Source organism: Danio rerio, chromosome 23 (assembly GCF_049306965.1).
Source record: "Danio rerio strain Tuebingen ecotype United States chromosome 23, GRCz12tu, whole genome shotgun sequence".
Lineage (NCBI taxonomy): Eukaryota > Metazoa > Chordata > Actinopteri > Cypriniformes > Danionidae > Danio > Danio rerio.
The window spans coordinates 39,703,726-39,775,814 of NC_133198.1; the positions used below are offsets into that span (position 1 = coordinate 39,703,726).

A 72,089-nucleotide genomic window follows, 5' to 3' on the forward strand; every position below is an offset into this window, starting at 1 on the left:
TTTCCTCAAAAGGTTTGAGTTACCTTAACTTTCGGGTTTTACAGTGTAATATTTGTTTTTCCTACTATGGATGCACTCAAAAGATTCCCTTTACTGCTTGTTCAAACTATTTATTTACTGTGAGCTGAACCAACACAATTCTTAAGTTTTTTGGGGGATAACTTAATTGTTTTAAGTTAAATCCACTTAAATTTGTAAAAACGATGAAGTTAACGTTACCGATTTGTGTTGGGACAACATTAAGGAATTGTGTGGAGCCCAGCATTTTTTTACAGTGTGTCAATGGTTACAGGTTTTCAACATTCTTCAAAATATCTTCTTTTGTGTTCAACAGAAATCTGATTTGGAACAAAGCAAGAGCATGTGAATAATGACAGAATTATTATTTTGGATGAACTATCCCTCAAACTTTTTTCCAGTCCAATAAAGACAGCAAATCAAAGAGTTAATGACTTATCGTAACTTCAAACTTCATCACAACTTCAGTAAGTGGCTTTTCAGCATCTCCACGATCTCAAAAAGTTACTAACACCACAACGCCACATTGGAAAGCTTGACTTCAACAAAGTGGCCAGTCTTCTCAGTATTCTTAGAAGCAACAGGATTAATAGAGCGACTCCCCACAAGCAAATTACCGTAGTCTGCGTGTAATCACCAGTGAAATGGAGTCCCTCGCTCTTCATTGTTACCATGGCAAAGATTACTAGAATGCTCTAACATTTTCACAGAAGATGCAGAAAGAAAGTAACCATCATAGCCAGAGTAAGTATCCTGGGCGAAGGAATGTTTCCAGATACAATAATGGGTTAGGGAAAGCTGGAGCAGAGCTTGATGATTTCTAAAAGGAAAAATAATCTCTCTCTCTCTTCCTCTCTCTCTCCTTCTTTCCACCCCCCTTACACATTCTCTCTCTCTCTCTCTCTCTCCCTGTCTCTCAGTCCCAGCCCCTGAAGGTGTCATAACTGTGCTCTCTCCCTCTCGCTCTCTATCACCGCCTTTCAGATCTTTAAAAGCCGCTGCTTTGCCGTTTCTCACTCGTTCTCGGTTTTGTATCCTCTGGCACTGCAGGGGGACTCACCAAGCAAAGCTGAAAAAAGCCAGCGCAGAAACAGAGAGAGGGGAAAGAGACTTCCAGAAATAGCATCAGCCACGTACGACAGGACCGAGCATGGAGAACCTGAGACCTGGACGCAAGATGTCTTTCCTTTCCAACTTGACAGCCGTTGTCCTGTTGCTGGTCGTCCACTGTGGATCCTGGTGTCTGGCGGGTCGCTTGGGCCCCCACAAAAACTGCCCGACATGCAAAGATGGGCACTTTTCGGGTGCAGGTCGGGCCTCCAGGGACCCGGCCGGGGCGGCCAGCACCACCGTGCTGGCGTTGGGGGAGCCCTGCGGGGTGTACACCCTAAGCTGCGCCAGGGGGCTCCGCTGCATACCCCCTCCGCGGGAACACAGCCCCCTTCAGGCTCTGCTGCAGGGCAGAGGCTTCTGCGCCAAACACAGCAGAACGAGTCCCACCGAGAGGCCCCGCCCCACAGGTAAGAGTTCCAGCCAGCAGATGCCTTTGCGGTCCCTTCCTTCCGCAGGCGGTGAGGGCTAATCTGCTTTAAGTGCCACGGCGAAATAGCTGGAGGATGCATTTCAGGTTCGACGGATATATATGCTGGCAAGCCGCTTGTGCTGCTGCAGTGTCCATATCAGAGACTTGCTAGGATGACAAAACTGTAACCGAAGCAAGGACATGTGCATAAAGTGCCGGGAATAGCTGCTGGTTTTGCATGTGATGGCTGTAAATTCCTGCAGGGTGTAAAGGCATTTCTGTGATTTGAGGCTTTCGCACGTCGTAAATACGCATGATGAAGATTACTTGCAATAATGGTGGGGGGGTTTGTATGTAATGTGAATATGCCAGGAGTGTGTGTGTGTGTGTGAGTGCAGGTGTGTGTGAGAGAGTATGTGCAGGAATGTGACAGTATGTGACACTATGTGGATGAGTGCTGGCTTGGCATGCATATGGGAATCAGAACAATTCAGAGGAGAAACAAGATGAGATAGAGTGCAAGAGTTTGTGTGTGTGTGTGTGTGTGTGTGTGTGTGTGTGTGTGTGTGTGTGTGTGTGTGTGTCTATAAGAGTCACCCACATTCTGACAGTGTCCTTTCAAGTATCAGGTGTCTCCATCTACTGTTTGCTTTAGGTCACTGCATCTCATAGACAGCATCATTTAACAATTAAAGAGAATGATTTGAGGAACTATTCCTTTAAAAAAAAGATACAACATGAAGCAGCATGTACTCTTTAAGTATAGCCAAACATATTATTTCAGTCAAATAATACTCAGTAGAGCCTTTTTTTCCTTTTCTAAAAAAACGCAGAGTCATTTTTCACTATTAATGTCTCTTTTTTAACTTCACAGGGCCACATCCTTCACACAGTGGTGAAATGGAAAAGGTGAGTTTCTCTTGGATTTCTTACTTAATTTCAATACAGCATGATAAATACCTCATTTAAAGGTTTATAAATTAATAATGATCAAATCAATCCACAGAAACATTTTGTAATTTATCCAAAGGCTTAATCTGTTGTAATTAATTAGCTTGATGTATCATGAAGCCAAGTCAGACTATGTATGTATGCATGTATGTGTTAAAATAATAACTGCTAAACTAATTTACAGACTTGTCATGGCATCTACAGTGCTCAGCATATATAAGTACACCCCTCACAAATCTTTCTTTTAAATTTGTATTTTTAATAGGAAGCTATACAATATTATATTTGTGCATATGCATTAGATTAGTCAGTGCTGATGCCAAATTTCGAGCTTACAAAATAAACAAAATAACTTACAAAATAACGGTCCAAAAACTTACACTAAAAAAAATTACACTAAATTTATGTTATAGAAAAATATTAAATACAAATTTAAAAAAGAGGAAAAATCAAGAGAAGCAAAAAATGGAAAAATTTTGTTGAAATTTTGTAGGTTATATTTTTATGTTTGCAATATTTTGCATGAATTTAATTGTATTATTTTTCAATTTCTAAAAATGTTTGGTGATTAAAATATTCTTTTAACAAATACATCTGTTTAATAAATCTGTTTTGTCTAAATGCACCGAAATACAGTGTGTATATTCAGAGAAATGGATCAAAATATTCATTTTCAAAATGGCATGTACTCAATTATGCTGAGCACTGTATACATTTGCTTCTCTCTGGTGATTTGAAGTGATTCTTTCATCCTCTGTTGCTTTTAATAAAATAATATATGAATAAATATATTAAATAAATGAATATTTGTATAATTAAAGTGAAATACCAAACAAAATATGAACCCCAAAATAGAACTGGATGTTCAAATGTCTCCTAGAAATAACACATGGTGTTATATGTATGATGGATGGCAATTTCTTTGCATTTCCTCACCAGGCTCCATGTCGTAAGCTGCTCAACAGTGTCTTGCGGGGTCTCGAACTCACCATTTTCCAGTCTGATCGTGACATCTACATCCCAAACTGTGACACTCGTGGCTTCTACAGGAAAAAGCAGGTATTGTTTGGCTGAATCAATAATCGCATGTTAAAAGAGGCATACAATGTAGTAGTTTTTCTACTTCAGAAGTTTACATAGAATTCAATGTTTCTTTGTCATTTTTCAATAAAGTAACCATTTAGTGTGCATTTTACATTTGTTTTATCGATTGTTATCCATTGCCCTGTTCTGAAACTGTTTTGATCATCATTATAAGTCATTTTGACTTGTTTGTATGGGTATGACCTAGGTATTACAATGTTGAGGTGGTTTATGAGGACATGCTATGTGTCCTCGTAATTAAAAATTTTAAAAATCAGACTTAATTTGCTACTGGTTTACAGTGAGGATTGAGTTTAGGGGTAGGGTAAGTAAAAATATTGTACATCCAGGTAGTTTTTAATCCCAGAATAAAGCTAGTCAAACTGAAAACAACCAGCTGGATATATGTTATCCCGCTTATTACATGGCTATCTGCCACAAACCTAAAACTTAGACACAAAACATTGTTCTGAGCAATAATAGTTTATTAATTCTTTAATTAAAGGCAAAGCAGAAAAGAAAATGTCACCATAATAAGTCATTTTGTCCTATTGTAATACCTTTAACGGTGTGTAAATGAGAAGTTAGAATGACGTACCAATTTGAGAACAATCTCTTGTTGTCTTGCAGTGTCGGTCCTCAAAGGGCATGCAGCGCGGCCACTGCTGGTGCGTGGATGAACTGGGCAACACCGTGCCATCACGTGCTGGGGAGGATGGCATTTTACCATGTGACGGAGAGTGAGGGGAGCGAGGGTCCCGCAGCTCTGAGCCTGGAGGAAGAGGAAGAGGAGGGGTAGACGGGGAGAGGGGATGATTTCAGCTTGGTGCAAGACACTGCCTGACCAGGACACACCAGGGATAAACCACTTCAACATGGAAACGGGCCCTCACTCCGAACGTCCAGAACACGTTCACTGCCATAAACTCGAACATTATGAATAAGACAGCGTCAGAATACAGAAATAATGACCACTACACCACATGAGCTTAAGTCAGTTGTTACAGAGATATTTCATTTCTGGTCCTACAGTGCAAGTACTGGTTTTGGTGGTTAATTGGGACACAGATTTGTATGGGTATGACCCAGGTATTACAATGTTGAGGTGGTTTATGAGGACATGCCTTGTGTCCTCGTAGTTCAATAATGGTAAAAATCATACTTAATTTACAGTGAGGATTGGGTTTAGGGGTAGTGGGTAGGGTAAGTAAAAAATCAAGTACATCCAGGTAGTTTTTAATAGCAGAATAAATCTAGACAAACTAAAAACAACCAACTGGATGTATTTTATGCCGCTTATTACATGGCTGCGTGCCACAAAACAAAAAAAAATTTGACACAAAACATTGTTCTGAGCTATAATAGTTTATTAATTCTTTAATTAAATGCAAAGCTGACAGAAACGTAAACGGCTGAATGGAGAATACACTAATCTACATATTATTCAGCCACAAGATGGCGTCAACCGAAGAGCGCTGTTTTATGAGACTAAAGGGTTTTATTGCGTGAAAACAACCGCCTGGATGTATTTTATCCAGCTTATTATATGGATACTTGCCACAAAACGTAAAAATTAGCCACAAAACATTGTTCTGAGCTATAATAGTTTATTAATACTTTAATTAAATGCAAAGCTGACAGAAATTAAAATGGCTAAATGGAGAATATACTAATCTACATGTTATTCAGCCACAAGATGGCGCCAAATCGCGGAAGGCTGTTTTGTAAGACTGAAGGATTTTATTCTATGAAAACAACCACCTGGATGTGCTTTATCCCGCTTATTACACAGCTACATGCCACAAAACTTATTTATTGGATACTAGCCACAAAATGTAAAAATTAGACACAAAACATTGTTTGGAGGTATAATAGTTTATTAATTCCTTCATTTAAGGCAAAGCTGACAGAAACGGAAATGGCTGAATGGAGAATACACTAATCTACATATTATTTAGCCACAAGATTGCGCCAAATGTGGAGGGCTGTTTTAGGAGACTGAAGGGTTTTATTTTGTGAAAACAATCGCTTTGATGTACTTTATCCTGCTCATTATATGGATACTTGTCACAAAACGTGAAAATTAGGCACAAAACATTGTTCTGAGCTATAACAGTTTACTAATTATAATAGTTTACTAATTAATTAAAGGAAAAGCTGACAGAAATGAAAATGGCTAAACAGAGAATACACTAATGTACATATTATTCTGCCACAAGATGGCACCAACAGCAGAGGGCTGTTTTATGAAACTGAAGGGGTTTATTCTGTGAAAACAACCACCTGGATGTACTTTATCCTGCTTATTATATTTATACTAGCTACAAAATGCAAAAATTAGAGACAAAAAATGGTTTTGTGTCGTAATAGTTTATTAATTATTCAATTAAATGCAAAGCTGACAAATGAAAACTACTGATTGGAGCATACACTAACCTATGTATTATTGAATCACAAGATGGCGCCAAACAGCTGCGGAGACAGACAGGCATATATTGTAATACCGAGAAGAGACTGTGTTATCAATTTCAGTGGATTAAATCTCGGAGTAACATACATAACTTTGGTATTTCAAAACTGACCAGAATCAAGTATTTCAGACTTGTCTTGTCATATGGCCATATAATAAGCGATTTTCACCCTATAAAATATATTACGCCTATGGAGAATCCTCATAAACCACCAAAACCAAAGTGTGTGTGTATATGTGTGTGTGATAGTAATCCGCGCCTATGTTTGTTTCTCAATGGGCTGTTATACAGTTTAAGCAGATGGGGTGATTATGTTTTTGAACCGTCCCCTCTCCCCTTCTCCAGTGATACACTGACTAAACTATACATTTACCTTCTTCATCTAATTTATTCTGGAGTATGATTAATACATTTCCTCAAATGCTTCCCATCGAGGACTTGCATATACCTTTGAATCGTCCACATTGTCATGTAATCTAAATGCTATCATAAATGTGCACGTTTGGGAAATACTCCATTTTTTCTTTTTCGTTCATACGGCACTCTGACTGCAAACACGCATCGTGGATTGTTTGTACATAAGTGAGTTTATTGTGGTTGGTTGTGTCATGAGGTGGAATATTCTTGAATGCTGATGGCTGTTACCTTTTTTGAGAAGTGGTTAGGCATATTTTTATATATTTCAGTATGCTATTTTATATATATAAAAATATATATAAATTGTTGATTTATTTAATGAACTACAATGCCATGTATTTTTATATTGTCAGCAGTTTTTCATTGTCAAAACAGAGCTTATTTTATTTGCTAAGAGAATGAGAGCGCCATATGTTGGTGGCACCATAAAAAGGGATTAAAAAACACACAATTTCAACCCCCTTTAGAGAGCATTTACTGCTGTACATGTGTTTTTATATGATTATATTATTATTATTATTATTATTATTATTATTTCATGTCATGGTTGTTTCGTTATTTATGTTGTTATGTTGATCCTTCAGTATTGGAAAGTGCTACTATATCGCTGCATTTTCAATATTTCAGATTGTATTCTGGGTATTTTGTTCAGATCTCTGTGTTTTCTCATTCCCACAATGCATTGAGGAAAAAAAAGTGCAAAAAATAATGTCTGATCAATGTACCTCACACTGATTTTGTTGTATCAATATATGTGCCAGTAGTTGTGGGTCCTTAAAAAGGAGCCCATCGCAAAGAGTATGTGTGCAAGAACTATGAGACAAAAAAATAAAAAATAAACCAATACAGAGAAAAATAAATGCATATGTTAATATAAAGTCGGTCTTGTTGCAGAATCTCTTTTAAAACTAAAATTACACATGCACAAATGACATATTTAAAAAAAAAAAAAAAGGAAGCAATGAATTAGCAAAGGCAACCAAAAAGAGCAGATGCTGCTGTTGGCTGCAAAAACGCAACCATATGGTCCTACAAATGTCCTCCTACAAATATTGCCTTGTGCATACTGAGCTATGGTGACTGTGCATTTCTGTGGGCTCTGAGATTTTGCTTACTAAGAATAACTTTGTGCTTGATCACTTCTTGCTATATTATCAGCTGCATATAGTGCTGTTTAAACAGTCTAACTCTCATATGATTAATTATTTAGAGTGCTGGGGGTTTTGTGCCAGGATTCATGCACATGTATAGTCCCACAATAATCCATATGCTTGTTTCCAAGGTAACACCATATAGCAGAATATAGCATGTCTGTGCTTTCATCATGCCCTAGTTTGAGAATTTATTCATTCTTTAATGTAAGAAACATTCTTGTACGCCTGTAGGCCTTTTTTGGGGGGATATATAAGCAAATATGTGCAGTATCACATTTACAGGTTACATTTAATATCGTAATTTAAATTTATAATAAATGAATAACTACATTTAGTAGTTTGTCGTCGATTTGTGGTGTGACAGTGGCATTAAAGACGTTAAAAAAAGGTATATAGAATTTATTACTTAATTTTTAATATCAACCGCTTCTATGAAAACGTGTGTGCGTGTTTACCTGTTCAACGGTGCCGTTTACGATGCTAGCTAAGATGGACGGTTGCAGTGGCATTGCTCTCATTCGTATGGTCTTCTGAAAAAAAATCCTATCAAGAGTTTATTTACAGGTTTTGGATCATTGGTTAGTAGCCCGAATCAAAAGAGTCCATCTGCAAGAGTATGTTGATAACGTGCCATCTCAAAATATGAACTCCTCCTTTGGTTGTGGCAAATCTGATGGGAACTTTTAATTCAGTTTCGCGAATCGATTCTTTTGAACAACTCTTTCAGGTTTTATTTATTTATTTATTTATTTATTTATTGCAATAACAACAGGCCATTACAACAAATACAAATACAAAACTAATATAGTACAAGCAGTACAAATATTACTTTTTTTGCAACGAGTGAAACGTAACAATTTTAAAATTAATATAATACATGTGAATCAAAAGAAAGACAAAGAAAGAGAGAGAAAGACACAAAAGAAAGAAATGAGGGCCAATAACAAAAATAAAACAAATTAATGCAGAATATTAAATAAAGCACATGTTTTATAAGTTTTAATAGCTTTCTTGTTGTGAGAGTCTGTGATGGTTTTTTAATAAAGTTCCAGTTCTCGTTTAAAAAAAAATTAAAAATTGCCTTACATTGAGTATATTTTCATGTGTATAAAAAAAAAACTTTACAATAAATAAAATAAGGTTTATGCAAAAAGTTGAATTAAGGAATTGTTTTACTTTAATATAAAACCCTAAAACAACATGTTTATAGTTTAAAGAAAAATCCCCACAAACCTTTGGACAATTAGAGAATTCACACCAGACCAGAAAGATTTAACAAAGGGACATTCCCAAAACAAGTGAGCAACAGATTCAGAAGAAGCCTCACAGAAAGAGCAAGATACGTCAATGTCATTTAAAAAAAAAAATTCAGTTTAAAAAACTGGATAAAATCTGTGAATAATTTTAAAAGAAATTTCTTTAATTTTAGTTGTTAAAAAAATTCTGGGGGAGTGACCAAACATACGACTATTTAATATCATCAAAGAGGTTGTTCCAAAAAGAAATAGGAGTTGAGATGACAAGGTCTAAATCAATTATTTCACGTTATTGAGAAGCTTCTGGTGGTAAACAAAAACCTAACAAGATTCGGCCCCCAAAAATATATAATTTTTAAAAATTACTATCATTGTTGTGGGTGACGCGGAGGCGGTTCTACACCAAGAAGGTCGCTGGTTAAAGCATTAAAGCCTCGGCTAGGTCAGTTGGCATTTATGTGTGGAGTTTGCATGTTCTCCTCGTTTCCCCCGGGTGCTCCGGTTTCCTCCACAAGTCAAAAGACATAGGTGAATATATGGTAAGCTAAAATTGACCGTAGTGTGTAAAGCTGAATGGATGTTTCCCAGTTTTGGGTTGCAGATGGAAGGGCATCCGTTGCGTAAAACATATGCTCAATAAGCATATGTTTTATTATGAAGGGCGAAAAACCAAACTTTACTGAGGGTTGTGGGCTAAACAGGTCAACATAGCAATGACCTGTATTGCATTAATGTTGCCATGAGTAATTTCCTAATTTGTTTTACAATATTTCACAATAAATAGCAAAAATACTTTAATTGAATACCTAATGCATTATCATCTTATGATGAATTACAACAAAAACAAAAATGTATATTATAACACAATCCAGTTCAATGCTGTATTTTGCTATTATTCGATACAAATTGTCCTATTTAATGTTCCTTATATGTATATTAAGATTTGTATATAAAAAAACTGTACATATAAGTGAAATTTTAATGTTAAAGTAAATGTCATTAGCCTTTATGCATGTAGCTTTACAAAAAAAAAATGTTAAGATGTTGTAGTCTTCTTATCTGGAGTACAATATTGGTTAAACCTTAGGTTTAATGATAGTTGTTTAGGACAGAATAATAATAATTGTTACGCCTATTATTTATTGTTTATTTTGTAGTACTGTAATGGTTATATACAGGTGCAATTAGACTTGTAAACCCCCTTTATTTATTTATTTATTTATTTAATATTTCTCAAATGATGTTTAACAGAGTAAGAAAAAAAATTTTTCAGGAGAAAATCTTATTTGTTTTACTTCGGCTAGAATAAAAGCAGTTTTTCATTTAAAAAAAAAAAAAAACATTTTGAGGTCAAAATATTACCCCCTTTTTTTTTTTGATAGTCTACAGAACAAACCATCATTATACAATAACTTGCCTACAGTAATTACCCTAACCTGCCTAGTTAACCTAATTAAGCCTTTGAATGTCATTTTATGCTGTATAGAAGTGTCTTAAAAAATATCTAGTAAAATATAAATTTACTGTCATCATGGCAAAGATAAAATAAGTCAGTTATTAGAAATGAGCGTTACACCCTTCGCTTTTTGTCTAGGGTTGGAAGGAAAACAACAACGAACATTAAAATTTAGAATAAAAAAAAAGACCAAATTATTGAATTTGAATTATTGAATTATTAAATTATTGAATAACAACGAACATTAAAATTTAGAATTTTATTTAAAAAAAAAAAAAAAAAAAAAAAAAAAAAAGACCACATTATTGAATTGTGTAAAGGTTAAAGAAACAAAAATTGAGGGAACACTTCAGTCTTGCCTCAGAAATGTGAAACAACCACAAGAGTAAACTTAAATCTTTTATTCTTTGGTTCTCATTCAATAAACAATAAATGAAGCATAAATCTTCAGGAGAAGGATTAACCAAAACAACAAACAAAACAGATCTAGCTTAGGAGGAGCACTAAATAACCTAGTTTGGGGTAAAAGAAAAGAAATGCAACAAAGGCTTTCCTCAACTCCCTTACTATGAATAAACACAGTCAAACAAGGACAAAAAAAATGGCACCCTCTCCCTACAGCTTCAATTTGTAAATCAAAATGTCAAGACAAAGAAACAATACAATTACCTTTTAAATACCACACAGAAAAAGTATATTTAAATCATATAACTAAGAAAGCAAACACACTGCCTGTAATTTCCACAACACAAGAGAAACACCAAGTTTCTTCAAAGAAAGATGTTAAATTGAACCCAATAGCTTAATAAAATTCTTTCTATATACAACAGGATCAATACCCACAAACTACAACCACAAGTCTGGAGCAGGGGAGAAGTGAACCTCTCCTTGGGTTGAGGCACACTGCTCTTTTGTAGCAGCGCGTTACTGCAGCACGCTCCAATGATGAGCACCACCTGGGCCCAATCAGCTATAGTGAGCAGGCAGAGAGACACATTGGAAGAGCAAAAGAGAAACACAACATAACCACTCCCAATGGGCAGTAAACACAAATAAACAATAATAATAATAAATACATCCGAGGGAGGTAACATGAGTTATTAAAACTATTATGTTTAGAAATATGCTGAAAAAAATCTTCTCTCCATTAAACAAAAATTAGGGAAAAAATAAACAGGGAGGCTAATAATTCAGGGGGTTTAATAACTGCAAATAATTGCAACTGTTTGAAACTATATCATGTTTTTTGGTTGCTTTAATGAAAAAATCTTACATTTTATGCCTCTGAATCGTAATAAATCAAAATACTTTATGAAGAAAATAGTACAACCCTAATAACTTGATTGATTTATGAGCCAAGCCTAAACAAGCCCACAGATACATAATAAGTGGTCATGGCAACACAACACAACATGCGTGCACAAACCAGGAGGCATCTTCTGTGCTTCCTGTGCTTTAGTTTAAACTGCATGGCCGTTGGTGAAAAGAGTATTGAAAACGCATACTCAAGTAAAAGTACCATTACTTGTCTAAAATGTAGTGCAAGTAGAGTAAAAGAATCTGTTGTGAATATTACTCAAAGTATGAGTAAAAAGTAGCCCTTTTAAACGTACTCAAGAGTATTACGCTGTATAACGCTGATGCATTTACATGTAATTTGTGGATGTGTGTAAACGTTCTGTAGTGCATTATTGCTCAGCAGGCACACAATGTCATAAGATGTTAATATTAGATTAGATTTAGGTTGTGATGTCAGGTGACCAAAATTCAATGTCTAGCGTCTAAGGACAACATTATTTTGGTGTCCAATAATGAAGTCAAAGGACGTTAATATTTGGTTGTTTTTATGTTGTTAGAAAATACCAATATTCAACATCGAGTCAACATCCTTAACCAAAATAATATTGACATTAAATACCGACAGTTATTCATCAGGTACGGCAACCAAAATCCAACGTCTGATAAACATCATAGTGGTACCATCCACACAACGTCTTGCTGTAACATCATTAGACGTTAATATTTGGTTGGTCCCCACGACATTGGGCTACAACATCAATCTGACGTCATGTTGACATCTTGTGCCTGCTGGGTGTTTAAGGCCGATTCAGTCCTTATACAATAAACATCCGTCATCTTCTCATCCGTTATAAGCATCTAAACCAGGGGTGGGCAAACTCAGTCCTGGAGGGCCGGTGTCCTGCATAGTTTAGCTCCAACTCTAATCAAAAACACCTGAACATGCAGTGTCTTCAAGATCACTAGAAATCTATAAGCAGGTGTGTTTGATTAGAGTTGGAGTTAAACTGTGCAGGACACCGGCCCTTCAGGACCGAGTTTACCCACCCCTGATCTAAACAGTCTCTGGATCAATGCGTTTAAAGGTTTTGGACATCTTCTTGGACACTTTTAATGCTTCCAAATAGTTTTCTGCAACTATAAATCGCCCATGTCTTGAAGTTGTTCATTATGATGCGATTTACTTTCTATGAGTGATTTGATTGGTCGGGAATCACAGGACTGATTTTTCTAATCCTCATAGACAAGAAAAAATAAGGTAGAGACTGCGGATTGAAGGAAAGTAGTGGAGTAAACGTACTAATACAGCCCTAAAAATATTCTCAAAGGAAATTAAAAGTATTTTTCAAACGACTTAGTAAATTACAATTCCTGAGAAAAACTACTCAATTAAAGTAACTGGAGTATTTGTAATTAGCTACTTTACATCACTGTGCATGACAGAATAAAGGTTTATGTATTTTTACAATAATATTACAACTTTTACAGTACACAAACATGCAATGGGTTGACAATATTGTCTTTAGTGTTCAACAGAAGAAAGAAACTTATAACGGTTTAGAAACATTTGAGTGCATGCAGAGAGTATCATTCATTCATTCATTCGTTCGTTCATTCAGTGCATGTGTTTGGACTTGTGGGGGAAACCAGAGCACCTGGAGGAAACCCACGCCAACACGGGGAGAACATGCAAGCTCCACACAGAAATGCCAGTTGAACTAGATGAGCCTTGAACCAGCGACCATCTTGCTGTGAGGCGACACTACCCACTGTGCCACCCCGATACAGATAATAAATAGTGAGTACATTTTTGGGGGTGAACTATCCATTTAAACTAGTAAAAAAATCTACATTTTTACAAAAATGTGTTTCATATGAATTTTTAAATGATAATATTTATTTTATTAGCTTATTTCCTGAGATTGCAGAGTGATATAACCAGTCAGACAATGAAGGAATGGTGTAGAAAATGTTCAGAAATAATCTTGAATAAAGAATAAGAGTAATGTTCAAATGTGGCCCCTCCCTGGCCTCTTATTATTTTCATGGTTAAAGAGACACCAGATCACCATACTCACCCTCTAGTGCAGGGGTGTCCAAACTCTGTCCTGGAGGGCCGGTGTCCTGCAAAGTTTAGTTCCAACCCCAATCAAACACACTAGTATACAAATACAACAGAGGCCAGCTAGCGAAGTGCTATAGAGCTAAAGGTAACCTCTAAAGATGCTCTGGCCACAGACAAGGAGGCCATGGTCTTTTGCCTCTTTGTTAAAGCAACTGACTCTCATGCAAAGAATCATCCCAGCTCAGCATGGGTTGGGTGCAGTAGGACCGGTGGGTTACACAAACATATCTGTTAAAACAAAAATCCTAGTCTACTTTTTTCAATCTTTTGTTCATCCAACTTAGTTTTTTAAAACAAACGTTTTTGAAAAAACTTATTTTGTTAAAACATTTTAAAAGTTTTTCTCCCTTAAATTCAACACTGGTTTAACCAAAAATCAATAGTGAGTGTTTAGACCTCCCCAGCTAATAATGACCGAATTGTCATTTTTGGGTGAACTATACCTTTAAGTTATGAATATGCTTCATCCTTGTTCTTTTGGGTAAGCTGTCCCTTTAAGTTATGTATTTAAGCGTAATTCTTGTTCTTTTGGGTGAACTGTCCCTTTAAATTATGTGTTTAAGCTTTATTCTTGTTCATTTGGGTAAACCATCTCTGTAAGTTATGAATAAGCTTCATACTTGTTTTTTTTTGGGTGAACTGTCTCTTTAAGATATGAATTTAAGCTTCATTCTTGTACTTTTGAGTCAACTATATCGCTTTAAGTTATGTATATAAGCTTCATTCTTGTTCTTTTGGGAGAACTGTCCCTTTAACACAGGGGTCACCAATCTCGGCCCTGGAGGGCCGGTGTCCCTTCAGGGTTTTGCTTCAACTTGCCTCAACACACCTGCTTGGGTGTTTCAAGTATACCTAGTAAGACCGATTAGCTTGATCAGGTGTGTTTAATTAGGGTTGGAGCTAAAATCTGCTGGACACCGGCCCTCCAGGAACAAGTTTGGTGACCCCTGCTTTAAGATATGAATTTAAGCTTTACTCTTGTTCTTTTGGGTGAACTATATTGCTTTAAGTTATGCATTTAAGCTTAATTTTTGTTCTTTTGGGTGAACTGTCCCTTTAAATTATGTGTTTAAGCTTCATTCTTGTTCATTTGGGTAAACCATCTCTGTAAGTTATGAATATAAGCTTTATTCTTGTTCTTTTGGGTAAACTGTCCCTTTAAGATATGAATTTAAGCTTCATAATTGTTTTTTTGGGTGAACTGTCTCTGTAAGATATAAATTTAAGCTTCACTCTTATTCTTTTGGGTGAACTATATTGCTTTAAGTTATGTATATAAGCTTTATTCTTGTTCTTTTGGGTGAACTGTCCCTTTAAGTTACCTGTTTAAGCTACATTCTTGTTCTTTTGGGTAAACTGTCCCTTTAAGTTACGTATTTAGGCTTCACTCTTGTTTATTTGGGAGAATCCCTTTAGGGTATGTATATAAGCTTCATTCTTGTTCTTCTGGGTGAACTGTCCTTTTAAGTTATTTAAACTTCATTCTTGTTCTTTTAGGTAAACTATCCCTTTAAGTTATGTATTTAAGCGTCATTTCTGTTCTTTTAGGTAAACTATACATATACAATTTTTCTTTTGGGTGAACTACACCTTTAAGTTATGTATTTTATCTTCAATTATGTTCTTTTGGGGGAACTATTGTTATAATTTATGCATTTAAGCTTCAGTCTTGTTATTTTGGGTGAACTATCCTTTTAAGCTATGTGTATGATTCTTCTTCTTTTGAGTGAACTATCCCTTTATGTTATTATAAGCTTCTTCCCCTTTTTTGGGTGAACTATCCCTTTAAGATATGTATATATGCTTCTTCTTTTTGATTGTCTGGTTTCACCTGTACGTTCAGAAAGCAGATGACGTACATTCAGGTGAGAGAGCCTGACACACATTCTTGCTGTCACAATCTATGATGATCTGTCCCTCTAAACTTGTGGGAGGAGCGTCTGGATCACCGCCACACACTTCAGCGACCCAGTGTTGTTCACTTCCATGAAGAATCGCTTCATCTGGGCCTGTGAGTGCGAGCACAGCGGAAAACAGGCCCTCGTGGCTCGTGTTTTCTCTCGACCTTTGATTGTCAGTTAGAGGACCCGGAGCAGGAACAGAGGGAGGCGGATCCGCGAGGAAAACAGACCGCTGCGCTACAGGGGAGTGACCCGTGATGATGGCGTCTCTCGGTAACTCCGGCAGCGCCTCCAGCCCGATGGTCATGCTCGCTCCCAAAACCAAGACTAAAAAGAGACATTTCATGCAGCAAAAGGTGAAGGTGTTCCGGGCGAGCGACCCGATGCTCAGCGTGTTCATGTGGGGCGTAAATCATTCGGTAAGCTGGCATACGATTCACAGAACTTCCTACATAAACACAACTGCCATTTTTGAGCTAACTGTTAGCTGCAAGCACGCATATGTGGCTTTGGAGACACTTAAATGAAATATTTGTGGTAATATTAATATATCACATGAATTGTGCGTTGTGTTATTGATTTGGGAATTGGCACCTGAGGTCACGCGCAAAACAAACATGATTTCTTTGCACGCGGCGGATTTGCAACTGTTGCTAGCGATGTCCGATTTGTGAACGAATCATTCTTTTGAATCGGATCTTTAATAAAAATTTGGTTCGCTACAACGTTCTCACCGATTCGTGAGCGAATCAGACTGAATCTGTTGCATCATGTTAGCTTTAGTATTGTTTAATCTTATGCTAATTAGCATTTATTTTGGTTCGAAACGACAATAATAACAACTATTAACAAACTTCATGGATGTATGTGTATATCAGAAACAGAAAGAGGTTTATTGACATGTATGTTGTTGACACGAGATGAATTTGTTTTGTTTTCGTGACAGAAGTTACAAGTGCAACAAAATGACAGTGATAGTATAAAAACACTGATAATGAAGAAATAAAAAATAACAATATACAATTTTCACAAATGTGTCTACAGTATAGTATTTTATGTAATATTGTATGTATAGCTATAATAGTTATGGTAAATAGTATAATGTATATAGTAATGTGTATATATAGGCTAAACATGTGTAAATAAATGTTTATTATGACCACATGCTCATAGATGTATACACTAGATATCACATACACGCCCTGAGCATGCGTCAATACTGCAGCCATATTTGTACAGTGCTCCCAGGACAAAAGTCATTCAACTGCACTAGTCAAGACTAGAGCCAATTTGAAGATACTGGACTTTTGCGCTGCGTACGGGTGTAGTAACAAGGGAACCGAAAACAAAGGATAAAGGCGTAATATTTAATAGGTAAGATTTAATTTTTTACGTTTTTTTGTGCTTGACAAGTAACATTATTGATGATAATACAGTCACTTACTGCACTGACCATAAGGCGAAGTAGCACCAACTCGCGCTAAATACTAGGCTTATCCTAGTTTTGTTGAATAAAATCACCAAACGATGTAAATTAAATATGATTACAAGACGTAGCGGTGCCAGAAACATTATTATTGTAGGTTAAGTGAAGTAACGGCTAGTTTTTGAAGTAACTTATACGGGTGTCTAATAACATAACAGTGCCTGTGCCTCAATGTGCAAACTGTCCACCCTAAATTATTGAATATTACAAATGTTATATACCATTTAGATCAGAAAGATGGATATACACATTGAGACACAGAGATATTGATGCTTTACACGAGTCATTCAAAGCGGATATTCGTTCACAAACGAATCGCTCCCATTAGAAGTGAAAGCAGGAGAGGGGGGTGTTTCAGGACACAGATTTTTGGGTAAGCTAAATTGACCGTAGTGAATGAGTGTGTTTGGATGTCTTCCAGTGATGGGTTGCAGTTGTAAGGGCATGCGCTGCGTGAAACATATGTTGGATAAGTTGGCAATCCCAGATTAATAAATTGACTAAGCCAAAAAGAAAATGAATGAATGAATGAACAAACGAACGAATGAATGAATTTTTGGCGTCCGAAAATTTAGTACATCTCTAATATCAACACACTTTTAGATTCCTATTGTTGCACATCTCTGCTGTGTTATTGGCTCTAAGATCAATATAGAGTAAAAAAAAGTCCAGAGCTTATCCTTGTTATTGACAAACATTTTATTGCGATTCGATATAATATCGTTTATGGGCCTAGCCCTAATAGAAAGTATGTTAAATTCAAGTACATTGTCAGCTTTAATATAAACATTATTATATGCAAAAAATGTTTCGTCATCATAAAAAAAAGACACATTTATGCTTGTATGGATGTATGACAAAAATACATTTTAAAATGATAAACCGTACTGACCCTTAGATATTATAATATATTTAAAATAAATTATTGTTCTTTAAAAAATTAATTCCCAGACATTTTTTTTAAATAAATCATTTCCAATTAGTCATCATCATTTGCTTGGAAACAGTGTAAATTTAATGGATGCAATGTAATTAGCATACATTTATTTTCTTAGTGCTTGAAATCCCCTTTTTTACATTGATCAACATGTTAAAAAAGTACATATATTTCTTTTCTATGCACATTTTTTAAATCCAAATGTACCAGTTTAGTACAAATACACTAGCTTATGCAGTCGATCCATATGACCACAGTTAGACTGTTTTGAGATCCTGAGGGAATAAACTGCCTTTAGGTAGAAGTTTGTTTTATGGAGCATTTGCCATTGCACAATGAGAAGACTGGGATATCTTCGCCAAATGAGATGTGTTAGAAAAGGTCGAAAACAATCAAGTCATTCAGTGTTAGGATATGGAAAACCTGCATGTACAAAGGTCATTTCCTACATTAAAAACCTGCATTTTTTTGGTCCCCTCTCTGTTTTTGCAGATCAATGATTTAAATCAAGTTCCAGTGCCTGTCATGCTGCTCCCTGACGACTTCAAAGCCAACACCAAAATTAAAGTGAACAACCACCTCTTCAACAAGTATTTATCAAAAGCTCATCATTTTTTTACACACATTTTCCTCAAAAAGCGATCTTATAAGTACAGGGTATCTGGAGGGTCTTAACATGTCTTAAATTTCAAATTTTAGCCCTTAAGAAGTCTTAAATCCACTGAAATATTGTGTTGTAGGCTTTAATAATTTTAAACGTGTCTTAGTTTTCCTGTCCATGTAAAGCTATACCCAGTTGGGCCAACAACCACCCAATCACATTTTAAAAAGCGTTTATTTATTAACTCTATATATTTGTTTTGTTTTTCCTTGGCAATTAAAAAAATCTTTAGCGTTTAGCCTTGTGTAAGTCTGAAATTTCATTCATTATTGTCTTAAAATGGTCTATAAAAGATCTTAAAAGTTCTTAAATTTGACTTGATGAAACCTGTAGGAACATGCTTAAATTTGTTTAGATGGGTTATTGTAATTACTAGGTATGCACTATATATTGGCGGCCATATCGTTATCGGCCGATAAATGCTATTTTTAAGATTATTGTTATCGATCTGATGTATAAATTAGGCCGATATCTTTAAGCCGATAAATTACGTAATTGACCAAGACTGCCTGCCTCGCGCATGCATGGGCGGAACTCAAAGTCCGTCCTTTCTTCATGTGTCATTGCTGTGCGTTAATAACTCAGTAAGTAACCATGTTCCTTATCATTGTAGAAATGTTTGATTGAGTGCCATTGTGTATTTTGCTTTAAATCGCCTCAGGAAAAAATATTACATGTGTAAACATAATAGCAGCGATGCACACATGCTAAACAACTTGTTTTGTTGTTTGTAATCTAATATGATTATTTGTTATTATAAACGCGTTGCTTGGCATATGTTGTTGATGTAAGATTGTATTCAGTTTGATCGGAATCTTGATTGTAGTAAGCCCACGTGAGAGCTGTTACCGCACACACACAAACACTGATCTGACAGCCTTCACAGCAGCACGAGGGAGAGCTGCGTCAGTCACTGAATCCAGCATAGGGGCTCTCAACTCGCCGGACATTGTCTTTATATTATGCACTGAATGTGTCTGTGCTCGCAGTTGAGTGAAGCTTTTCATTTTCATTGATCATTTTTCCTGCAATTGACAGCAAGAATGAACACAGAAGCGTTGTCTGATTGACAAGCTGCAGCTACATGTGTTCAAAAGAATCTAAAACGCCAAACAGGATGAATCTATGCTGCATTTTCTAAAGTAATACAATCTGTGTTTAGCTTTTCGCTTGTACAGTGGCTCAGAACTGTCAAAACACCTCTACAAAAGTTTTTTTTTTGGACACGACATATTTGTACATGTGTACATCACTGTAACACGTTTTATTCAAGAACATTTGAGCTGGTTTCAGTCCTTAGCTCTTTCGTTTTCGTTTTAATTAAAATATTTTTAACTTGCTTGTTGATTAAATCCCATTTTTTTTATTTAACCTATTATTTTTATGCAACAGTCAAGTTGCATGTTAATTTGCTATGAAGAAAAGGAAATGACAATTTTTTTTTTTGCATGCTGATTTATATGAAATTGTGAATATAGGTCTACGTAATCACCTTGCAATTTTGAAATTATAGCTTTTTTGCATTGAGTATAGATTATTAAGTTCATAAGAGCAGTTCAATCTTTTATGAAGTTTAGTGTATAAAAATATAACATTTTGAATTATTTAATGGAGTGGAGGAACTATGATGTCAATTTGTATGCAAAAGCCTGGAAGCGAGTTAGCATTTTAGCAGTTCCGGTTCCCTCGTCCCAAAGTCAATGGGTTTTTTCAATGGGATTTCAGTAAAATCGCTTAAATAAGGTTTGTGGCTAACACAAACTCAAGATACTTTCATGTTTTATTCTACGACATAAAACACATCAGTTACAGCACACTCTTGATTTTTAAAATCGGTTATGCTTCTTTAAAAAGACGGTTGCTATCAAGTTGCTAAATTGGACTACAGGCGGTGTCGGATACATTATACGTCATCGTGCTGAACTGGTCTGGAGCGCAGCTCGCTTATGTTGGGCATTTGGATTTGGCTGTTATTTAAGTATTTTTATCAATAGTATTTTATAATTTGTATAGTATTTTTTTTTAATCGGTAATTCATATTGTGTGTAGATAATCCCTTCACATGTAAAGACTGTCAAGATAGATTAATTTGTTGATCATTTATTTTAATTAAATGATATTATGAAGATTACCAGTGCACCCTTTCTCTTTCCTGCTCTTAGTAATGCAAACGTGTAAATAAATGTGTAAAAATACATGCATGTTAACTGTCATTTTAAAGTGATCAATAGATTTTAGCAGCTGATTCGCCTACAAGGTATACATAGTTAGCCAACATATACATACATAGCCAACATAGCTCCTCCGCACTACTGTCGCCCTATCGGCCTCTAAGTCTGTAGAGTTATCGATATCGGCCAAAAAATCCATAGCCCTAAAATTAATCTATGCGACCTCATAATATATTTGGGCGCATTAGTGCGAGTGCAGATAATGGTTGTAGTGCGACCTGTTTTGATTTTTTGTAAAAACGTGCTGAATCGCTCTTCCCTGCCGCTATATTGGTTCATATTAGCTGTCAATCACTCACGGTATTCCGCTGTCAGATGACAGGGAAGGAGCTTTTATGACCACGGGAAATGCAAACGGCTGAAGAGTAAAAACTTAAAGCACACAGGTTTGCAAACCCCACCTAAAGTTGAGGCGCAGATGAGAGCGATCATGACACGTCACGTGGTGAATAATGATCCGCCAGCTGAGATCAATCGAGTACGCGCTTCTTGGAGAAGGCGCCCGAACCTCGATGCGTTGCGTTTACTGCGTGTTCAGCGCAAATGTCCGCTAAAAGTCAAATCTAATACTGTACATATCATCGCCAAAGAAGCTCGCCTTTACTAAGTTTACACTGAAACTGCGGCTCATAACAAAGACCGGTATTGGGCCGGTGGTCAGCGCAAGAATCCTGCTCAACTTGCTCATATATTGGGTCGGCTGACTCGCCTGCTTTTCCACTAACACAGAAACATGAAGATCATCTCAGACTGAACCTTTAAATTGACACAAACTGAAACCAAAACTTTTAAAGAGTGATAGAAGTGAGACTTTACTTACTTTCTTTTGTCTATTCTTTTTTGAGGTGTATATTATTATTTTTTTATTTATGATGACTGCTTTGCAGCTTTCATCATTGAATTGAATGATTTATTATAATCTTTTGTTTGTTTTGTAGCAGAAATATTATTTATTAAATTGACATGCATATAAAAACAGCAGCACAAAATAAATATTTCTTATTGCAATGCTTTATTTTTGTTTGATGCAAACTACACAATTATTTTTCATAAAGTAACAGACTTTTTATAGCAGTAAATCTACATTCATGCACATTCAAGGCAGTATCATAATGAGAAATGGAATTCATTGTTACTATTATTGTCATTTTTTATCATCACTAATATTCTATGGCCTAATTATTAGACATTCATTTTGGAATTATTGCACACAAATATCAATGTTTTCGCAGCATTAGTTAGATAGTTGTTTCTGGTTTTTGTCAGTCCTATTAATGTTGTTTTAAAATACAATAAATCCCTTAAAAAACAATTTGCAGCTGTGCTCATTCATTTTTGGTGGGTGCTCCTAAATTTTTTCTGGTGCTCCTAAAATTGTTTTGGTGCTCCTAAATATTTGAAGTTGGGAGCTCCGGTGCTACCAAGTAAAAAAGTTAATTTCGAGCCCTGTGTGTATAAATGCATTTTGGTTTCTCTGTAAAATATAATGATGATGGATAAAGTTGTGGTGGGATCTGCCTAAATGCTTTCTTAGGCTATTAATTAAAGGTGTTTCCTGTCACTGTTTGTTTAGCTGACTGGACAACAAAGTTATGTAGTCAATCTGCATAATGAATGCTCCATATTCACAGCTGAGGCCTGTGCTTTACTTTTAGCATTGGAGTATATAGAAAATGTCCAACAAAAGAACTCTTATTAGTTTTACAGACTCCAAATCATGCCTCCAAGTGATGGAATCTACAAAAAACATCACCTTTTGATTGATAGTATTTTAACCAAAGTTCACCATCTACAAAATCAGTTTTATCACATCATTTTTGCTGGGTTCCAGGACATGTTGGGCTTTCAGGATTTTGTGCGAGCTGATGCAGCTGCTAAATACGCTTTGAAGCAAGGGGTCAACCAATGTCAAATTCCTCCTTCAGAGATGAGACCTTTTTATCAACGTTTACATTTTAAATATGTGATGAGAGGAGTGGGATGCATTGGAAAATAATAAATTACATAACATTCAGTGTGAGATTTCAGGTTGGATTTCAAGACATTTTAAGACAGGATTTGATCATGTAATTTTTACCAGATGTCATATTGGACATACAAGATTAACCCACGCCTTTTTACTTAAAGATGAAGACCCCACTCAATGTTTGTTCACAATGTTTGTTCAAAAACACATTTTACTTGACTGTCCTGCTTTTAATGATTCCAGAAGACTTTTTTATGAAATAAACTCTCTTAAGGATAAGGGTGTCACGATTTCAATTTTTAATCGAAATCGATCGAAATTTATGCTCAACTTCAATTATCGAATCAAAAAATAGAATCGTTGATGCTGCCACGCCCCCATGTTACGTTAGCTTGGCTTGCCAAGCGGGAAAAAAACTGGCTTGTTGAAGTGCTTGTTAAACTGCAGACGCAGGAGACCCGTCGACAGAACTTAAACCCTCTCCTCTTTCAATGAAGTCGCCGGTGTGGAAGTGTTTTTGATTTCCAGTTAGTTATGTTGACAACGTTCGTGTTGTTGACAAAAAAAACAGTTTGCAAGCTCTGCTATGTACGTATTACGGTTGGGATGATAGACGATGGGCGCATCGCGATCCTCCGCCCCGCACCCGTTGCAAATCCGCTCGTGAAAAATACACACTCAGGCCCTGTTTACACTAATATGTCTTTGTTTTTAAATGGCATTTTAGAACGACAACGATCCACATCCACACTGGCGTGTAGCATTTCTAAGCAGCCCTCCTTCCTCACTACCGCTGAAAACGCACATCACGTGACCAGACACAGACGCACACACATTGTCATGCGCTCGAGACAGCGGGTCAAGGCAGTCAGCGAGTCAGTAGACTGCTTACATCTTTTACTTTCACACAAGTACTTAGTCATTTTAGCAAACACCTCAGATACTGTTGGCTGGTTCCTGTTGGTTGTGCACCTTTTTTACCGACGCCATTATAACGACACAGATCACTGCCTATTCACGAGTCCCACAGAAAAAAGTGATTGACAGGTGGTAATTATGTGTGTAACTTACCTTTATTCATTTACTGTATGATTTGTTTATGGGTAAAACAAAGACCATGCAAGTCAGGTAGTTTAAACGGTAGGCTACAAATAATTAATTCGTTGTTAATTAATAAATTATTCATAATCGAAAAGCGAATCGTGACTTTAGAATCGAAAATGTAATCGAATCGAGGATTTGGAGGATCGTGACACCAGAAGCGATTTCAGAATTCTTATAATGTATTAATACAAAATATCTTATTTAACTTGTGTATTCATTTGTTTGTTGTTATTAATTGTTTTTTTTTTATTATTGAAATGTTCTTGCTATGAAAATAGCCTTGGTTGCTGACATGGCAGTAAATAAAAAATACATTACATTACTGTTTGTTTAGCCTGTTTTAATTCATTTTAAACATTAAAAGATCAGGATCTCAATTCAGATCTGCGCAACATGAATGATCAAATAATGATTTGCATGTGTTTATTAATCCTTCGAAGCGCTGCATTCAAATCAGTGTTTGATCGAGAGAGATTTAGTTTTCACACTTTTTTCTTTTAGTTACAAACAATTAAATAACACAGCAGTACTGGGAAAACAGTTTATAGTTCAGATATGAACACTGATGTTTATGGTAAAGGTTAAAATTAAAATCACTGTTTAATGGAACTTGACGCTGGTAAATGTTTGACAGTGGTGTAAGCAATTACATTGTGTAACCAATTGGTGGGGACAAACAGCCATAAATAATGTCACTGAATATTTTTTCAAAAATGATCCAACTTTAATGAAACATGGTTTTATTTGAATTGTTGAATCATTAATTGAAAATAAATATGATATGCTGTTAAAGATGTTAGATTTCTAAATTTAGTATTATCAGCAACAGTAGCAGAGATCATTTTCGTATTAAATATTTTCCTTTTTTTTTTCCAACTAGTTCTTTCTTAATTTTTTTAAAATTTAAATGACAGGTTCTAAGTTATGTTTGTTTAAACCAATGTTTTTTGCTGTGATATTTTTGTATAAAAGGAAAGCAAATGATGTTTGTCGTCTCCCTTTTTTGCTGAAAAATGGTCTGATCTGTGACTCAAAAACCGTAGTGTGATCTGAACCGTGAGACGTGTGATCTGTTACACCACTATAAGAAATGGAGTGTGTTACATGCAAGTATGATTTTTGAAACGACCCTTCTGTGTCTTACAGGGAGAATCTTCCAAGCCATTTTAAGTTCAAGGAGTATTGTCCACAAGTTTTCAGAAACCTCAGGGAGCGATTTGGAATTGAAGATCTTGACTACCAGGTGACTTTTGTTTATTATTATTTAAAGGGGACCTATTATGCCCCTTGTCCCTGATAAGCTTGGAGTGTGTATATAAAGTGTCACCTCAAAATATCTCACAAATAATGCTTTATAACTCTGACCCTTTTAGGCTTTAAGCCAAATTGTGCCATTTTGTTGACTTGCTTTAAATTCAAATGAGATTGTGCTCTTTTGAAAAGTGGGCGGAGCTACAAACGCCTATGCATCAGCACTGTGGCAGTCAACTAAATATGTCAATAGAAGTGGCTCAAAAAATGGCAGTCTATTGAGACTATAGTATTTGTTTGTGCACCCTAAGGTTTTAAAACGCATAAGTTTTGCTACGGTTACGCCATCTGTCCACACTACACCACAAACGCTGGAGAGGCTGTTTTCATTCTAAAACGCTGCTGCTCCGTTTCAGTGTGGCTGAGGAAAAACGGAGACATCTGAAAACGGAGGCGGGGCGGCTGAGATTCGCTACCTAACTAGGGCTTTTGTGTCATAGCGTATCCTTTTCTTATTCGTCAAGTCCCTATCACATGACTATAACACATGGCTATAACGCTACCGGAAGACAGTACTATAAATAACAACATTGGCACAGAAATGGGAGCGTTGTTTGCACTATTGCCTGTTTTTGGCGCCATTGTGCAGTTATTAATTTGTTACGTTTAGTAACAACTCGACCTTGTTGTCTGTCCACAAAAATACCTCTCTTGCTTTCTTTGCCATTGCGTTTAATGTTCAACCGGCGTTTGTTGACTAACAATAACCAAATGCCGAGCGAGACGCATGCTTTCTGTTTATACTAGAACGCGCATGCCCAGAGTGCGCGAATGGTCACGTGATGTACGTTTTTGGTGGAGTAGTGTGGACAGAGATTTATCCAGAGACACTAGGTGAAACTGTAGTGTGGACGCGGATCGTTTTTGATCTAAAACGCTGTTTCAAAACTAAAATGCACTAGTGTAAACAGGGCCTAAAGCTCTACATTTTAAATGCCTCTTAGTCGTGACATTATCTTTAACAGGTATGGCACAAAAACTCTAATGGTGAATGGCTGATTCTCACTTAGGACTGTTTATGCTAACAAGGGTGAAATTGTCACGGATGGGGCGGAGCTTTCACCCTCTAATGACATGTACAAAGGCAGAATATTAATTAAAGTGTTTCTGCAGACTGTTTTTATTAAGTCTAATTATAAAAAAAACTAAATCAATAATTTTTTACTATTAGAGGCTGGTTATATTCACACACTGTTGCCACACAACTGTGTTTAAACCCCTTATAAAAGTGATTTTTGCATAATAGGTCCCCTTTAAAATGCAAAACATTTTGTGAGATCACCAGATCTAATGCTTCCATTGATAAACCAGCTTATATTTGGACTTGATCTAAATATGCATGAGAATGTATACCAGTAACAGTTTCTATGTAATGGTTTCTTTTGTTCTTGCGTACAGTATAATAAATCTGCTATGTGTGTTTCCCATCAGGCATCTCTGGCCCGCAGTGCTCCTATGAAAGGCGACGGACAGGGGGAAGGTCTTCTCTTCACGTCCTATGACCGCACGCTGATCGTCAAGCAGATCTCCAGTGAAGAAGTAGCCGATATGCATAACATTCTGTCCGAGTATCACCAGGTAACTCGCAACATGCTCAGGACATTCATGCTTAAAGGGGAAAGCGACATTTCTATAGTCTGATGGTGTTCCTAATGAACAATTATTCCAACATACACTGACAATAACTACCTGCTGTATACTGAAAGTGTGATAGTTAAGTTAATGTAAAAAACGTCCATTTCCCGCTAACATTTGAGCGCTGTGGAGCACATTCTTAAACAGCGCTGATTTGCCATAGTGTTCACATGCTCAACAGAAATGACTGTGATTGGCCGTGAAGGTCATCAGTTCACCAAACTCACTGCTGTTTACTGAGTGTAAGCAGAGATACAGGGACACTGGAGTGTTTTAAAGCCGCAATTCATCAGTGGATTGCTCAAATCTCAGCTTATAGACAAACCAGCTGATCTTCACAGCTTTAAAACACTCTGATGCCCCTGTATCTCTGGTTACACTCAATAACCAGTGGGGATTGCGGTGAATTGATGACCTTCACGGCCAAGTAATTTCTGTTGAGCATGTGAACACAATGGCACATATATTCTATTTAAGAACGCTCTCAACAGTGCTCAAATGTTAGCGGGAAACAGGGCGCAATTTGTACCGGTACACTCCCGATTCGGCACCTCTGAAATCTGATCCGGTGCCTCATTTTACCAATCCCCCTCCTCAACCGCCCTCCTCCCGCGTCCGCTGTTTACTTTCAATTTCTTCCGCAACAATCAACCCTCCCAGCTCTTAACTTATGTCTGTGACACCCCTCCGCCATCCAACACCCTGCTACCCCCCACCGCATGCGAGACATCTCTACATCCTCGGGTAACATGCTGGATCCGTTACCTCAAACTGTTCCAGGGCCTCGCAATTCACAAATTAAGCACTGGCGGGAAATGGATTATTTAAAAATTTCAGTATCGATTGGTACCGAATTCCAGTATCATGACAACAATAGTTGAGTGTCTTGTGCTCATTAAATATTTATGAGCATGAGGCAGGTTTTTCAATGTTCTTTAATTTCGCAAATACGGATTGGAGGCCTGGAAGACACTTAGGCCCAATCCCAATTATACCCCTTAGCCCTTCCCCTTACCTGGAAGTTCATGTGAAGGGGTAGGGGTGTCCTAATTATCTTAAGCTTGAAGGCATAGGGCTAAGGGGAGATGCAAGATAGCCCTTGAAAGATTTGGTGATTTTTCAGGACCACACTTAAAACCAAGGGGTATGAAAATTCCAGAACACATCATCTACAACAGCAGCATGGCTGCACACCGAAGTCAGGAGATGCACAAATTAGTATTTATTTGTCATTGTTACAAATTTTTACAACAATCAAGCAAATTTTTGAATAAATTCATAACCGTGTTCATCTTTTACTGTCATGCTTTTAAAAAACAACGCTAAAATAAAAAACGCAAAATTTTGCTATCTATAATCCCAAATAACAGCTCTTGTGTAGCAGTCCAACAACATTCTGACACTCGATGACACTCGAATACCATGTCAGAAAAGTCTGATGGCTGGGAATGGGCATTTTACAGTGTCTGCTATAATGTTAATGCTGTTTTTGTATGTTAACATAGATGAATATGGCCACGCTTTAAATGCACAGTACAGTTACGATCTTATTGCCACATTATATTGTTATGATAACATGATATATGCCTTCAGCGATTTCCTGAAGTTAAATACCAAAAATAACGCATCTGGAATAACTTAAAGAAATTCATAAAAGCATAGAAACTCTTGAGTGTGAAGAGCTTTTTTATTTTTTTTTTATTTGGTAAACTATCCCTTTAAGTGTTCTAGTCTGTATGTACTGCTGTCCATCCGTTTATATGAATGCATAACTTCTCCACAAGAAACTAGCATGTCAACAAAACTGCGAGGAGCCCCTGACCTCTTTATTAAACTTTAGCTTCAGTAACTAAAAAGCTGGTTGCAAAACAGTACAGGCACGTCGTATGCCAAGCTACTTCAACTAGAATTGAATTGCAAATCATTATAGTTCACACATTACACAAGTGCGCCTTTGTTGGCGATATGATCAGACTAAAGAATTCAGGCTCCAGCTATTTTTAATGTTTTATTACCCAGCTGGGATCCTGCACGCCCTGTTGTTTATTTCCTCTGTACACATTTTCATGCTCCATCATTTTCATGTTCCACCGCACTTCCTTAAAATAGGTAAATTCCTCTTCTCTTGTTCCACAATGAGCTTTGTTGATGCTTATTTAAAGGGGTAGTTCATCCATAACAGAATATTCTGTCATCATTTACTCACCCTTTTCTTGTTTCAAACCTGTTTGACTTTCTTCCCTCTGTTGAACACAAAAGAAGATATATTGAAGAATGCTGGAAACCTGTAACCATTGATTTCCATAGTATTGTTTTTTTCTTCTATAGAAGTCAATGGTTACCGGTTTTCAGCAATATTTAAAATTTCTTCTCTTTTGTCCAACAGAATAAAGAAAATCAAAGGTTTATAGCCACTGAAGGGAGAGTAAATATGGTTGCAGGTTTTCAGTTTTCTTCAAAATATCTTCTCTAGAGGTTTAGAACCACTTGAAAGTGTGTAAATAGTAAGTGAATTTTCATTTTTGGGTAAACTATCTTTTCATTTGCATTTTAGTTATATTCACAGAACTGTTGACTGAAATGTCCACAAAATATAGAGGAAATAAGATAATAATAAGAGTTATATTTTGCCGGTTAAGGAAACAGCATAGGAGGAAGCTGCCACGGGCTTTGGTGCAGATGAAAAGTAATAGATTGATCTGTTCAACAGCCGCCAATGAGCTGCCTTCTGCAGATGCAGCCGATGTAAAAGGCAAACGCCTGCGTGCTGCATGTAAAGCATATGCTTAATAAGTTGGCGGTTCATTCTGCAACGCCTGATGAATAAAGGAACTAAGCCAAGGAAAATGATTGGATAGATAGATAGATAGACAGACAGACAGACAGACAGACAGATAGAGATTGATTGATTGATTGATTGATTGATTGATTGATTGATTGATAAATTAACTTACTATATTTTTTTATTAATCAAGTGCACATCTTGCCTTAAAAAACATATTAACCCCGAACTTTAAAAAAAGTTAACTTTATTTATGAAACAATAGTGCTATATATATATATATATATATATTGTTTTTTAAATATAAATGTAAATAAACGCTTAACCCCCACTTAAACACTTAAAGTCCTCTTACACCATATAAGTAACTAATTTGACAACACAAATGAATGTATCTACATATGAAACGTACACAACTACAAACAATATAGCATAAACAACATTAATGAATTAATTCATTTCTTTTCGGCTTAATCTCTGAGTAATGAGAGGTCGCCACAGTGAAATGAACCGCCTACTTTTCCAGCATATGTTTTTTTGTGCAGCGGATGCCCTTCCATCCGCAACCCAGTACTGGGAAACCATGAATAACATCTATAACAATCTATAACTGAACAAACTGACAAAAAAAAATAAGTGACAGTCAAAATCTTTTCACCGTAAACAAGTGAGAATAGCACAAATGCTGTGACACTATTATGTGTGAGCTTTTTTAATATCATTTTCCATTGCAGCTGAATGAGCAGATCTTAATCAACGCTGTGCTTCTGCATTTGTGCTGCCCTGGGGGTCGGTCTAACACTTTTTCTTGATATCTATAACAACAAAATACTTCCTGCACGATTCTTCCCTTATATTCATGCACAGTGCGCTCATGTTTAACTGGTGCAGGTGTGCGCTGATGCGGACATGGAAAAACAACATTGTCATTTATTAACCCTGTGGGCTTGTTTAGCTGCCCGAATACCATACGGGTGATTCTATAATTAGAGAGACATTTTGCATTTCAAAAGGTTCAGGAAATAAAGGCCTATTATCTGAAAGAAATCCATTATTTTATTGAAAACATTTCATTTAATAAACATATGCTTGTCAAACATTCTCCATTTTACTTTCAGTTACTTTTCAGTGACAGAGTTTATCATGATTAATTAACATATATAAGTTTATGCCCAAAACTCCACTTGATGACATAAATGAGTTCTTGGCTCTAATAAAATCATGATTAAAAGACAAGAAAAGAACAGTTTTGACGTTTTATTAAGTTAATATTGGTGTAAGTACTTTTTGAATGTAAATATTTCTCAAAAATAGCACGCTTAGCTTTTAGTCCTTCAGATCTTATCAGTGAAGGAAAAGTGACGTCATTGTATCTTGCATATACATGTAGGAGAAACATTTATCAGTTTAAACCCAAGGTACAGTAATGGTAACAGAGTTGACATACACATATTTTTGGAAAAGTTTTTGTACTCAATGATATGATGTAATCATATCAAAATTACTAGCTTTTACTGAAGGCTTTTATAAATAAAAAAATAAGTGGAAAAACTACCAAAAGTAAAGTTGCATGATGGAAAAAATACACTGATATATTCCGGCCACAAGAAATCATTTTTATTTTATTTTTTTAGGTGAGATTCATGAATATGAATAAATATGCATAAATTAAATACTACTACTACTACTACTACTAATAATAATAATAATAATATTGATAATAATTAAAGGTGGGCATAGATAATTAAAAAAAAAATCTAGATTAATCTCACTGTAATCTTAGAATTAATCTAGATTAAAATGGCTCATTTGAATTCTGCCGAAGGCGTTTAGGATATGTGTGCTACCCAAATAATGATTAAATATAGGTCTTTGAGAACGGGTTTCTCAAGCCAGGTGGCGCATTAGACCAGGGTATGAAAATGTCGCTACACAGTCTATTTTAGTTCCTCAAAATAGCAACACGCCAACAATGCGCCTTAACATGCCTCTTTTCTAGACTGGTTTTCTAGACTTATGAGTCTACAAAGTGGTGCAAATGGATTTGCTATTTAAACAACGTGGCGGGAAACAGAAAAATTAGGGTTGCCCTGGTCAGAAAATAGCAACACATAGCACCAAACATATCTTGGGCCTTATTGCGCCGGGTGTATGATAGGGCCCCAAATGTATCTTCGATCACCCATAATTTGTTTCATTTGTTGTTCCTAAACGATGTGAATATATAATTTGTTGTGTCTTGTGTACTCCTCAGCATATAGTGAAGTGTCATGGCAGCACACTCCTCCCTCAGTTTCTGGGCATGTACCGCATTACGGTGGAGAGCGAAGACACGTACCTGATTGTCATGAGGAACATGTTCAGCCACAGACTCCTCGTCCACCGAAAATACGACCTGAAGGTAAAAAATTAAAAATATAATTTCTGACTGCAGAAATGTAGATGTTCTTTCTTTGGGATGTTTTTTTTAATTGTGCGTGATTCTTTAACATGTATATAAATGTCAAAGCAACAACATTTGTTAAATATTTAAAAAATAGCATTAAAGCCTTTACAGTCACTTTTGAATGCAACTTTTTAAATAAAATGTTTAATTTAGTTAAAGTTGTTGTAAAAAAGGTTTGAACTACTGTATATCATAATATATTAATAGTACAACTAGCAATGATAAAAATACTAGCTATAATAGTCATATCGCTGCTTAAGTTTTCTTTATCATACTATTAATTGTTTTTCATTTAAAGTAAGAAAAAAAAAGATCTCTAAATTGATTTTCTCTAGTTTTGATTGTGCCGATATTATTTATCACAATACAAAATCTCTAAATACTGTCTTCAAATCTCTATGTAGGTTTGTTTTAAGATGTCCCTACAGAACTCATCATTGCATATTATATGAAACTCTTGGTTTGCTTCAACCTAAGTTTCCAATTCACATACTTATACTACGCCCTAAAAGTATGTACTTTTTTTGTGAAGGAAACATATACTTTTGAGTGTGCAACAGAAGAGTATGCAAGCTTTGGGACATGCTACTTCCTCTTTAACAGATCATTGTGTTGCTTAGTTATGAGCCCTGTCAATCATCCACACATGTTGTATTTAATTTCCTACCTTATTGGAGAAGCAGCAGCAGGTTAATCTCTCATTCACGAGTCTTTCATGCAGCGAAATCTCCTTAGGTCTTTGGGTAATTATGCATTCAGACGTTTTGACGTCCAAACGCATCTTTATATAAGTTCAGTCTTGTTGTTGCAGATGAAATATAACACAGATAATGCGATTTAAATATTTTCCAGTGGCCTAGATATTGACTAACAGTCAATTAAACATCTTTACCAAAGCCTCTCTACTTGACTGTTGGTCTTGCTCATCCATTATGTTTGTAGTTTATTTACACTTTTCACACGCGTTTGTAGTTCTGATCGAATTTACGTCCAAGGCGCAGTGTATTGTGAGCAATATCAGCGATTTAGAGTATGGACGGTTCAACACTTAAATTTTAAAGTATAGCAAACCATCCGGGAGCCTCTGGCATACTCTTTTCAACATACTATGGTTTGGGACATACTAATTCTATTTTCAAATACTATTTAGGACGCATAGTATGCGGATTGGGACGCAACAAGTATCCATGGCATTTGTTTCTTTTTAAATGTGTTTATTTTAGTTTCTCCTCTTATTTAAAACAGTTTTTTGTTCCATTTACCTCCTCATATTTGCTTCGCCATTTGCTACAGATTTATTTGTTTGTTCCCAGAATTGCAACAATTGAAAACGTTTAGGTGAGACAGGTGTAATGTGTGTGACAGATCAAGGATGAGGCCGAAATCTATTCTCTATTTAAGCTATTTTTTTACTCAATAGTTTAAACAATATGTAACAATAACAAATGGAAAAAATAAACTTTTACAATTATTCTCTTTAAACAAAAACACTGAGTGAATGCCAAATCAAAGAATTTAACAAAACAAAACATTCCTTAAATCTAAAGTCTAAACTAGGCGCCAAAAAAGTAATAATGAAAATAAAAGCCGAGATCTTCTGTGCACACGACACCCAAACTGAACTAATTAAACTACAAAACTCAAAATTACACAGGTGGCAAAACACTCAATCTAATCTAACAACAATTCATCGAAACAAAACCTTACAAGATGGTCAAAGTTTTACTTGGAGCCAACGAAGTTCAACAAGCAAAGTTGAATAACCACAGTGAACTGAAATGAAACCTAAGAGTGGAGTAAAAAGCGGAGAGGAGGGTGAGAAAAATAAATACACAAAGAAAAAGACACTAACATCAAACATAACCGTGGCCATAGGTCCTTTCAATACAAAGCTACTTCCGACTGGAACAATCTCCCTTCCTCTTTTAGATCAATTAAGTCATTTAGTCTTTTCAGGCCTAATTTATTTTCTTTTTTGGAAACAACTTGCGAATGTTATTAATATTGGTTCCAATTGAAATGTTTATTATTTATTTGTATATCAAGTTGTTTGTACTTTTGATTATATGTTTTTGTTTATTTAGGCTTTAGATTGTGGAAAGTGTTTCAGGTGAAGTGTGATGTTTGTTTGTTTGTTTGTTTGTTTTGTAAGTTGTATGTTTGTCATGATGTGAAGTACTCTGTTTGAATTATGAACTTTTTCGGGACCCCCTCAAAAATAAGATGATTCATCTCAAGGGGTTAACCCATTCATTAAACAAATTCAAATGTAAATTCATATCTTTTCGCAAGAATGTGAGTTATTTTTGTATTGCTGTTTTGATTTTGTGCCACAAGAGGGTGATATTGCACTTTTCAAAACATCCTATATGGTTTCAATCCTGGGCAATCACGACTGTCTTTAAAAGTAAAAGTGTGTCATTTCGTTCTCTGTTTTTTTTCTCCAGGGTTCTCTGGTAGATCGTGAGGCCAGTGACAAAGAGAAGGTAAAATGTTGTTTTTCCCAAGTGTACCTGATCTGACCTCAGACACAAACTCAGAGTCTTTGGTCTTGATCTTTTTTTCTTTTCTTTTTTTTCTGACGCAGGTAAAAGAGCTGCCCACTTTTAAAGACATGGATTTCAGAAATAACATGCAGAAGGTTTATGTGACAGAGGAACAGAAAGAGAAGATGATGGAGAAGCTCAATCGAGATGTAGAGGTATACTTGTTTTTTTTTTTATCTGTGAAACACTGCAGGATGAATGACAATATACACTCACTGGTCAATTTAATAGTTTAGTACAGGGTTGGACACCCTTTTGCTTTCAGAACTGCCTTAATCCTTTGTGGCATCGATTTAACAAGGTACTGGAAATATTCCTCAGAAATTTTGCTCCATATTGACATGACAGCATCATGCAGTTGCTGCAGGTTTTTCCGCTGCACATCCATGATGCGAATCTCCATCACATCCCTAAGGTGCTCTATTGGATTGACATCTGGTAACTGTGGAGGCCATTTGAGTACAGTGAACTCATTGTCATGTTTAAGAAGCTAGTCTGAGATGATTTGAGTTGCAAATTTTATTTCATTTTATTTTTTTTTTTACTTTTAATACTAACGGATTGTAGCATGTCAGATTGCACAAACATGGCTACCATGCCACATTGTAAGATCTCAGTTGTCATAAAGTCAGACTGAACGACAGTGAAGACATGCAAAACAAGAAAGAAAAGGCCCTCGGAGTTTGACGTCATCCACTATCTACTATATGACGACACTTTCACAGTGCCATGTTCTAAAATGATTTCTCACATCAAACGTAAACAATCTGTAGCGGCAATTTAGCACACGGCATGTCTCAATAATAAATCACGGAGAAAAAAACTGTTTAGTAATTTTCCCGCGGTCATTGAATTGTCGCATAAGTCGCGTCATCAAACTCAGAGCTCCTATTGGTTCTTGGATTGACACTAATCGCAGCTGTTTTCACACTACAGGAAAGTGTGTAATATTTTCTGACACTGCCAGAACTTCATCTGAGGAAAAATCTGATCGCAACGGGCATTAAGTGGCTGTCTGTAAACATGTCAAATCAATCATCAAAGACCGCATATTTTAGCCTAGGATTTCAGGAATATTTTAGGATTTCCCAAATTTCTCCCAGATGACAAAATCATGGTTAAAATCTCACAGTATGAGCAGGACATTACTATTGCTCAGTTGCAGCGGATCGTCTTGACCAAGTCTACATGCTTAAATGCATTGAGTTGCTGCCATTTTATTGGCTGATTAGAAATTTGTGTTAACGGGCAGTTGGACAGATGTACCTAATAAAGTGGCCAGTTAGTGTCTGGAAGCTGGTTTCTGATTTGGAAAAGTACTAAAAATAAGATGAAAACTTGAATAAAGTTTTTCAGAATTTGAAGTTTATATCTAATCTATTTTAATTGTTTTATTTTAACAATTGTGTGTTCATGTCTTAAAATTCTAAAGAAAAAATCCTCAGAATTCTCAGTTTTACATCCTGTAATTCTGACTATTTCTTTATTTTGTGTTAACATTTTTAACTTTCCTTTGCCTTGTAGTTTTGACTTTCTGAATTCTATAATAAGGTTAAATAATTCAATAGAATCAGTCCATTTTCTACTAACAATATAGAGATCTGACTTTATCGCACAATTCAGTTTTTTAATCTTCTAGCATTTGCCAATTTACATCTTACATCTGTTTTTCTTATCACTGAATAAAAATAAATAATGTAACTGCAACTTTATATCATTCATTCATTCGTTCATTTTCCTTCAGTTTAGTCCTTTTACTCATCAGGGGTCACCACAGCGGAATGAACCGCCAACTTATCCAGCATATGTTTTACACAGCTGTAATATAAGTATATGCATAATGAGCCATCAAATTTTCCAAAAAATATGAAGCTTTCCTCTTCCTGTTTTCTTGATATTCTCTATCCAAACTCCACACAGAAATGCGAACTGACCCAGTCGGGACTCCAACCAGTGACCATCTTGCTGTGAGGCTACAGTGCTAACCACTGAGCCACTGTGTGGCTAAATTTACATGCATAATAAAAAGAGTTTACATCTCCCAATGTTTTTACTTCACAGACACCTCTAATTTTATTGACTTAGAGACACTTTTATACAAATCAGCTTACAATTGTATATAATATTGGTATAAAACTCCAAACCACAAGAACATTTCACACCAATGTTATTTATTAATCCATAGCAAATAAAAGATGATAAAATATTGATACACATGAAATCAAAACTAACCGTGTTGATTTTGTTAGCTCACATTGCTAGTTTTGTGGTGAACAATTCATCTGTGCATGCCATTAAGGAGATAAAAATAGTTTCTCCTTGTAATCTTTAATTGAAATCTGAAAATGCACTTCCTGTTCGTTTTCTGTTCAATTCTCTGATAACATCTGTCTGAGCTTTTAGGGGTGTGGCTAACATACTTAACCACGCCCCACCAACCGTCAACTTTGACAACAAACAGAAATGGTGAGGAGGTGGTGTCTGTTAGGTTGTAATAACTCTCCTCAAATCCTTTCCTGATATTTCTGAAGTAAATGCCTACTTTACTACATCCAATCAACTCACTGTAGAAAAAAACAAGCCACGCTCACTGTTTTCTCATTAATATTCCGTTTCTCTAGGAACTGTCACAATACGAAAGAAAACAAACGGTCGCAGCTTCCGGACTTCATTACATTAATCCCGTTTCTGTTGTTAACGCAGTTCCTGGTGAAGCTGAAGATAATGGACTACAGTCTTCTTCTGGGCATCCATGACGTGGCGCGAGGTGAGCGTGAGGAAGAGGAGGCCGAAGAGCCCTGCTACGAAGACGATGCTGATCCAGAGAACGGTCTGGCTCCGGCTCTGCAGGTGGGCTCCTACGGGACGTCCCCTGAGGGCATCGCTGGATACATGAACTCCATCAAACCGCTGGGCCCTGGAGAGTTTGACCCTTACATTGATGTATACGCTGTCAAAAGTGCTCCAGGTGAGGATTGATGGGTTGGAGGCAGGGGAACTTTTTTATATGTGTACAGTGAGGGAAATAAGTTGTCACCATTTGTTTCAGAAAACATATTTCTAAAGGTGCTGTTGACTTGACATTTTCACCGGATGTTAGTAACAATCAAAGAAATTAATTTATGCAAAGAAAACCAAACTAATTAGTTTACAAATGAACTTATGTGTAATAAAATGATGCAGGGGAAAAGTTTTCAACACATGAAGAAAGGGAGGTATAGAAAGGCAAAACCCCAGACTGCAACTGAAATCTCTCAGTAGTTATTCAGCAACCCTCTGCATTATAAATTAATATTAGCTGCTTCAGTCCAACATCTACATTAGCAGGATGATGAAGAAAAAAACAGGATGACCATTTAATCGAGACCATAATCCAAAACACAGCCAAGGAAACTTTCAAATGCTTTCAGAAAAAGAAAATAAAGCCGTAGAATGGCCCAGCCAGTCACCTGACTTGAATCCAATATAAAATGCAAAATAAATCTCAGATTTGATAGATCAGACCCACATAACCATCAAGATTTTTGCACACTGTTGAAATCTTTGGTCACACTTTACAATAAGTTTCATTAGTTAATGTTAATTAATGCATTTACTAACATGAACAAACAATGAACAATACATTTACTTCTGTATTTGTTTATGTTAGTTAACGTTAGTTTATGAAAATACAGTTGTTCATTGTTAGTTCATGTTAACTCATGGTGCATTAACTAATGTTAACAAGCATGGACTTGGATGTTAATAATGCATTAGTAAATCTTCAATTATGATTAATAAATGCTGTACATGTGTTGTTCATGATTAGTTCATGTTAGTAAGTGCATTAACTAATGAACCTTATTGTAAAGTGTTACCAAATCTTTAAAAAAAATCACACCTGAGCAATGCATGTGATTTCATTCTCCATATGAGAGGCGTCTTTAAGCTGCCATTACCAAAAAGCCTTTTATTTAAAGTATTAAATAAGTTTCAGTAGCTCAGTGTCATTCCATTGTTATTACATACAAATAATTCTCAGATTTTTTTTTGTATTGTTTTATTTTTATGAGTGTATTGTTTGGGTTTTTACAAAAATCTGGTTCAATTTCATGTCAACAGCACCTTAGGAAATATTATTCCCGGGAAAGAAACAAAGTCTTAAATTCGCTGTTCTAGGTCTTAAATATTTTTGCACAGGTCTTATTTTTCCGATGTCCATGTATCGCTACATCTAATGTTCATTTAAATAGTTTTTTTGTTGGTGATGCTTGGTCTTCGTGGTGTTGCAGTTCTTTATTTCGCTAGTCCAATTGTAATTTGCGGTATTACAACTACAAATAAGACCGGCATGCAATAGCCAATCAGCTTCCTATTATTGAACTCGGTGCGCGCTGTGAATGTGACGTCATCACACGATGTGTTTGCGGAGGTTCGCTTTGCGTGCGCGCAACATGATTTTGGCTGGCAGAGTTCACGGAATGTTTTGAGACTCGAGTGAACAGTTTGCGCGCCGCCACATTTGATTTGAGTTGAATAAGAAACACTTTGAAGAGATCGACTGTACACGCATGTTCTTTATGATCTATCCATGCATTATCATAGAGATTACCAGATGACCAATAATTTTTGGCTAGAAATTGCAACAGCTGTGGAAAAGAAGGAAAAAATTTTGTAAAAGTTAGCGAAAACCTGAGGGATAAGTTTGCTAAAACAAAAAAAGAGACCATGCAAAAGTGGAGACCTAGGTGGTTTTAGTATAACAGAATATGTTTTTCCATCAGTCATATGTTTTACACAGATGTATATATAACACTTTTGAATTTAAAACAAGTTTTACAAGTTACAAACTAAAATTAAGTAACAAATTATGTGTTTGATACAGTTGAAGTTTGAATTATAAGCCCCCCTTTAAATTTTTTTATTTATTTATTTTTTTATATTTTCCAAATGATGTTTAACAAAGCAAAGAAATTTTCACAGTATGTCTGATAATATTTTTTCTTCTGGAGAAAGACTTATTTGTTTTATTTCGGCTAGAATAAAAGCAGTTTTAAACTTTTTTTAAAACCAGTTTAAGGTCAAAATTATTATCCCCTTTAAGCTAGTCTACAGAACAAACCATTGTCATACAATAACTTGCCTTATTACCCTAACCTGCCTAGTTAACCTAATTAACCTAGTTAAGCCTTTAAATGTCACTTTAAGCTGTGTAGAAGTGTCTTGAAAAATATCTAGTCAAATATTATTTACTGTCATCATGGCAAAGATAAAATAAATCAGTTATTAGAGATTCCAAACACATTATTAAAACTATTATGATTAGAAATGTGTTGAAAATAAATCTCTCTGTTAAACAGAAATTGGCGAAAAAAATAAATAAAGGGGCTAATAATTCTGACTTCAACTGTAACTGGAAAGGAATATATGAACCAACATGATGTTTACAATATACTGATGTCCAGTTTCTAGGCTTTATTGGTCATAATGGTCAGGAATGTTGGCCCATCATTGCTTTTTTAGCTTATAAGTAAAGGACAGAAACTAGCCAGACAGTAATGTGTGAATTGTTGAGTGAGCAAAAATAATAAATAGAAAACGTCAGTATTTTTATTAACTGTGCTTCTTTTTTGTTTTTATTCTTGCCATAATAAAAAAATTTGTAGAGCAACCCAAGATCTGTTGCCATTTAATATTTAACTACAATAGGTAGAATTGTCTGAGATATGAACAAAAGCAAGTGATTGCATCATTTACGTTTTTTAAAAAATTAGATTTAAAAAATCTTGACTGGTTAAAAAAATCTTTATAAAAAAATAATTAAAAACAATTATCTTGAATGATTTCAATGATATGACCTAGTTCCGGAAGCTTTCTACTTCTCTGTTTATCCGTCTGATTTTACTGTCTGTTTCCTTTGACCGCCCCCTGTCATTTAAAAGAATATCTCAATGGTGAACATGTCCAGTATAAAAGCCTCGTCTGTTTCGTGAGGTGCGCGATGTGGGACCAGGTGAAGGTATAAATTAACCTTAAGATGTTTGTTTGTTTTTTATTTTTTTCTGTAGTTCAATAATGCATCTAACCTGTCTTTGGTACTGTTCAATTTGAAAACATTTATTTTACCACTAATTTTGTGATTTTTTTTATTTTTTATTTTTTATTTTTTTTGCATTTTTTTTCTCGCGTGTTTTTAATATTGCGGTATAGGTCTTAAATTTAATACTTAATGGTCTTAAAAAGGTCTTAAGTCTTAAATTCGACATTATGATATCAGCAGAAACCCTGTGAGTATAAATGTATATATGTATATATTAGCACTTAAGCATCTGCTAAATGACTAAATGTCAATGTTGACATATGAAAGAGAATTGATGCACTTTTTTTGTGCTGTGTTTCAGGAGCGCCGCAGAGGGAGGTGTATTTCATGGGCCTGATCGACGTGTTGACTCAGTATGACACTAAGAAGAAGGCAGCACACGCCGCAAAGACTGTTAAACATGGCGTGAGTGGAAAAAAACAATGTTAATGCGCACTCAACCCATGTCATTTGCTTAATTGTGAGATACAGAAGGTTATGACAACATGACTCTGTTCCTTCCTCTCAGGCTGGTGCTGAAATATCTACGGTTCATCCAGAACAGTACGCCAAACGATTCCGAGAATTCATCTCCAACATTTTTGCATAACCTCTTCTGGATCAACACTTTAAGGTCTGATTTAATCCCTAAAGTCGAAAGAAAAAGGAAAGGAAATGTTCTTGAATAAAGCACATTTGGTCAAATAATCCAGATTTTTTTTAGTCAAAGCTTATTAAATGATTGATTGAGATGAATCGATTTTTTATTTATTTATTTTTTTTTTTGTGAAATTTGTTTTATTGAAAACAAAGTTTAAGGAAAAAGGATTCTCTGTTTTACTTATTTTGTCCACATATTACATAAGCAAAGAAAGAGAGAAATAATTATAATAATAATAATTAACCCACCCACATAACAAGCCATTTCTAAAAACTTGTTTACACAGAGCTGTTTGAACAACAGTTTGATGAAAAGGAATAATAAAACATTACATAAAATGATGCATTAGTCCATCAGGTTATTATATTATATATATATATATATATTATATATTATATATATTATATTATTATATGCCAGATTGTGTCAAATTGCTCAAGTTTTCTTTTCAAACAGTACCCAATTTACTCCAAATGTAACATAGAAGTAATTTCTGCAATGTAGGGGACTCTCTTTTTTTTTTTTTTTTTTAATAAAATCCAAAATTGTAATGTTTGTTATTTTGAGCAATTGCCATCGGACAGGATTAACTATTAATTATTTGGAAGAAATAATATCAGAAATTTATAGAATAAGACACATTATTAACATTTTTACTCCCAACCATACATAAGTTAGTATAAATAAGTGTTAAATAAACATTTTAAGTGTATTTTGTAGGATTAAAAATAATAAAAGCAGCAGTGTGATATGCCTGTATATCGGCACTGGTAGGAGTGTGGTTAACCAGTGATGATATAAAGCCGTATCGCACTGCTACAAGTGTGATATTGGGTTTATACAACAGTTCGATGGCATAATCGTGTATATTAAAAAAATCCAACACGGAGAGTCTAAAAATCCTTTTATATGAGGAACTACTTTCTTCCACCATTCATTCACATCTGCAGCTGAAGTCAGAACAGCAGAAATCGTTGCTACTTCGCCGATTTTACTTTAGAGCTAACGTTGGTATTTGAATGATTCTCTAGCGTAATGTCTAAAGTGATGACGAAACAGGTGATTTTGCTTGCATTTTAGGATTATAAGGCTGAACGGCATAAAATGCCATCAGTCTACAAAGATTTCCCACTTCCTAGTATTTTTCTACTGTAATTGGAAGATCACAATAATGAATCCTGAAAAAGCCGAAGCAAAGTAAACACTACTAGAAACACTACCAGACTATGGTATAAATCCAGCACTATAACATACAAAAGAGAGAGATCAACTTAGAATGTCACTTACCAGTTTTATAATGATTTGATCAGCAGAAATTTTACAGTTTTTTTTTTTTCTCCTCTAAAGTCTTATTATGTGGTATCTGTCGCAATCTTGTGGAACGTCAACCGTCTTTTCTCTCCTAAAAGAGCCTCAAAAGTACATGATGTTGTCCAACAGCTGCAATATTTGTCAAACTGTAGTGAGTCTAATGATCTGCTGTCACTCTATGTGGGTGGAGTTATACACAAGGTGAGGAGGCAGTACGAGTGCTGTTATTGCAGAATGTTGCACAGCTGTCAGCCAATCAGATTCGAGAACCAGACAGAACTGTTGTATGTATATATAACCCCCCCAAAAAAATGAAAATACACATTATTATTATTAAAACACATACAAATACTATTTTTATTATATTCTATTATCTATTAATATCTATTATTATTATTATTATTATTATTATTATTACTATATTTGCTGTATGATACATACACATACATTCATGCATACATATAAAAATATACTTGGCAGGAAATGTTCTTCACTGATATGAAAATGTTCAAACTATATGTGTATATGCGTATCTACATGTCGTAAAAATTTATTCAATTTCTCTTTTTTATTTTTTTATTTTAGGGTGACAATATGACATGGATCTTGTTCTTCAGCAGTTTCATCAGATCCTCTCAACACAACTTTGCAGTTTCTGTCCATTCCCATCACATAGGTTTATTTTCTCCTCCTTCTAGCATCTGTTTAATGTTTTCAGAAAAATGATCCTGATGATCTTAAAGCGTGACACGTTAGCAAGAACCGGACTCTCTCATCCACACTCCAGCATTGTACATCAACCGTGTGTTTCACAAATCAATAGAAATCAGTCACCTCGTGGCTCCATCCACAAATATGTGCGCATTTGCCTAATCTTTTAAGAAGATATTAAACCCGTAGCAGTGACATAACTATAGCCCCTGGTGTGTTTTCTCCCTCTCTCTGGACTTTGGATAGGCAGAGAGAGAAACCACCGCCTTAAACCCAGTATGAAGGAAAAATAGCTGAAAATCATGCTTAAAGTGCATGTTAGCCTCACTTCATGCATACCTGTACAGCACTCGAATGTTGGAAAGATACTTTAGAAGACGTCAAAACAAAAACATATATAAGGGCAGCCAGAGACCGTAAACGTGTCTGGATTAAAGTAATATTCTGAATTGAATGCCGACTGTTTATATGTGGATGGACGGAGCACACATTATTACACGTATATCTCTCATATTTGAGCTACTTTATGCAGTTAGCCTTATAAGAGGGATTTTTTCTTGGTAGTTTGTAGCTGAAATACACTGCGCTGATTTAGGATGAAATGCCTTATTGTTGCATTTTATTTATTTTTTTGCGAATCAGTGTTTTGGACCAAATATATTTTTCAAGAGACCAGATTCCCCTCCAAAAAAAAAAAAAAAAAAAAACAACAACGAAAAATGAAAACCGCAGTATGATTTCTGTTATTTATTCCCTTTAGGTTTGCGAGGCACAATTTTGTTCACAATAATAGTTGTAATTGAAATGGTCTTTTTTTAGAGCTGTTTTAACACTTGTTGTTACACTAAGACGAGTTGTTACATTGTGTTCATATAATGCATGTAACGGCTGTAATCACTAATAATGTGCATTCTTAAGTACAATAAAAATAGTTTTTTTCTTATATACTGGGTGAAGATGAGAAGTTGAGTGCGTGTTTGCATTTTTAAATTGTTCAGAACAACAGTTTGGGTAACCGGCTCATTTATTATTGTTGGTTTGCAGATTTTGAAATATTACTTAGTGCTGAAACTACAAATGGAAGAATTTGCTGTCTTACATTAATAATGCAGATAGTACTTTTTTATAGTTATTCAGTAAAAATAACATAAAACTGCCTTTTAAAATAAAAAAATCATATTTATTTAAATATAAGAACTATAAACTCATACTGTGTTTAAAATATTTTTGTTATATGTAATACTTTAACAAAATGTTAATTATTTATATTTAAAATATTGGAGTTGTACTGAAATAATAATAATATCATCAAACAATAAGGCAATAAAAGAATGTATATAATAATTTTTAATAATTAAATACCGTGTCTATAGGACATGTATATTTATTTTTGACTTATTGTATATTTATACTTGTATATTTATATACTTAACATGTAATTTTAGAACTTGTTAAACACTAATAAATTTAATTGTTAAATTTATAATTAGTATAATTGGACAGTCGTTAGGAACTTTTAAAAAATAAACAATATTTATATATACATGGCTTGACATTTTTTTTGATCACCAGCCACTGTGGCTAGTAGATTTCCAACATTACTAGCCACTCACCATTTTCACTAGCCACACATTTTTTGTTGGGAAAATATATTTTGCTTAAATTTGACTTTGACATGCTAAATGACTTGATTTAGATATTGTGTTTTGTCCTCATGCCTTCTCATTCATTTAACTTCTTGTGTGTATTGTGTATTAGCTTGCTCAGTGTGCATGTGCAAATGGGTTGTGCCGCAATGCAATCAGTTTTTATTTCACGACTTTTCAGGGCTCAAAATTAAGGATTTACCAAATTTATCTCTGACCACACCAAAAAACTATTTCTCAGCCACAATTTTTTAATGTGTAAAAACAAGGAAAATATAGCTTTATAGGTGCACTTTAATTCAACAAGACTTTTCTTAAAAAAAAAAACACATTACATTTAACGAAATAATTATTGTCATGTATCTAAGATATGCACAGTAATCTGTCCTGGCTAAAGGTCTCAGAACACCAGTTAACTACACATAAACAGGGAGTAATCTCCCATTACAGCAATGTTATTGTAAAAAAAAATAAAATTAAACCATATTAACAAAAATAACTAAGTAAAAGCAAGCAGGTGAAACATATTATTCATACGGTTAATGTTAGGCCTGTTAATAATCTCTTCTTAGAATAATTAAAATGAAAGCAGTGACCGCTGTCACAAAGAATGTGTATTTTTTTAATTTTTATTTATTTATTTTTTTTTAAATCTTGAACTCTTGAAAGCAGCAGGACTGTGGGTGCACGATCATCGCTCTGTGTCCAGTCTATTTCAAAGGGAACCAATCGCACCCGTTGCGCTTCCTCTAGTTACAGTTGCTTTGCGCAAGTAAATGGGAACGCGTGCACGCTTTTTAACAGTCGCGCATCACATCAGCTGTTAGCGCGAGTGATCATGCTCTCATTCTGTATTCACCATTCTTTTGCTCGCGCGAATAGTTATTTTTGTCAGTCGTGCTGCTTCTGGATTCTAATATCACATTTGCACGAATATTGGACCATGCTTATTGTCAAACCCTGCTTTTAAGAAAACTACAATTTTAAAATGATTTCCACCAAGCCAAAGTGGCTAGTGGAGGTGGCTGTCCAACCTGCCAGAGCTGAAATCTACTTGCATTTGGCAGGTGTTAATGTAAAGCTCTGTATATATATATATATGTATACGTGCATACATGCATACATATATACATATATACATACATGCATGCATACATACATAAATATACACTACCTAACCTAACAAAAGTATTGTAGTCAATCCCAGTTGTAAGAGCAGCAAATAATAATTTGATTTCTAGTTGATCATTTGGAAAAGTGGCAGAAGGTCGTCTTTTTTTTTTTTTTTTTTTTTGTTGAACTGCATCCCCATCATCACAAATGCCAGAGACCTGCAGATTGGCTGGAAACATCAACAGCCTAAGGAATCAGGACATTTGTGGTGCCCATTACATTACAAACCACAGGATAGCGCTCTCTCTCTTGCTTCAGCCTCCACATCAAAGTTCCTGAAAGCAAAGAAGGTCAAGGTACTCCATGATTGGCCAGCCCAGTCACCAGATATGAATATTGTCGAGCAAATGTGGGATTAGATGGAGGAGGCATTGAAGATGAATCCAAAGAATCTTGATGAACCCTGCGAGTGCTGCAAGAATGCTTTCTTTGCCATTTCACATGACTTTATTATTAAGTTATTTGAGTCATTGCAGAGATGTATGGATGCAACAATGTTAACTCTTTTTCCACTGCACCATGCCTTTATATTCTACACTGTACATTATTTCTGTTAATTGACAAAACTTTTGTCTAAGCAAAGTCAGACCTTACTGTCCTAACTTAATCATTAAAAATCAAGGCATGATCATATTTTATTTTGGTAAAATAAGGGTAATCTAGAGGCCTTTGCCTTTCATATAAGCCACTTCTGGTACCAAATGATCAACTAGAAGTCAACTTATTATTTGTTATTTGGAGACTTTTGTCAGGTAGTGTACATGTATGTGCATTAATACATCACCAGTGTATACAGTTACAGGTACGTGATGCCTGTGATAAACATCTATAATGTGAAAGCATTATTCACAACTTTACTGTGAGAGCTGATAAGCTGCTATTTTTTTACTGTATCTCTTATGACCTTTGAAAGAATGGAGGTCTGGACCTGCTCATGAAAAGGGTCAAGGACAGGATCCACCAAACCCTTTCCAGGAGCTGCGATTCTGCTGACAAACTCTTTCCTGTTGCACTGACACTCTTAACAATGGAAAAGAGCTGCTCGTCCTGCAAACTGCTGACCAATCCTTGTGCTTGTAAGAGTAGCTGGAACACTGAGTTCAGAGCGGCACATTATTCTCCTTAAGACTTTTCATAGTCGGCTGATTAAGGCCACGTTTAACCCTCAGTTAAGAGTTTTAACACCAGCTAGAATTCATATCTTCCAGAGCAAAGTTTCTTCAGAAAAAACAAACAGAAAACTGTTATTTAATATATGCAAATAATACATTGTTTGTAAAAAGTTCAGTTTTAGATGAAAATAATGAGGTGACCATTAGGTTGTGCTGCAGGTTACGAGTTTACCTCCTTTTTAAGCCTATACAGGTTGACTGAACTTGCATTTATAGAAACTCGTTACCTTAACAAAGCTAATTTAGTCTTGTTGAAATAACGAAACATTTCCATTTGTGTACCTAACATTTTTAGTTGTATTGCACTGGAAGCTTTTAGTTCAGTTAACTAAATGCTTTCAAATAAATGCTGTCAAAGTCTTGGGTACATTAAACTTTTGTTGTTTCAACAGGACAAAATGTGCTTTTTTAGAGCAACGAGTTTCCATAATTTTTAAAAGATCTTGTGAAGTGCTTTGAAATGTGCATTTTTTTATATTCTTCGTTTGATGTAATTTCAACTGAAAAATGATGAGGGCACCCACCGGCCACTTTATTAGGTACACCTTACTAGTACAGGGTTGGACCCACTTTTGCCCTCAGAACTGCCTTAATCTTTTGTGGCATAGATTCAACAAGGTACTTGAAATATTATATGGAGATTTTGGTCCATATTGACATGATAGCATCACGCAGTTGCTGCAGATTTGTCGGCTGCACATCCATGATGCAAATCTCCCTTTCCACTACATCCCAAAGGTGCTCCATTAGATTGAGTTCTGGTGATGTGGAGGTCATTTGAGTGCAGTGAACTCATTGTCATGTTCAAGAAACTAGTCTAAGATGATTCACGCTTTATGACATGGTGCTTTATCCTGTTGGAAGTAGCCATCAGAAGATGGGTACACTGTGGTCATAAAGGGATGGACATGGTCAGCAACAATACTCAGGTAGGCTGTGGCATTTCCCCCACGCCATTACCCCACCACCACCAGTCTGAACCATTAATACAAACCAGGAAGGATTCATGCTTTCGTGTTGTTGACACCAAAATCTGATCCTACTATCCGAATGTCGCAGCAGAAATCGAGACTCATCGGACCAGGCAATGTTTCTCCAATCTTCTGTTGTCCAATTTTGGTGAGCCTTTGCAAATTGTAGCCTCAGTTTCCTGTTCTTAGCTGACCGGAGTGGCACCCGCTGTGGTCTTCTGCTGCTGTAGCCCATCCGCCTCAAGGTTAGACATGTTGTGCGTTCAGAAATGCTGTTCCCAGTAGATCAGCAGTTTCTGAAACATTTAGACCAGTCCTGTCTGGCACAAAACAACCTTGCCACATTTTAAGTCACTTAAATCACCTTTCATCCCATTCTGATGCTCAGTTTGAGTTGCAGCGGATCATCTTGACCATGTCTACATGCCTAAATGCATTAAGTTGCTGCCCTGTGATTGGCTGATCAGAAATTTGCGTTAAAGAGGAGTTGGACAGGTGTACCTAATAAAGTGGCCGGTGAGTGTATTTACGCGTGTACATGAATGCATTACCAACATATACAGTTACGTGATGCCTGTGATAAACATCTATAATGTGAAATCATTATTCACAACATCACTGTAAGAGCTGATAAGCTGCTATTTTTTAGTATTAGCAGAAGAAGAACGTGGAAAAAACATCATGCACAAATATTGCATATAACAGGAGAGTGTGTGCTAAAGTATATACTCTGGGGTACAAAATGCTAAAGACAAAAATCAAACAATCATTCTTTGAAGCCAAAAGCTTTTGTTATGCTCTAAAAAATGCAACCCAAATTTGGTAAAATAGCGGCAAACTTTTTGAGTGTAGGCAGATATCTCTATCTTTTTACGCCAGACTAAATAAGAGATCAGTTTGTACTAGTTCTCAAGTTTGCAGTGATGGTCTTTGGGGATGTTGGGTGTTTGGAGAGGGGGGGTTTAATGTGCAATTGGTTTCCTACCTCTCTCTTGCTCTGCCTGCCACTCACTGCCCCTCGACCAGCGAAAGCATTTCCTGCTATTGTCCTGCTGGGTGCTGTGTTTTTTCAGGATATCAGGCACAAACCAGCTAAATATTTTTTTTCCTTTTAGACTTTCTGAACTGTGAAAAGATTCTGTGCAAAAAAAAGTGTCTGGAGAAAAATAAAGAGAGGACTCAATAACAACTAGATTCTTAAAGTTTGAGAACAAACTTTGAGGCTGGCTTGTGAAAGCCTGATGGTAATAGTTTATTTAGTTTAAACAGTTTTAAAAAGTATGAATAGATAGATAGATAGATAGATAGATAGATAGATAGATAGATAGATAGATAGATAGATAGATAGATAGATAGATAGATAGATGGATGGATGGATGGATGGATGGATGGATGGATGGATGGATGGATGGATGGATGAATGGATGGTATGCTAGCATGAGTCAAACAAGCCAACCCCCGCTTCTCTACGATGTTCTGATACTGAGATATAGCTGCTGTTATATCGTTGCTAGGTTAGTCTGTTTTGTTGCTATGGAGTGGATTGACAGCTTAGACTGAAGATGTATCAAAGCTTCTTGCCAGTATGAACAGTTAAAAGCAACACCCATGTCTCTATCACACTGCAGCATGACGATATCAATCTGAACCTCTATAATGGCAGTCTATGGGACCATTGCTAGGGTGCCGTATCTGGTTGTTAGGGGTGTGGCTAGAAAGTTAAAAGCTCATCAGTTGTTGGTAGTTTGGTAGTCTGAGTTAAATGAGCCCAGTTAGAAGTCTGTGCGACAGTCTGATGTAGAGTTATGAGCTCACAAAGTTTGACCCAATGTAAAGTCAATGAGAGTCTTTTGCAGTGGAAGTCTATGGGACAGTTTCTAGGGTCCCAAAAGTGGTTGCTAGGGTGTGGCCAGAAAGTTAAAAGCTCATCAGTTATTGGCAGTTAGATAGTTTGAGTTAAATGAGCCCAGTTAGAAGCCTGTAGGACAGTCTGATGCAGACTTATGAGGTCACAAAGTTTGGTCCAATGTTAAGTCAATGGGATTTTTCAGACGGTCCCGGGACGTTTTTCGGAAAACCAAAAGTCGGATCAGATATAGCAACCCGAGTCAGACCAGTTTGGAGGTCTGGTGTGAGTTTGGTGGTCATAGCTTGAAAGCTCTAGGAGGAGATAGAGTTTAATTTTTAGTCTCAGAAGAAAAATAGGATAACAATAGTCTGGCTTGCTACACAAGCCAGCCTAATAACAAGGCCTAAGAGATATTGATTTAAAGTCCTCTATGTGTGCTATAGTCAATGCTTGCATATCTAAAAACTTAGTAGTGTGTGTCTACATTAACATACCATCAGAATGTTTGGTCACACTATTTTAATGTACAGTTCAGATTATAAACAAACCATCACGAATGTAGCTCAATAAACAACTAATTAGCTGCCTTTTAATAGTTTGCATAAGATAATAGTTGGGTTTAGGTAGGATTAGGGATGTAAAATAAGATCATAATAAACATGTACTTGCTCAATATCCTTCGGCTTAGTCCCTGTTTTATCAGTGGTCACCACAGTGGAATGCACCACCACATACTCTGGCATGTTTTATGTGGTGGCTGCCCTTTCAGCCACAACCCAGCACTGGGAAACATGCATACACACACACACACACACTAATAGTTTACCCCACAGGTGTCAAATCCAGTTCCTGGAGAGTCGCAGCTCTGCTCAGTTTAGTTCCAAACCTGCTTCAACAAACTTACCTGTAGGTTTCAAACAAGCCTGAAGGACTCAATTAGTCGGGTCAGATGGGTTTAATCATGGTTAAAGCTAAATTATGCAGAGCTGCGGCCCTCCAGGAACTGGATTTGACACCAGCTTGCCTGTACTGGATGTCTTTGGACTGTGAAACCCACGCAAACATGAGGAGAACATGCAAACTCCATACAGAAATGCCAGCTGGGATTTGAACCAGCGACCTTCATGCTATGAGTCAACAGTGCTAACCACTGAGCCATCAAGCTGCCCCTAATAAACATTTAACATCCCAGTGGAAGATTTTAAGACATCAAATGCCATGATATTAAATTTCTGGGTCAGCTGTGGCCTAGTAACCCAAAGGTTGCTGGTTCGATTCCCAGTCCTGGCAGGAATTGAAGATCGGGGAAGTGAATGAACCTTCCTTTCTCAATCTTCAATACCCTTAAGCAAGGCATCTAACCCCTTATTGCTCCCCAGGAGTTGGATGCAATAGCTTCTCACTGCTCTGGGTATATGTTCACAGGATGTGTGTGCTCTCACTCCTCACTCTCACTTCTGCACTTGGATGGATTAAAAGCTGAGGTAATAACCCAGTAGTGTTATCAAATGTTTGAATAAATGAAGAAGGTATCAATTAATTTCTTCCGCCATCACTTTTGATTTAAATTTATCTTATAATAAATGTTAATGCAAATTCTATTTACAATCCTACAAGCACTTTGTTTAAAAGTTCTACTCAAAGTTTAGCTTGTTTGGTGGGAATATAATGAAAACTGTAGACTACAGTTATTTAACAGTAAATCTCCCTCAAAACTCATTAGGGGACCTCGCCCAACCTTCCTCTATTTTTGTGTTTGTTTATTACATAACATAGTGGCAGAATTCATAATGCGTTTAGCTACCAATAAGAGTATCATGTGCCTGCTCATTAGTACAGATTTGCATCCTGGAAGCACTTTAATTCCATCTTGGCTCCAAGCTTTGTTTAGACCAATGCTCTTGGAAAAATAAACATGCTGTTCGGTTATGTGGATGATACTATCTAAAATCAAAAGAATCTTGGAGTCTTTCCTGTCGGATTCAACCCCCTCCTGTCCTGTGAGGATGTCCTGTCAGTGTGATGGTGGAGCAACCAGCCGCGTGAAAGAGAGAGGGAAGAGCTTATTTTGCCCCACAAGCCAAACTACGACTAGATCCCACGAAACTATTCAGCCGAGCAAATACTCCAGTGATATTATTCAGGACAGTTTCTGTAGACGGGGTTAACCCTGAGTGCCTCATCTGCCAGAACCACAGAACAAGGTAAGTCTCCTTACTCTTAGTAGGACACTAAAATGACTCCAATAGTTTTGATTCCTGAGGTGATTGCTTGGACTTTAACTTTGTAATTGTGAAACATAAACGTTAGTCATAATTAAGATATTTCGTGCCAAAAGGCTGAGGTGGGTAGCTATGGCCCTTAACATTTACTATGCAAAACCTCTGATCTGGGATAGGTCAAGCAGGATGGATTTTGAGGGAAATCTGCAGGACACTGAGGGTCAAAGCTTGCTATTCCTGCTGTTAAAGGATTGCATCTCTGACATTTTGCCTAAAATGCATCGAGGGCAGGAGATTCTAGAAAAAAAGTTCAACACACAGTCCTTTAAAAGCAGGAACAGGCAACTTGTGCTGATTAAGGTCAATTTTAGGATATGGTTGAAACCACAATCTAACATACTAAAACAATTGTGAACTTGTATTTGGCAAACTTTTATCTTGTTTTGTTTTTTGCCGTTATCTGGTTGTCTCTGGCTGACAGTTCTCTAAAGAAAAGTAAAGACCTTGACCTAGACATTGAGATCCACTATTAAGCCCTCCAATGGTATTTAAAAATACCTGAATAACATAGCCAAAGGCCTCAAGATGGCTTGAAAATCAAAGATTTTGATTAGGATGAGAACCTAAACGTTCTCGAATCATAGACTAATAAGGGCCAGAGGATTGTGGATTAGGTTAAACCCCAGAATCCCCATTTTCTTACCAACTCCCAAACTAGAAAACTACCTTAAGAGTAGCTCTGTTGAATAACATTTGAGCAAATCCTTCTATGTTGTTTCTGTTTGCAGAACATGACGCATGATATTCACAACTCATCTTTCGACTTCTACAACGGCACACCATGGTTCGTCTACGACTGCACCATTCACTTAGATGCGGATGGCCGGCGAATCGCTCTTTTCCTTCTTTACCTAGGCCTGTTCATGGTGGGACTGGCAGAGAACACCATTGTAGTGTGGGTAAACTGGAAAAGACGGCATTCAGCGAATGGGGTGCTGTTCTGCATCATCAACGTGAGCTTGTCTGATTTGATGGTGATCTTCACCATGCCGTTCTTCATGCTGGAGGTGACCATGGACAAGGTCTGGCTGTGGGGACGCTTTCTTTGCAAGGTCACACACCTTGTGTATGTTATCAACTTCTACAGTAGCTCCTTCTTCCTGGCCTTCATGACCCTGGAGAGATACCTGTCCCTGACAAGGCCCAACACTCTTGCCTGCTTCCCACAGCAGCACAAACGCCGCTGGTTGCTCTGCGCCGGGATCTGGCTCCTTTCTCTCTTGCTGGCCTTGCTTGAGAACGTCCATGTTGACCTGTTGGAGTGGGATGAACCGGGTTGCTACATGGTTCCTGAGCAGTACCACACAGAATGGTTTCTGTCCGTTTCCTTCCTATGCCTGATTTTCCAGTTTCTGGCTCCAGCGTCTGTCATTATAACCTGCAACTTCTTGATCGCCAGAGCCGTCCGCACTGCTCCAGAGGTCCAGAATCGTCGGGATGTCTGGTTGGTACATGTGTACTCACTGGTCTTTGTGGTCTGCTGGCTACCCTACCATTTGGTGTTGTTCTTGTTGACAGTGGATGATATGGACCCACATCTGTTCTCCTGCAATACGGTTGGGGTGCTGTACTATTCGTTTAGCCTTGTGCAATGCTTGTCGCTCTTTCATTGCATCGCCAACCCAATCCTCTACAACTTCCTCAGCCAGAGCTTCCGCAACAATTTAATAAACGCAGTGATCAGCCGCATCTCTTTATCTCCTGCCAGTGCACCTGCGAATGCAGAAGCCGACAACAAAGGAACAACAGCAGTAAAAGAGAGGAAGCTCAGTAACGCTAGCACAAGTCACTCTGACATTGGCGCATGAACTATTAAGTGACGATGAAGGAAGTTGCTATGAAAAAAAGTGGCCTTGTTAAGGTGCTTGCAATTGGTCAGTTGCCTGGTAACTAGCCATATTTTCTCCTGTTTTTCTCACCTCAGCATTGCAAACAGTGCAAGGAAGGAAATATCGCCAACCTTTTGTAACCTCTATTTCCTCTAGTTCCTATTGACACATCTAGGAACTCCAGGATAATAAAAGCTCTATCCACATGCCAGTGTTTGTACAACTGTTTTTTTTTTTTTTTTGTTCGTTCACTTCAACAACAACTTTCACTTAGTGGTTCTTATCAATCACACCTAATGCTGTCTTAAGTGGCTTTTGAATTCAGCAACTTGTTTGTACATAAAGTTATGTATGTGATTTCACTAGAACAAAATAAAATTGGTTCTTAAAAGTCTTTTAATCATTTGTTATTGTGTGAATTAGAATATTTTGTTGTGTCCAGACAAGATTGCGTGTTAGTAAATTGTCAAATCAAAGAAGCAACACTTGAAAATGCTATTGTTTCAACCCAAATTCGAGTAAAATATGGATCAACCTCACAGTTGGGTTAAAATGTATTAATTTAACAACCACAGAGTTTAAATGTGGGCTCAAATTATGCCATAAAAAAGTAATTCTGTTGAAAATAAATATACTAACATTGGAAAGTGTCTTATAGAGGTTGAATTCTCAAACATGCCCTATAATGAAAATCTGGGTATACCAAGGCATAGTAGAGTAGATCAGAAATAGATCAGTATATGGAAGAGCATACTGTGAACTTCAGACACCATTGTTTACTCATTTTCATGTAAATTCATCGAGTATGAAACCCCGGTGGACAATGTGACAATGAAAAGACAAAACAAACTGTAACTAGACTCACATGCCATGCTCTCTGCATTTGCATGCATGCCTATTTGGGTGGTTCATCCGGGCCTGACAAGCAGCCATGTCATCAAGCTCTGAGATCATGAAAAAAAGTTCTGAGATCATTAATATGATGCGATTGATAAGCAACGCTTTCTAGTGAGACAACATCAATAATTTCCCTCCCTTGGTTATTTTTAAGCACTTCACTTACTATGTATTTGTGACTTTTATTTTGAAAACGCAAGCGCCAGTTTGTTTACTGTGCGTTACTGGGCAACGACAGCACGAGGCACGTTCAAACTCACCTCAGGATACAAAATGCAAAATTTACACATTATACATTTATTCATCTCCACTCTGAAGAGGCACAAGGTATGTTTAGTTAGATCTTTTGTTAATTTATCGTGTTTATTGTGAAATTTGATGCGTATATTTCAACAAACGCATGTAGACTGCTGAAACTTGTCAAATCACTCAGCCCAACTGTCATATGTTCATGCAGAGATTGAGGTAAAGCTGGTTTTATTTTCGCACATTCAGACTTTATCCTTAATAATATAATTTCAGAAATGAATTATTTGCAAACTCTTGTGAAATAATATTAGCAGTGAATATCAAAGTACAGCATCATTCACAGTCAATTAAATAGTGCTAATGTTGTTTTTAAGTCATATTTACATGTGATTCAGACCCTTTATTCAAAATAGTGTAGTAGATAATATAGGGAACGTTAAATGAAGGAATGTGCCAATATAAAACCAACTTTACCTCAGTCATGCAGAGGCTGATATTCATTCCTTGCTGTGCTTTCTTTAGCTTTAAAATATAACACCATACATCTCTATCCCTCTCTTTTGGGTATATGCCGAGCTACTGCTGTTCCCATGCTGATACACTTCCGGTGACCTGTTATTGTGAAATTTTTACCATTTTATACGGTTCCTTATACAGCATCGATGTTGTAATGTCATTACAATACATTCAGTTAAATAACTTTAGCACTTATTTAGTTGCTCAAGCGTAAAACGAGACAAAAAGCTGTTTACTCGCATGCGGCCGTCAGAATCGGCAGGCTAACGCAGAAGCTCCATTGAATATACTGGGGTAAAATAAATGCTCATATTATAAAGATATGGCGGGGGAAATGTAATTTAATGCAGTGCTTCTTGTACAATCTGAGACCCACTTTAAATCGGATATCACTCAGCTTGTGGAGATCGCAGATTTTTAAAGAAAACAGACCTTAAACGCACCGGATTTTGCATTGGCATTCAATTCGCCGGAAGCGCTTAACCCAGGTTACTGGCAAATTAAAAGTCCTATTAGCATGCTTCGGCATATACCCATATACCCCATTATAATTAAGCCAGTGGCGGTTTTAGAACAGAGTAACTGGGGGAGGGGCAGGCGCCACTTGTACTTTTAGGGGGCACATTTTAACATACATCACAAACAACTTAAACAATTATTTTATTTGACAAACAACTTTGTACTGGAGGATAACACATTTTTACCATTCAAGTATAGTACTTTAACAGATGCTGTTGAAGTCGATTTATTTTGTTTTTCTTTAATTTAAAATAATGTTTTCCTATTGATTTTTAACAAACCAAGGAAATCTTTATCTCCGTATTTCCTAAAAAATTAAAACTCTTCTGCAGTTATATTAAGTCTTATTTCTTATAGTTTATCTTGTATATATATATATATATATATATATATATAAATATAAATGTATAAATAAAGGTAAAAAAGAAATAAGAAATATTTACTGTATATTTTTGATTGTCTACACAACAAACCAGTTATACTATAACTTGACTAATTATTCCAACTTTCCTAGTTAACATAACCTAATTAAGTCTTTAAATTACACTCTAGTTTTACACTGTAAAACTAAGTTTTAATAAAGTGTTTTATCTGTTCAACACTGCATTTCCTTATGTAAAATATGTACACTCAATTTCTGATTAATAATGGGCTCTGCGTAGCCTATATTAAAAGTGTTAAAATCGCTATTGAAAACAGAAGTCTAATATAATTAACAGTGGAAATTTTGAGTTTTTGAACATGGCTGAAGTTGAATCTTTTTATTACCCGTGTCAATTTGGGGGTTAACTTGGGGATTAACTTCTGAGGAATGCGGGGAACTGATGTGCATTGTCTCACAGGGAGTGACTGCGCGTGAAACCGAGAGCGCGAGAGAGAGACCTCACCTCAGTCATATCTCCGCAGTCTGCCACCGGTGGCTGATCCAGCTTCTCCGTGGCGTTTTGACATAAAAATAAACGTCTAAATTTAGGGGGGGTCAGGGGTCTGTTTTTTGTAGCCACAACAGATCAGGTGAGCAAAACAGGTTACCATTACTCTGACTGGGTTTATGTTTCACTAATACTCATTATTATTTAAATGTAGGCCTGTAGCCACCCAAGTGAAAAGGGTGGTTTCCTTTTCTTAAAAAGTGGACCTTTTTGCAGTTATTCTCCTTATTTTTTAATTTCAGAGATTTACATACTGCTTTTTAAGGACATTTTAAAGCACAATTTTTAGTTGGATTAGCTTGTCAGATGGTCATCATAACCACACTTTGTGATGTACCAATAAGGTTTTAGAATAAAGAAATATGAAAAAAAAAATTATTACATTACATTTCATTAGAAATAAAATAGAAAAAAATAAAATCTGTTTTAAATTAAAAACTGTAGTATATTATTATTTGTTAGGCAGATTACAAACTTAACTTTCCTCAGTCTTAATTTGGCCCTTTGAGTAATAAGAAAAAACACAATAAAAATAATAATGTATAACATAATGCAGATTTTTCTAGCCTCTCTTGTAAAAAAAGTGTTTAAAGGTCATGGATAACAACATTAATTTTAATATGGCTCACTTTTTGTGCTCCACATCTTTTCATTGCTCATTTTTGTTTTAAGAATAAGCTCCAAGATTTAGAATAATAGTTACTTGTAAAAGATTTTCTCTATTTAACAATACAGTAGGTCAGTAGTGAAAGATAACCTCACTTACATCAGATTCTCAAGTTTTCTTGTACAGCAGATGTTGGACTCTTGAAAAATAAAAAAAAAGTCACACCAAAGCGACACTTGGTCTTAAAGCTTTTTTTGATGGGGTATTTTCACAATTTATGATGGCACACGGTGCATCCGGAAAGTATTCATAGCGCTTCACTTTTTCCAAATTTTTTTTTGTTACCACCTTATTCCAAAATGGATTTAGTTAATTTATTTCCTCAAAATTCTACACACAATACCCCAGAATGACAATTTTTTTTTAAATTGTTGCAATTGTATTAAAAATAAAAAAGCTGAGAAATCACATGTACATCAGTATTCACAGCCTTTGCAGTGAAGCTCTAAATTTCTTTTTCCATTCTGTTTCCACTGATCATTCTTGAGATGTTTCAGCAGCTTGTCACCTGTGGTAAATTCAGTTGATTGGACATGATTTGAAAAGGCATGCACCTGTCTATATAAGGTCCCAGGGCTGACAGTGCATGTCAAGGTACAAACCAAGCATGAAGACAAAGGAACTGTCTGTAGATCTCTAAGAAAGGATTGTCATAAAGCACAAGGCTGGAGAAGGTTACAGAAAGGTTCTAATGAGCACAGTGGCCTCCATCATCTGTAAGTGGAAGATGTTTGGAACCACCAGGACTCTTTCTAAAGCTGAGTGATCGGGGGTGAAGGGCTTTAGTCAGTAAGGTGATCAATAACCCGATGGTCACTCTGTCTGGGCTCCAGCGTTCTTCTGTGGAGATAGGAGAACCTTACAGAAGGACAACCATCTGTGCAGCAATCCACTAATCAGGCCTGTATGGTAGAGTGGCCAGACGGAGGCCACTGCCTGCCTGGAATTTGCCAAAAGGCATCTGAAGGACTCTCAGACCATAAGGAACAAAATTCTCTGGTCTGATGAGACTAAAGTTGGATTTTTTGGAGTGAATGCCAGGCGTTGTTTGGAGAAAACCAGGCATTGCTCATCACCAGGCTAGTACCATCCCAACATTGAAGCATGGTGCAGCAGAAACTGGAAGACTAGTTAGGATAGAGGGAAAGATGAATGCAGCAATGTACAGAGACATCCTGAATGAAAACCTGCTTTAGAGTGCTCTTTACCTCCGACTGGGGAAATCGGAGGTAAATTTTCCAGCAGGACAATGACCCAAAGCACTCAGTGAATGTCCTTGAGGGTCCCAGCCAGATCCCAGTCCTAAATCCTGTTGAGCATCTCTAAAGAGATCTGAAAATGGCCAAAAATCCCGAAAGACAGGTGTGCCAAGCTTGTGGCATCATATTAAAAAAGACTTGAGGCTGTAATTGCTGCCAAAGGTGCATCAACAAAGTATTGAGCAAAGGCTGTGAATTTTTCTGTACATGTAATTTTTCAGGTTTTTCATTTTTAATAAATTTGCAACAATAAAAAAAATCACATTGTCATTATGGGGTACTGTGTGTAGAATTTTGAAGATGAATTTAATTGGAATACATTTTCATTTTGGAATAAGGCTGTAAGATAAAAAAGTGGAAAAATTGAAGCGCTATGAATTCTTTCCGTATGCACTGTATCAGTCAAAATAGGACAAATGAGCTTATGTATGGGACACATTTTGGACCATACCAAAGCTATAAACCTACTATGTAAATATCAGACAACAATTTAACTTATTAAACCAATGCAGTATGGCAGCTTTAAAATGACTCATTGACTAGTTTTGTAAGTACAGTTTGTTTATTCAGAACACAAGTACAACTGTTGTAAAACAGATTTCTGATACTGACATTTGAACCGATTTATAAATCATATAAATAACACAAGTAATATAAGGCAATTATTTTATGTTGAAAGTAAAATATAGTACAAAAAGGACCTGAAATTTAACACAAATGAGAGTCGATAAAGATGTCTGTCTCCTACATACCATGATAAAAACTATAATATGCATTTTTTTGCCCTAAAAAAGTGACTGATTGATAAAACGTGATGGAATATTTGAAAACACTTGGCAATTTATAAGGCTGTTCTGTTCAGCCAGTATTTTTCTGTGCTACATTTCAAATAAAGCTATCACAACACTGTCCCATTAATTTTGAAAACACGCTTTGTTGTTGTTGTTGTTGACCAGTGACATTACGTCATGAATGGACCAGTGTGACAAACTGGTTTTAAAGTGAAATTAAAATGTACAGTAATAATAAAACCTGTCCCATTTATACATAAAAAAGAGACATACTGAATAAAAGGCATATAACTGCTTGGAAATGGTACAGAAAAACATCTCAGCATTCAGAAGAGAGCCTATATTCTTTCCCACATGACAACACGGTTTGTACTGAAACATGTAAACTAACATAAAATGTACCGAGAAAGTGAACACTGCCGTAAGAAACAACTGATATATTAGCACCTCAGTCTAAATCCCTTATTTTCCAAATAACGTTCATTGATGGTGTTAAAAAATTATTTATGTACAACAGACTATACAAACTCTATGGTACTGCATCTCAAAAACCAGTTGCTATTTCTAAATGATACTTAACACTACTATAAAAATAACAGCTATTCTGTAACAGAAAAGTACCTTTATTTATTTATTTATTTAAAAAGTGACCCTTTTTATATCCTTGACCTAGAGCACTGCTGTATTTATCAGAAAAAGTAGAAACAAAGTTGGTTTATTCTCAACGCTCACTTGCGTTTGTGCTTCTCTAGAGCCTTAGCTTATTGTGAAAGACTGCCGGAAGAGTAAATAGAGGTAATTGCACATCAGCACTTGGACATCCTGTTAAAGATGAGTTGGATTAACCCTTTATAGGCCACTCACTGAGATATTAAAACCCATGGAGTGTTACTGGACGTTATTAAAAGACTTTTGTGTCTAAAAAACATATTATATTGTAATAAAAGTCATTAAAGTTACCATATTTGAAATTTTTCTTAGCCCAATAAAGAGATAAAACATAAATGCGACTTTGGAGACGTTTGGCTGAATTTGTTGGAGTTAATCTGAACTCCCTAGCTCATCCAATGTGGGTGACTTTTCTTCTTCAGTAGTCCATCAGTACAGATTTAGCTGAAACTTTAGTAGTTTATGGTTACTGGTATGAATTGGAAGTTGCTGAGACTTTTTTTTTCAGTATGTTGATGTACTTCCAACTAAAACTGAATATTGAGTAGGGGGCGGGGCTTTCTTTTTGCACATCATCCACAAATAGCAAACTAATGGTTAGAGGGGCGTGGCTAAGACTAATGTGGTTGAAGTCAGAAGGACTGCCACTCCAAACACAGAAGCAAATGGTCAGACGTTGATCAAAGATTACCAAAACAAACTGTCTTCTTTAGTGGATTAAATTGCACTTGCTAAGGCAGCTAGCTCTATATTTTATTTTGATGGTCCATTTGACTATTAGTAGACTGTCTGCTTAATATTTGCTGATACTGCTCCTTCAAACAGATATTCAACTGACTGTAAGAAACTTTGCAAGTTCATGTCAACTTTCACTAAACTGACAGTGAACTATTAGTTAGAAATAGAGAATTAGTTGACATGTAGATGCAATGTAACATAAATTTAACCAATGAACCATCAAAGTATGACCCGTGTTTATATTAATGACCTAAACTTATTTTAGGAACAAATTTCACTTTAAATGAATGAGTTAGAACAGATAAGAGAATGAAAAGCAGCCAAAAAGTGCTGTTTGGTCAAACAACTCACTGTATTCTTGGCAAAAGTTTGAAAAGCTACAGTAAAAGATACTTTTGATATGTTTATTTTAGTTATGACTATGCAGAGACTCTAAAATGTAAAGAAGAAGGCATGAGAAAATATATTTAAAAAAACAAGGTGCTTTCAAAAAAGTTTGATTTCCAATGTGTCTCTCTTGCCATCAAGTGGTCAAGTATTAGCATTACATCTCTTAAAATAAAGATCTGCCTTTAATTTAATCTTTAAAAAAAAAAAGGGTTCTGCACACGACGACACAAACACACCAAACACGGAGTTATTACATTCTAAGTCTACTCATCCTCAACGACAAACTGAGTAAGTAAACCGGGCACACAGTGTGACGGAGAGATTTTCAGCTGTTTTTCAGGTGTCCAGATTTGGGACGGGGTCTTTAGAGTGGTCGTTATACATAAAGGTCTCCTCAATGTTAAAATCGGCTGGCAGCTGGTCTTTATGGACCTCCATGTGCGAAGAAACCATCTTAAGTGTGGAGAAAAACAGCCCGCAGACGGTGCAGCGGTACATGAGCGCACCCGAGTGCGTCTTCAGGTGGCAGATCATGGTGGAACGGCCACGGAAAAACCGTAGACATACTTTGCACTGATACGGTTTCTCACCTGTATGAATTCGGAGGTGATAGGTAAACTCGCCCGAGTGTGCGAAATGTTTACCGCAATAACGACAACGATATAATTTTTCTCTAAGCCCTGCGGCTCCGATGGAATTGCCATTTAAAACAAGTCCGGTTGGGAAATGTCCACCGGGAGCTATTTTGTCCTGTAGGTTGAAACCTACATTAAAACCTCCTTTACCGGAACCGCCCGGCTCTAAAGGAGAACTGGAGGACGAGGAGTATTCAAGAAGCTGGTCTGCCTTGCGTTTTCCTGGCCATACCTGACCGCCCTGGAGCTCGTTTGTATGCATGCTGAGATGGTAATGAAACGCCGCCTCAGAGCGGAAGGTTTGTGGGCACAGAAAGCATCGCAGCTCGGCCTGGCCTTCTCCGCTGGTCTCCGGACTGCCGTCGACTTGTTTCATTGAAGCTTCTTCTTCCTCCGCATGTAGAGACAGGTGCCGGTCCAGCTGAGAGCTCTCTAGGAAGGGGCTGGAGCATTGTGGACAGGTGTAAATAGGAAAGAGGTGTGTGAGTGTGTGCCACAGGAGGGCGCAACGTGAGGGCTGAGAGAGCTGGCACACTCCACAGCGCAATGTCCTTAAGCATGCGTGGCTCTGGACGTGGTCTCTGACAGCCTGAGGGGAAAAAGTAAATAATATGGTATTAATTTAAATGCATCAATAGAATTAACTGCCAGTGTTGTACAACATTATCTTTGATAAGTATCATCTTTGTAGGGGCAGAGATTTAAGCTGTCAGAATATTCATTCTTTTTTTCTTTGCCTTAGTCTCTTATTTATTAGAGGTCGCCACAGCTGAATGAACTACCAACTATTCCGACATATGTTTTACACAGCGCATGCCCATCCAGCTGCAACCCAGTACTGGGAAACATCCGTACACTCTCATATTCATTCACACACTCGTACACTATGGTCAGTTTAGTTCATCCCATTCACCTACAGTGTATGTTTTTGGACTGTGGGGAAACCCGAGCACCAGAGGGAAACCCACGCCAACACAGGGAGAACATGCAAACTACACACAGAAATGCCAACTGGCCCAGCTGGGACTCAAACCAGCGACCTTCTTGCTGTGAGGCAACAGTGCTAACCACTGAGTCACCATGCCATGCACATTTTTAATTGTGGTGAAATGGAATTGTTTATATACTATTGCGTTATTTTCCTAGGTTTTTCTGGATTTATTAGCTATGTGTTTGGTGTAATATTTTTATATTTATTCTATAAAGGTCTTGTAACATGTCTGTCCAATTGTAAAATAAAATTTTGGAATTTAGAGAAGTTCTTTCCAGAAAAGGACAAATATAATATCAAATGTTGTTGCTGACTCAAGTTTAATGACTGAAAAAAAAAAAAAATTAAAATTCAACCAAATTAAATGATAAAATTGGTAACAATTGATTGGTGATTGGTGAAAAACATTTGCAATATATCCTGATATCGGCATCCGTGTATCTATATAGTTTTGCCGCAAAAAATGTCATGGTACTTGCGCTGTATCAATATTTTTTCCCTACGCCTATTTTTTGTTTTTCAAATTTATCCACTGTGAAGAACTTTTTCAAAAAGCTACATTTATGTGCATAAAAATCGCATCTCGGTGTGTACATAATGCCGAACAGAGAGAAAAAAAGTCATGTATGCATGTTTCCCAGTACTGGGTTGCAGCTGGAAGGGTATCCGCTGTTTAAAACGTATGCTGGATAAGTTGGCGGTAATAAATAAATAAATGCAAATTTCCAAAAATCGTAAAATGAAAATTACTTTTTGAGAAGTAAAAGTTCATTTTGATAACAAAAATTAAAAATTGCAAAGGGTAAAAATGAGATTTGAAAAATAAAATTGAAATTAGCAAACAAAAAACTGCAAATAAAAATCAAGCAGTGCAAAAAAAAAAAAGAAAACTAAATATTTGCAATCATAAAAAAACTAAATATATTTGCAAAACATTTATTATATCACTGCCTTTACAAAACCCGTCTGGTCAATTTCAATGCTCACTTTGATTTGCTCTTGTAGTCAACCGTGAGTTTGCAATGCTGTTTCACGTGAAGAAAAAGGGGGCAGAGTCAAGAGAACTTGGGTGTTTATGGCAGGCCCATACCTGCCTCTATTTAAACCATGTCATCAGTTGGAGACACAGTATCACCGAGGGTCTTACAGCCCAGAAGGTCCGGGCCTGCTTTAAATGCCCAAGTTCCCTTGACTCCGCCCCCTTGTCATTTCAGGGCCACTAAGTGAAACGCGCAGAAACATGAAGTGCAAAGTGAGAACAGCATCCCAAACTCTCGGTTGACTACAAAAGCAAATCAAACTGAGCATTCACCAACTAACTGAATGGGTTTTGTAAAAACAATGCTATAACAAATGTTTTGCAAATATATTTCGTTTTTTTTTTTTAATTGCAAATATTTTAGATTTTTTTGCACTGCTTGATTTTTATTTGCAGTTCTTTTTTGTTTGCAAATTTATTTTTATTTCTCAACTTAATTTTCCATTTAAGTTTTTTATTTTTGTTATCAAAAGGAACTTTAATTTCTCAAACATTCATTTTCGCTTTGCGATTTTTGGAGATCTGCATTTTTTTGCTCAATACTTTATTTTTTGTTTGAAAAACTTTTTATTTGCAAGTTTACATGGCCCTAGATTAACTCCATATGGTTACCCCTGTTCCTGGAGATCTATCTTCCAACAGAATTCAGCTGCAACCAAGATCAAATACACCTGAAGCAGCACTTGATAATTACAGACAGGTGTTTTTTTGCGAGTTGCGACTGAAATCTGCAGGAAGGAAGATCAGGAACAGGAACAGGGTTGGTCTTAAAAACAGAGCTCCAATTACCTTGAAGTCATTGGCTATGGATTTAGCACAGACGGCGCACTGCAGTTCCCCTCCTTGCCTTTGGGCGGCTCCGTTCATCTGCTCAGGGTTTTGCGGGACACATTTGGCTGCTGACTGACGTCTGTGGTGAATCAGCGCCATCTCAGTCCTAAACTGGTGCTCGCAAACGTCACACGAGAAGAGCAAGATGCCCACATGAGTGAGTGCATGTGCAACACCAGCGGCACGGTCCGAGAAGGATGCGCCACACACCTGACAAGAACCCGAATCCGAAAGGTGCGTCTCCGCATGAGTCCGAATGATGCCATTTTCTGCGGGAAGCAGCATCCCACATGATTTACACGGCAGAGATGGAGACATCTGCCCAAGAGATGCACCATTTTCACCGTTCTCAATACACATCAAGTCCTCGTCGTCCTCCTCCTCCACTATAAAGTGTTCCTCTTCGTCACTCAGCTCAATGATGTCCTCAGAAAGAGCTCGCCATTGATCACCACTCTCCGTCTGCTCCTCCTGAACACTTGACCTCTTCCTAGCATCATCTTCCTCAAAAAAATCGGACTCTTTGATTGGTCCTGCAACAGCACTAAGTTGCAAACTATCCAACGGGTCAATGGAGGATGATGAAGGAGCGCAGGTTTCTCCAACAACCTGAGCTGAAGAATCAGGAACTGAACATGTTTCCTGAGCCCCAAATGTTGGTTTGCTACCATTAATGACAACCTGGTCTACTGAGTTACTTCCCCTATTTTCTTCATCATCGTCTTCTTCATCCTCTTGCTTGAGCTGCAAAGTGAGGCCTGGAAGGGTGTCTGCAGAACGGTTACTATCTGACGGGCTTGGCTTGTTTATTTCCTGTTGGCTGTAACCCAAATGTACCTGCAAGTCTTCGTTTTTTGGTGATTGTGCGGCCAGATGGGATCGATTCAACCTGCCGTTTCTGACCTGGGAAACTGGAGATGGAGTTACAGGTGTTGGAGCGGCTGAAGACGACAGGGAAGAGCAGGACGCTGCGGAAGACGAGCAAACGGATGCAGCCACCGCATTAGTAGACACCATATCACTCTCCAAGTCTCCATCGCCTGTGGTGTTTCCAGAGCTGGAGCTTTGTAGGTCAGGAAAGGTGGCGTGGCAAGCGTTCACCAACTCCCTCACGCCGAGCCTTTCCGCCAACTCATACAACACACCCACATCGATCAAGTCTGTGAAAATCTCCCCCGTGTAGATAAACGTCAGCACCTTCTCGAAATTGGAGGCCGAGACGAAATCCACAGAGAAGGTGGTGGGAACGGCACCCTGGCTGCTGGAGCATCTGGAGAAGAGGCTGTTGAAGTGCGTGCAGGAACATGCTAAGACTGCGCGATGAGCCGGAAAAGAGCGCCCCCCGACCTGGAGGATGATGTCACAGAGGAGGCGAGACAGGCGGCAGCGGTTGAGCTCGGAGAGGAGACGGGCCGCGTGGCCGGAGCCCTGCAGCCTGATCCGCATGCCTGCCAATGTTGACCAAAGCCAGGATGTGGACTAAAAAAACAGAGAATCATGACATGAGATTCAGATTCAATTATAATGGTCCTCTTTTCACAAGAGTTTTAGCCAATCATTGAGTCAGTTTGTTTATTTGTGTAAATGTGTCAAATTTTATTTATTCAGTTTTTTTTATTAATTTCAGTATAATTATTAACTATTGACAAAACATTTTTCCTCTAAACTTTAAGGCTCTGTTTTTAAAAAAACATTAATCTAATAACTTTGCTTGTACATGTTTTTACTACAAAAGTCTACCCCATTTAAGTATAGTACAGGATCAATTCTATGAGGACATACGACTTCTCATTAGCATTAGTAAACCAAAGGGAATGGCTTTTGTTACCGAGTTGTATTCTTCAAATTTAATGACCATCTTTACATAAAATTTTTGTAAGAAAGTTAATTAGCTGATTGGTCTAAAACAGTGGTTCTCAAACATTGGTACGTGTAGCACTAGTGGTGCGCAAGCTTCCTTCTAGTGGTAGGCAAAGGAATCGCTGAATAATTCAAATTAAAAAAAAAAAAAAAAAACCTTAATATAATTAAAATAAAAAATACACTTTTAACCCTTTAATGTGTAAAATGACACTGATGTGATTAGTAAATTGATTTTAATAAGCTAAACCTTTTATTTTATTTACAATTTTTTAATGTTTGTTATGTATTCTGTCATGTGAAGCTAATTTCTCCCCCATATTTGTAATAGTTGTTGGGGGCGTATCTCATATTTTTATATCCCAATGCTGACAGGTCATTATGGTGGTACTTGGAGCAACATTTTTTTCTTTTACTTTTTTTTTCTGGTACTTGGTGAAAAAAGTTTGAGAACCACTGGTCTAAAATAGCAGATAAGAAAAACATATCGTTATCTGTCCAATTTTGCAGATAAAGAGATTTCCGGTTAACCGTAATACAAGAATTATTCAAAAAAATTGCTTTATGTGGGGGGAGAAATTGTGCATATAACACAACTTCCACGCTTTAAGAGCTTGTTGATAAAAATTGGACAATGTTACTGGTAGTTTATTAAGAGTAATCACATGATAGTAAAAACGCAATCCTCCAACCTTTTTGAAAGTATTATATAGTATAAAAAATTGAATCTCATTTCAATAAACAATCCCTAAGCCATTTAACTTAAAATTTATAATTTCACAAAAAAAAAAAAAAAAAAACTCCATCTTTTCTTGGGCCTTGAAGAATTTCCTTTCCTTTCTGAAATTGTATAAAGATATGACAGGTGCTTGAAAAAGTAAGAGGACTTCCAAAACGTCAGCCAAAACGTTGTTAGGGAAGCAAAATTTTATTTTGATGAAAGATAATGAAGGTGACCCCTTTTATCACAAAGTGTGCATATAAAAATACACAAGGCACCTAAAAACAAAAATGTATTCATATTTACCTGCAGTTTCTACAAAATACGCCCACTTTACCTACGTTTATCACCAACTAGTTTCAACATAGAAAGTCAAACTGAAAGACTTATGTATAACGTTAGTAAAAATAATAATAATTTATAAAAAATCAATTACAAATGCACACATTTAATTGAATTAAATTCATAACGGAATTATACAACCCCTGAACAACGGATCCTAACAAAGATATTATAGACCACACACAAACAGGCTTTTTTAATGACACGTTTGTAACCCCTCTGTATCCAAAATATATTTGGGTTTGTGCAACACAGATTTTAAGATGCAATGACACTGTTCAATGCATGCTTGTTTATTTTGTGCCATACTAGTTTAGCCGTAGCTAACCGGTTGCTATTGGATTCCGTTAGCATGCACGGCTAACTAGCACTTCCCGATTCATCTGTAGTGGTGGATATTAAACTGACCACTGCGCCACTGATTGGTACACAGAAACGGAATAACAACTCATATGTTTGCTTACCCATATAGTGCTGCTAGATTGCGTAAGGTTAATAATCTCAATCGGGTCCTGTTAGCCCAGACAGTCGTCCATGCATAGACACGGGCGGTGTCTCAATACCTAGTGAGCTGGCTACCTAGATCACTCGGTTGATTTAGAACGCGTGTGTGATGGCCAAAATGCAGTCTAAGTGCTTGATATGTTTTTTAAAACACGACCATTTTCTCATAAAGGACTAAAAAAATTCAACACCAAAGCAGAGGGAAGGAGCGCCTCAAATGGAGAAACTTGTTATCCTATGCAATAAACGTCAACGTTTCACTAGGAAACATGTTTATTTAGGCTAATATTGTGTTGCAAAGAGTCAGTTTTACTGCTAAATGAGGAAATTGGATTTTTAACTATCAAAAGACTTTATTAAAACATGAACTATAACCATTTTTAACATGTAAAATGATTTTAAATTAAATTTTGTCGGTTACAATCTTTTTTAGATTCAGTGGGGTCCACTGTGAACATTAGGCCTATTAGGGAATCTAATGTTTAACATCAGTGCATCAATTGTTCATTCATTTCATGAATTATTTTTAATTGAGTATCTCTACATTTTTATTATTTCGTATGCAGGCCTGTAGCCAGCCCAGTGAAAGAGGGGGTTCTTTTTTTCTCAAAAAGTAAACCTTTTTGCAATTATATGCATCATTTTCTATTTAACTATGAGATTTAAATAAATTTTAAACACTATTTATAGCTAAATTAGCTTGTTGGTTGGTCATCATAACCACTTTTTGATGTACCAAAATTATTTACTTAAAATTTCAAATAAAGAAATATGAAAAAATACTTAATTTTAAAATACAGATTTGTTACATCATATATCAATAGAAAAAATATATATGAGTTCATTTTAAATGAAAACAAGCCTATTGTCATTTATTAGGCAAATTATAATAAACAAACTGGCCAGTACATTCAACTTTTCCTGACCATAATGTAGAGATTTACAATTTCTAGCCTCTCTTGTAAAAAAAAAGTACATTTGAAAATTCATGGATAACAACAATAGCCAAATTAGTATTTAAATGAATTTTAATATGAGTCGTTACTGGTGCTTCACTCCTTTTTAATTTACATTGCTGACAGGTTCTCTGTCCTGTCTAATTTTAATAATCCATGTTTTCTGAAGTTCCATGTCCTGTGGAAATGATGTATTCTCTTTACTTTGATGGCCAAATGATCGATATTCAGCTGTTCTTATGAATTCACCGTAGTGAATTCTGCAGGACTAAAGCAGGTCACACACCGGATGCGCCGCTTAGCGCTTCAATACGGTGCACACATGACAGTTAAAAGTATCGCACAACAGATGCGCACATTCGCATGATATTTAACATGAAACTATACAGTTGGCGCTCTGTGGTGTGGCAGAAATATGAACAGTGTTCTGAGTTGTGGCTGGGCGCCACAGACAGCCGCCGACTTGCAGCGCCAGTGTGTGTATCCTGAAAGAGCCCAATGTTTAGAATTCTGAAATGCATGTCGCTAAGTGGCGCTACGTGATGCGGCGCTTCTGGTGTGTGACCCCTTTAACCCTCGCAGCCTTGTCTTTGATTTGTATTGGCCGCGGGTTGAATAAGGCAGATTAGTAATGAATCAAAGTACTTTGATTTCTGTAATGTATTCAAACTTTAATTGAACAAATAAATTATAGTTTATTTAGAAACCTACACCAATCGGAATCTGCTGTGGACAGCATCATGTGGTCAGATGTGGAAATTCATTATGGTTTTTCTCTAGACCAGGGCTGTTTCTCAATTCCAAGAATGCAGAGAATGGACTTGTGTTCTTGTGGAGACCGGTCTTGCCAGGTGTCCTTGGAAGAACGAACTCAGGAGATCACGAGGGCAGAGAATGCGTCCTTTGAGAAATGGGATGCTGCGTTCTTCCTGATGGTCACATGACCTTCACGCGTTTTAAATGGAAATTATTTAAAAATTACAGCACTCATACAACGATTTATTGTTTTCCCTTCTCTTCAAAATATATACTTTGCGTAAAAACATTATAAATATACTCTGCACAATATAAATATACCTAATTTTAATACGAATTTCAGCAAACAAACACCCTTAATGTGTTTATTCCTTTATTAAGATATTCATGTTAATGTTTACTTTTACTGTTTCATTTAGGGAAACTCCTGAGGTAAATAAGTGATATCTCTGAACTTTAATAATAAATCTAAATTAAATGCTGCGCTTCCCACCTCCAGTCGCAATGACTTCTGGGACCTCCAGAGCGAGATCGGTGCTCAAGTCTGCATCGGTGCGTCCTCGATATCAAGATCACATCCGGGAAGTTTCACGCGTCCTCCGTACTTGCGGTCTTGAGTATTGAAACTGAACTTAGGCAGCTGATGATGACGTTGTACGAGAACACGAGGACGCATATTGAGAAACAGCCCAGGAGTGCCTAATCCTGTTCCTGGAGATCTACCTTCCTGCAGACTTCAGCTGCAACCTTGATCAAACACACCTGTCTGTACACCTGTCTGTAATTAGCAAGTGCTTCTTCAGATCTGACTAATGCCGCAGTCACACTAGAGTGTGTGTGTGCGAAATTCCATTATATGGCGCTGCGAAAAGGGGCAGAATTAAACAAATGATTAGACAATTAAAAAAGCGAGCGATTGGTCCATGTTTTAAAATTCTGTCTAAATTTTGCAGGTCTGAGTTCAGGAAGCTTGAACTTTCCAATGCAGTGAACAGCGAAACTTGCCGCATGAACTTGCGTTTCTGGTCTGACGCGTTCGCGTGTGTATGAATGGAAGTCTATGGAGAGAAAAGCCCAGTGTGACCACAGCTTTAGTTGTGTTTGATCAGGGTTAGAGCTGAAATATGCAGGAAGGTAGAGCACATCTGCTTTCGACATTATTCCAGTGCATTCCCAGTCACACAATGGCATAAGACGGTAATATTGGGTTAGATTTAGGTCGGATGTCTGGTGACCAAAATTCAATGCTGTGTCAGGAAGTGACCAAAATCCAATGTCGAGTCAACATAAACCAACTTCACATTGATGTCAAATACTGACATGTATTCAACTAAATTCCAACATCTCATAGACGTCATAGTAGTAACATCCACACAACATCATTAGACGCTGTTGATATTTGGTTG

The 72,089-nt window shown here is 36.6% G+C and overlaps 4 protein-coding genes and 3 long non-coding RNA genes across 11 annotated transcripts in view; 5 read left to right on the forward strand and 2 right to left on the reverse strand.

The window, feature by feature from the left end:
- Window positions 1–8,332, reverse strand: part of LOC141380534 (uncharacterized) — a 9,380-nt gene extending 1,048 nt beyond the window's left edge. Inside the window, exons 1-4 of one of the 4 annotated variants that reach the window (XR_012398672.1) lie at window positions 8,072–8,332; window positions 4,173–4,346; window positions 3,481–3,534; window positions 1–1,797 (exon numbers count right to left, since the gene is read on the reverse strand). The exon at window positions 1–1,797 is cut by the window's left edge and continues 1,048 nt beyond it. This is a non-coding gene — a long non-coding RNA (uncharacterized lncRNA). Of the gene's footprint in view, window positions 1,798–3,427; window positions 3,535–4,172; window positions 4,347–8,071 lie in introns of all 4 variants that reach the window. The other 3 variants (XR_012398671.1, XR_012398673.1, XR_012398674.1) reach the window with 3 other exon arrangements.
- Window positions 1,037–6,555, forward strand: igfbp6b (insulin-like growth factor binding protein 6b). 2 transcript variants are annotated; one of them, XR_012398213.1, is made up of 5 exons: window positions 1,169–1,538; window positions 2,415–2,449; window positions 3,431–3,550; window positions 4,205–4,663; window positions 4,764–6,555. XR_012398213.1 is itself a non-coding variant. In NM_001161402.2 (4 exons), exons 1-4 carry the CDS (start codon window positions 1,169–1,171, stop codon window positions 4,316–4,318), a joined length of 639 nt encoding a protein of 212 aa, NP_001154874.2. In that variant the 5' UTR covers window positions 1,037–1,168; the 3' UTR covers window positions 4,319–4,896. The 2 variants fall into 2 exon arrangements, 1 of the variants encoding a protein (NP_001154874.2); NM_001161402.2 differs by having other exon boundaries at window positions 1,037–1,538; window positions 4,205–4,896.
- A 7,354-nt stretch (window positions 8,333–15,686) lies between the features above and the next one.
- On the forward strand, window positions 15,687–44,206 carry pip4k2ca (phosphatidylinositol-5-phosphate 4-kinase, type II, gamma a). Its single transcript, NM_200101.3, has 11 exons — window positions 15,687–16,072; window positions 18,569–18,666; window positions 25,185–25,281; window positions 26,781–26,927; window positions 32,021–32,167; window positions 34,660–34,698; window positions 34,800–34,913; window positions 37,462–37,726; window positions 41,139–41,242; window positions 41,346–41,450; window positions 43,374–44,206. Exons 1-10 carry the CDS (start codon window positions 15,914–15,916, stop codon window positions 41,424–41,426), a joined length of 1,251 nt encoding a protein of 416 aa, NP_956395.3. The 5' UTR covers window positions 15,687–15,913; the 3' UTR covers window positions 41,427–41,450; window positions 43,374–44,206.
- Window positions 44,207–52,425: 8,219 nt separating this feature from the next.
- Window positions 52,426–54,690, forward strand: gpr182 (G protein-coupled receptor 182). The gene is given in 2 exon segments (NM_001020478.1): window positions 52,426–52,514; window positions 53,321–54,690. A coding segment is annotated over 1 exon segment (1,077 nt). The 5' UTR covers window positions 52,426–52,514; window positions 53,321–53,323; the 3' UTR covers window positions 54,401–54,690.
- An 837-nt stretch (window positions 54,691–55,527) lies between these two features.
- The window catches only part of LOC141380535 (uncharacterized), a 36,628-nt gene continuing 20,066 nt past the window's right edge, over window positions 55,528–72,089 (forward strand). The window contains exon 1 of the long non-coding RNA XR_012398675.1: window positions 55,528–55,645. This is a non-coding gene — a long non-coding RNA (uncharacterized lncRNA). The remainder of the gene's footprint in view (window positions 55,646–72,089) is intronic.
- LOC141380536 (uncharacterized) lies at window positions 57,294–62,884 on the forward strand. The gene is made up of 2 exons (XR_012398677.1): window positions 57,294–58,481; window positions 58,640–62,884. It is a non-coding gene; the product is annotated as an uncharacterized lncRNA (long non-coding RNA).
- On the reverse strand, window positions 60,004–69,040 carry zbtb39 (zinc finger and BTB domain containing 39). The gene is made up of 3 exons (XM_688326.10): window positions 68,932–69,040; window positions 65,503–67,023; window positions 60,004–63,272 (listed from the first exon to the last, which is right to left on the reverse strand). The coding sequence occupies exons 2-3, from the start codon at window positions 66,988–66,990 to the stop codon at window positions 62,385–62,387; spliced, it is 2,376 nt and encodes a 791-aa protein (XP_693418.3). The 5' UTR covers window positions 66,991–67,023; window positions 68,932–69,040; the 3' UTR covers window positions 60,004–62,384.

Bases quoted from the DNA above. Each gene is read 5' to 3' on its own strand.
- zbtb39 (XM_688326.10), bottom strand. From the start codon at position 66,990: ATGCGGATCAGGCTGCAGGGCTCCGGCCACGCGGCCCGTCTCCTCTCC. The intron at 63,273-65,502 runs GTAATTGGAGCT...TTTTCCCCTCAG, and splicing joins CCATAGCCAATGACTTCAAG to GCTGTCAGAGACCACGTCCA.
- pip4k2ca (NM_200101.3), top strand. From the start codon at position 15,914: ATGGCGTCTCTCGGTAACTCCGGCAGCGCCTCCAGCCCGATGGTCATG. The intron at 34,914-37,461 runs GTATACTTGTTT...TTGTTAACGCAG, and splicing joins AGCTCAATCGAGATGTAGAG to TTCCTGGTGAAGCTGAAGAT. The intron at 41,243-41,345 runs GTGAGTGGAAAA...CCTTCCTCTCAG, and splicing joins CAAAGACTGTTAAACATGGC to GCTGGTGCTGAAATATCTAC.
- igfbp6b (NM_001161402.2), top strand. From the start codon at position 1,169: ATGGAGAACCTGAGACCTGGACGCAAGATGTCTTTCCTTTCCAACTTG. The intron at 1,539-2,414 runs GTAAGAGTTCCA...TTAACTTCACAG, and splicing joins CGAGAGGCCCCGCCCCACAG to GGCCACATCCTTCACACAGT. The intron at 3,551-4,204 runs GTATTGTTTGGC...GTTGTCTTGCAG, and splicing joins GCTTCTACAGGAAAAAGCAG to TGTCGGTCCTCAAAGGGCAT.